General features: G+C 42.3%; 1 protein-coding gene across 1 annotated transcript; it reads left to right on the forward strand.

Moving 5' to 3' along the window:
* Positions 1–8746: 8746 nt before the first annotated feature.
* Positions 8747–60263, forward strand: LRRC28 (leucine rich repeat containing 28). The gene is made up of 10 exons (XM_071568570.1): positions 8747–8823; positions 11900–12117; positions 15849–15889; positions 18421–18458; positions 19205–19342; positions 41079–41285; positions 47419–47521; positions 50709–50884; positions 53058–53217; positions 55977–60263. Exons 2-10 carry the CDS (start codon positions 11935–11937, stop codon positions 56047–56049), a joined length of 1119 nt encoding a protein of 372 aa, XP_071424671.1. The 5' UTR covers positions 8747–8823; positions 11900–11934; the 3' UTR covers positions 56050–60263.
* Positions 60264–71604: the final 11341 nt, after the last annotated feature.

Genomic DNA, 71604 nt, shown 5'->3' on the forward strand with positions numbered 1-71604 from the left:
TGTAAGAACTTTTCTGGCTGCCAGAAGAGAAGTGTCTTTTCTTACCCATGTAAGGAAGTTCTCCCTGTAAGCTGCATAAATAGCTCCAGGAAATAAAAGCACTTAAGATTTTTAAGTGGACAATTTACATGTACAGTTGCAGTTTTCTGGGAAAAGAGATGACCAGTAATCTGCTGCTAGAATTTATATGGTATTGCAGTCACCAACTACTGCCAACCTTCTCAGCTGCACTGGCGAATTTGGGTTGGACTGTTTGCCAAATTCTTTTACATTGTTTATCAGTCACCCCACTGGAGATTCAGTCCAGCTGTACAGACCCAGCAGTGATCCAGTTTGAGTCCAGAGCTGCAAACTTGCTGGAATGGAACAGAAGCTGAAGGGTTATGGTGCAACCTAATGAAGGGACAGCTTCAATTAAAAAAAATTATCCCGCTGGAAGGCTCTAGTCTGCAATGGAAGATTAGGTGTGAAAAAAGAGGACAAAGATATTGTTGTTTGTAATCAAAGCTCTTTTCCCTGCCACAATGCTCAGCAAAACTTTAGAATTTTTTTCCATTGGAGCTGTTGCTGTGTTTCTTCTGAATTTCTTGGAGCAAGAAAGCAAAGCTAATAATGTAACTGCTAAGTCAAAATAAGGAGGCAAATACAGAGAAGCACAAGGGAAATCAAATGGTTTATTGGCTAAAATACTGATAGGATTCATGTAAACTTAGATATGAGAGTAAGTTTGCTTTTCTGATTAGAACATATTTCTATTTCTGTAATTTCACTGGACTTTATGCCTGCTGAAGATAACTTATCTCTTCTTTGCATGATGGGAAAGAAGAAAAGTCCAAGGGACCTGAAAACAGTGGGGAACGTAGCCAAGTGTCACGAACAAAATGAGAAGTTTGCTTATGTCTGTCATGGGAGTTGGGGAAGTCAAATACTGCTGGAAAGGGATTTTATTTCCCTTCCATTTATTTTGCTTTTATAAACTCACCATCCACAAATATTTCATGGCCTTCCTGTCTCCAGTCACTTGAAACAGCCTTTTAAAATATGCATAAAACTACTTTGCCAGCAGCACTTTTATAAACCAGTGAAACACCGGGCAGAAATCATTGTGTGGAAATGTTACCCTGTCCCCACATACTGTGTTTAACTGACCTGCCTGACCTGGTGCAGGTTAAAGGATATGGGCCTGTCTTCATCTTTGAGACCCTCTGTCTGCAGCAAGTTAAAATATTTTAACATCATTTACTCAGTTCTGCAAAATCTCTGTTCTTCCTTGATTCTTCCTTGACACCAATTCCCAGACATCAGCACAGTTTCTTCCACCTGAACGGGGGTGCTTCTGTCTGAGTATCAGGACATAACCTGGGTCCCTGCTGAGCAAGGAAAGTCCCTTTGCATGGTTCACCTTCTGTGGGTTTTGGACGCTTTTCCTCTCAGGTGTTGAACAAACTCAAACCCTTTGTGACAGAAGCAGAGGTCAGAACACTGGGAGTCTCCTAAGCACTTATGTTGTGATGCTTTTATCTGCTTTGCTCCTTTGCCTCTTTGCTGTTATCTTTCCATGCTGCTGTTGTGCATTGATCCTTGACTTTGTCTTTCAGCAAGGAAAAGTATCTTTAGTAGCTGTTTCATGTTGTTTCAGTGCAGTCTTTCCCCAGGGAAAATGAGGAAAGGGATAGTTTTTCAAACAAAAAGGATTTGCCACTCACCCTGAATTGCTTTGAAAGCTGTGCATGTGTGGTGGGTGAAGGGCTCAGGGAGGAGACACCTGCAAATGGAAGGAGGAAAAATCTCTTTGCTTCACTGCCCTGGTTTTCTCTGCATCAGGGATGGCCAAAGCCCCCAAGAGCTGAGCCCTCTCACCAGGAAATGCAACATCCCTGTCATCAACCTGTGCAGACATGACATATGTGTCAAAGGCTGGCACAGTGTCCCACATCAATCTTCAGGGAAGTGGGCTTCTCCATTTCAAAATATCAGTTGCCTCTTTCTCCACTTAATTGAAGGGTATATTAAGGCTATTTAGACAGATATTTTAAAATACAAAGTAGAGGCCAAACCATGGTGCATTTATCCACCTGTTTTCCAAACACCAGGCAGTCACTCCTGCAAGAGTGTTACTTGACCACCACCCAAGAGCCCCCCTCAACCCAAGTGTGTCTTGGCTTTTTTACCTGTGTCAGCTTAGATTTTGACCACTAGACAGTACCCAAGTGCTCAAGAAATCTCATGAAGAATTTCTGAGAGGGTACAGAGAGCATAACAAGAATAGAAAGATCTTTGACTTCTCTGGTTTGCTCTTAGGAACTAAAATTTCTGTCATTTGACAGGAAGCATTTCATTGAGTATGTCCCCAACACAGGGGACATCCTGGTGTGTATTTAAGCTGTTCCTGGTGTGTTCAGTGAAAAGAAAGGTCAGATCCCAGCTGTAACCAGGATGGTTTACATGAAAAGGAGAAACCCTGCAAGCTCTCTAAAAGCAGATCTCCCACTGGTCCCAGGAACAGCAGATTTCTATATCTGACTTCCCTCCAACAGGTTCCACAATATGGTTGCATAAATCAAAGAGCTGTGTGTACCCCACGCTTCCCCCTTCACTATTTATATTCACTTGGAATGAAAAATAGCTCACCACCTGCCTCTTTTCTATCATAATGTAACAGGTCACAGAGTTAACACCCTTCTGATATGAATGGTGGAATAAAATTACCAAAGCGGTCACCTTACAGAGCCCAGGTATTTGGCACCTCACTTGGAACTTCTCTGTAAGAAATAAACATCTCATAAATCTATGAAAATATGTTATTTCAAGTGTGTATTGTCACTAAACCCCAAGTGTACCACAGGTTCATTTCAAGCTTACATGTGCTATAATTATGAAACTGTGCAGATGAGAGTATAAGGATTTAACAGTTTATTGAAGTTTTAACGCAGATTTATGGCAACAAAGGAGCTTTGCTGATGAAGTCTCTCTACAAGATAAAACTTTGTTTTTATGCCAGAAGAAAATGAGACTTCTCTTTCAGAACAATAAATGACTAAGAAGGAGAAAGAGGAGAAAGAAAATTCCATTAGGCAGCAATAGGCATGGATTAAAGAAAGTTTGTTATCCGGAAGTAGGAACAACTTCAAAATAATTAATGATTAATGTTAAACCCACTGATTTCACTTAATGAATAGCAACTTTTGGTCTAATTAGATCCAAGAAATCACTAGAAATACTCAGGACTCTTTTAACAATTATTGCAAGCTCGGCAAATCTGCCAGTGGAACTGAAGGGAAATGCAGTGAGGATGAACAGGAAGCAAACCTTGGGGCAGGGAGAACGATGGAGAAACAACCACCACACAGCTGCAATGGCAGCAGTGAAAAATAAGAGTATTGAGGTCATATAAAAATAGACCCAAGAGCATTTCATGCTGTTTGGTGCCTGAAGTTAATCAGCATCCATGTGCTGTCGAAATTTCCTATATAAGTTTTACTTCTTCACTGGTTTGAAGTGAAGCAAAACTGGAGATTATATTCTAGGTGACTTTAATTGAAGCAAATCAGTCAAGTTTAAGGAGTTCCATAAAGTGAATTACAAATGATAAACAAAATACTATCCATTAATGCATTTGTGACATACAGGAATGTTGCTAAGTTGAAAAATAATACTTAGTTAATTGAAATGAATTTGAAAGCCTTGATTATCCTGTCAACAAGAGGTAACACAAAGTGTCTCCACATCAGCCACGTGCCCCTTTAGCAGTTTTGAAAGGACCAACAACTGCAAAGCCATGGAGGGCTGGCTGGTTTGTTACCTTTGCCATGAGCCCAGGTTGAGATTTTCCAGTGGAGCAGAGGCAGAAATGTTGATTCTGCCTATTGTTACATTTGCTTAACGCATGAACAGAGGAATTTGGTTTCTGGGGCAGTCAGTGAGGCATTGTTGTTTTTCCAATTGAGATTAATTAGGTCAGTGGGAATTCAGAATGAGCAGAAACTGCACAGTCAGGGACAAAATCCACTGCTTGCTTATTCTGTGTTGGGGTTGTTCCATTCGAAATGCAGCTTGTCCAAATGACTAGTACTTTCCATTACTTCTTAGGAGATCTATTACTCAACATAATCAATGTGATTACCAGGAAATTTCCCTCAAAAATAAGCTCAGCCCAAATTAGCAATAAACTGCTTTAAGAGCTTCTATTTCAAGCAATGCTGATTTGAACCACACCAGGCAGAATTAATAACTTCCCTTGAAATTAACTTTTTTATTAGCATTGCTGGGCCACTGAAAAAGGAGTCAGTTCGAGCTGAAAAATACAATAGCAAATAAACTGAAAATAAAAAGACTTATGCCAGAGGTTTAAGTCTAAATACTAAATACTGGATGCTGGCACTTGGCAGGCAGGAGCTCCATCTGCCTTCCAGCTTTTGGTACTGCTGCAGAAGCCAGAGTTACAACGCTGATGGAATCAAAGTTAGCAGCACTGTGATGAGTCACTGCAACTTTATTCCACTCAAATAAGACAGCTTTGTCTGTGTACTAAACCAAAATTACTAACTGGAAGTTATGAAAGACTTCCTAAGAAGAGCCAGGACTTTCTGGAGAATGGATTCTTTCTCCCTGAGTAAAAACTGAACTTTTTAGTGAGTTTGTTTCCTTCTGGAATGAGAGACAAGTCAATGAATGTATGTGTGTAATGCAAAAAAACCCTCCTGTGTGAAGAATAGATGCAAAGTTCTTGAAATTCATACCAATTGAATCTTTGATCATTATGTTTGTGAAAGCTCTATTGGCTGGGAAAAGCTTATGTCAAAGTGTAAAGTGAAAACAGGGGTAAGTAGAATTAAGGTTTGAAATTCTCCAGGAAAGAATGCAAACTGAAAATACTCTGTGTGCTTCCCCAAGTCTCAGTTTGCAGGACTTGCTGATGGCACAAGGCTCCCACCTCTTGTTAGAAGAAAAATGTAGGTTATTAGTCCTTACAGATGAAGGAGAGAGCCACCCGTGTGTGTAAGAGCAGAAAAATGAATTGCATACTCAAGTGCAGAAGAGCTTCCAAAATTCCAGGCAAAGTTCCTTTTCTAGGGACAAGCAGAAGACAATAGGGCAACACAAACCACTGAGCCCTGGTGCTGGAATCCTGCCATGAAAAGGAGGGCTCTGCCACTTTCCCAGACCGCTTCAAGTACCCCAAGTTTGTGTTACGCAGATTCTTCTCCTTCTGACCATGGCAAAGACATTCACAGGCAGATGCACCCGACAGGGCACTGGGTTACTGGTGCCTGTCCTGTGCTAGCCCTGGTACACACCAACCTGTCAGCAGGCAGAACCTGAACAAAGCTGGAACAGCATTTGCTGATCCCTGCATTGATCTGTCCATTCTCTGTGCCTGGAAGGTTCCTCCAGCCCACAGGACGTCTCTGTAACCAGTACAGCTGCATGAGCTGGGTGTTTACTTGTGGAGCTTTGGTTCACTCTAAGTCTCAGCACAGAGTGAAGCCCAACAAAGCCCACCTTATACTGCTATTTAACACACTGAAGAGCAAAAATGAAAATATTTACTAATTATTCAACCTTAAAGGATAAACAGTCTTTTCCTGTCATGCACCAGTCACACTAAAGTTTCCTGCTGCTAAAAACTGATCTTTAATTGCTCAGTGGATATTTTGATCATATTACAAATTAGCAAAGTCTAATTTAATGCACATAATTCAATATAAGTGGTATCCACAGTACTGGGTGGAAAAGACTCCCCCAGGATTATTAGTGAGGCTGAACCTCCAAGTGTTTAGAAGTCAAATCAAAAGCTCAGTGAGATACTTTAGGTCTTCTAGGCCTGTGACATTGACAGCGAGGGATCCTGTCACAAAAACCTCAGTAACAATCATTTCTTCATCTTTCACTTGGCAAAACAAAAGGAAATGTCTGCATAAAGCTTTACTATACAAGGGTATTTCCAACTGCATCTTCCCAAAGTTGTTAGTCTAAAATAGTTGCCTTGTGTAATAAATCTGATAATACAGCATCTCTTTTAATTCACATTATTCATCTGATTTGTGTGATTTAGGCAGAAACAAGGGATCATCAGTGAAGCTGAGTCCATTTCCTCCAGTTACTGGATTTGTTCCAGTAAATCACTGGATGATGGTGAGTCTTTAAGTCACTGACAAATGCAAATTACTTGAACAGATCTACTTCTTCAGAGTTGCATTTCAAAACAAGTTTTTTCAGTTTCTATATGTGGGCACAGATAAAATCCATCATCCTTCTGAGCAAGATGGAAATTTCAAGCCCCTTTGTTCCTTCCTCTCAGAAGCACAAAACTAAGAATTAAATTAGGATAAAGAAACACCAAAATCTACTCACCAAGAGCTCTCACTAGTCTGACTTGTTAGACGAGAATGCCTTGGCAACCACGAGGCAAAGGCTCAGATTCCAATGCCCCCTGCTCTGCTCATCGTTTTTAGCTCTGTGACCGCGCAGGCAGGACCGCACACCTGTGCGGGGCAGGATCGGAGCCTTCGAGATCGGCTTTCAGCGCTGAGAGAGCAGCGCTGGCCAGAGACCCTCAGGGCACTGGTGGGGAAAGAAACCGAGAATGAACGAGTGCGATGGTTCCGGCTCTGCCAGACAGTAAAGAGACTCCCCAGTGCTTCAGGGGAAAGACACAAGATGGAGTGATGTGTGTTGGTGTGAGCAGAAAAGAACAAACAAAGGTTTGCTCTTAAACATATCAGAGTGCAGTAATGTTATTTCCCACCTGCAACTGCTTAAAACCAAAAACCGCTGGCATTACAACACATGACTAAACAAGCACATTCAGTATCCTGGCTCTGATAGGAGCAGGTCTGCCGAGAAAAGAGTTTCATCCTTCCTGTCACTACTTCAGTAGGGGAAGACAGAAGCAGTTTCTGTCCTGATCAATGACTCAATATCCTGAGAAGTACATTTGGTTTGACACATCATTGAATCCTCTCTGAGGAATGTGTTGCTAACCATGCTCATATTTAGCTTCTACTTTGGTCTGAAATACACTTAACTTTTAATTTCTCTGCTATTTATAATGTGAGACCAAAGTGACATTAAGGAGTGTGATGTAATTTCTGTTTTTAAAACCGTGGTGGTAACAAGCAGGCCAGTTCCTGGCATGCAACATCCAGCTGAGAAAAACAGACAAGGACTGTCAACCACAGTGAGAAATAACGTGTGCAGTGTGACATGATAAATATGGAGGATGCTGAATTTTGAAGGGTAAATTATTTCATCTCAAATTATTTCAACAAAATCCAACCTATTTTTCTAAAAAAACCCAACTCTAACCAGACTGCAACTGGCAAGTAAGATGGAGCAAATATACTTGTCACAATCAATTATTCTCTTTCAAGTGCAGGAAAATGACAAATGAGCCATTAAAGATTGCTGTTCTTTATTTAGAACTGAAAAAGAGAGAAATTACTCTCCAAGAAAATAAAAATCATTTTTGCATTTTGCTTTAGTCCTGTGAATATATAGAATAAATACCTCCTGTAAGGTGTTCATTTTCTTGGTTGCCCTGCAAACCTGTGATGTGAATCTTCTTAGGACAACTTTATTTTAATTAGTCTGTGGAAACTATAAAGAGGATTTCTGTATCTGGGCTTCCTTTTTTAGGCAGCTGTAGAGCTAATCTTCAGCAAAGAACAACTTTTTAATACCCATTGATGGTAAATATCCAGATTATGAGGGAATTTTCTGTACTGACATAACATAAACCTTTCCCCTGGATGGGATTTATGTGTTGGGTCATCTCAGTGCGTGTGAACACAAATAAAACCAAAATGTTTCCACAAAACAGTCATGACAGGCAGGTTTTTAGTGTGGGCAGGATTCTCTAAAAATGTGCATTCTGATGATAACACAGAAATAAGGGCAGCTGGGAGGGCAGTCCCTGACCAACACAACTTTCATGGGAACAGCAGCCAGGCAGGGGTGTCATGTCAACAGCTGGGGGTCTGTGAACAACACACACCCTCAGGGAGCTGCACTGCAAGGAAAGGGGACATTGCTGCTGCCTAAAATCAAAGGAATAATTCTCTGGACACCTTAGTATAGAAAGGGAAAAACTCCAGCTCTTAAACAAGACACCTTAGGTGCGCAGGGATGGCACATGCACACCCACACACGCAGGTTTTACAAACTTACAGTATCAGCTAATTATAATATCTAACTATTGCCTCACGGGCATACACCCAGCCTGCAAACTGTCCGTCCCCCAGGCCCTCCCTCAGACACGCCGAGCGTCACAAAGACCCCTTATCTTCATTTCCCCAAGTCTTCTGTCCTGCTTGGAGGAAATCCAAGGATTCTGGGCCTTCTGAATAGTTTTGACTAGAATTATATCAAGGAACGCTGGACATATCTTGTTCTGGCACACTGCCTCCAGACTCGATGTCTCTTAGCTTGCTAAAAAGCCTCTATCTACCGAAATCCTTGACAAGGAAACATAAGCAACATTTTGGAATTCTGCACAAAAGCATTGAGGTAAAAGCTGTAACCTAAAACGACTAAGGAAAAAGTGCTTAAGGCTGCATTAAAACCTAAATACTTAAGAACGCGAAGGCATCCCCGGGACCCGCGTCCCTCCCTCAGCGCAGCGCTCTGAGGCGCTGAGGGCGCCGCGCTCCCATTGGCCGGCGGCGGGGAGGCGGGAGAAACGAACGCGTCTGATTGGCTGGCGCCCGCGGGTGGGCGGGGCGCAGTGTCTCGCGAGAGGCGTGCGGCGGCCGCGGTCTCGCGCGGCCCAGCCCGTTCCCCCTGCCGGGTCCCGGTGCCGGCGCCGCTCCCGCTGCGGCCGCGGTGAGTGCGGGCGGCGGGGCCGGGCCGGGGCCGGGACAGGGGGAGCGGGGCCTGGGAGTGGTGCTGGTGTGTGTGGCGGTGTCTCCGGGGCTCTGCCCCTGCCCTCCGCCCGCCGGACCGCCATGGCCGCCCCTGGCCCCCGTTAGCCCCCTGCCCCCTTCTCTCCTCCTGCCGTCTCTCCCTCTGTCCCCACACTCCCTGCTCTCTGTCCCTTTCGCCCTGTTTCCCCTGTTGTCCCCGTGCCCCTCTCCTCCCCATTCCCCTTTCTCTCTCCCCTCCTTTTCCCCTTTCTCTCTCCCCTCCTTTTCCCCTTTCTCTCTCCCCTCCTTTGCCCCTTTCTCTCTCCCCTCCTTTTCCCCTTTCTCTCTCCCCTCCTTTGCCCCTTTCTCTCTCTCCCCCCTCCTTTTCCCCTTTCTCTCCCCCCTCCTTTTCCCCTTTCTCTCTCCCCTCCTTTTCCCCTTTCTCTCTCTCCCCCCTCCTTTTCCCCTTTCTCTCTCCCCTCCTTTTCCCCTTTCTCTCTCTCCCCCCTCCTTTTCCCCTTTCTCTCTCTCCCCCCTCCTTTTCCCCTTTCTCTCTCTCCCCCCTCCTTTTCCCCTTTCTCTCTCTCCCCCCTCCTTTTCCCCTTTCTCTCTCTCCCCCCTCCTTTTCCCCTTTCTCTCTCTCCCCCCTCCTTTTCCCCTTTCTCTCTCTCCCCTCCTTTTCCCCTTTCTCTCTCTCCCCTCCTTTTCCCCTTTCTCTCTCTCCCCTCCTTTTCCCCTTTCTCTCTCTCCCCTCCTTTTCCCCTTTCTCTCCCCTCCTTTTCCCCTTTCTCTCTCTCCCCTCCTTTTCCCCTTTCTCTCTCTCCCCTCCTTTTCCCCTTTCTCTCCCCTCCTTTTCCCCTTTCTCTCTCTCCCCTCCTTTTCCCCTATCTCTCTCTCCCCTCCTTTTCCCCTATCTCTCTCTCCCCTCCTTTTCCCCTGTCTCTCTCTCCCCTCCTTTTCCCCTGTCTCTCTCTCCCCTCCTTTTCCCCTGTCTCTCTCTCCCCTCCTTTTCCCCTTTCTCTCTCCCGTGCTCCCATCTCTTCCCCGTGTCCCTTCTCCCCTCTTTCCCCCCTGCTCTCCCCCGTGTCCCCCTCGCCCCTCTCTCCCTCCTCCCTCGCCCTTTCCTCCCCTCAGTGTCCTCACTCCTGACAGGGTCAGCCCTGGTTGCTCTCACTCCTCACCCTCCCCTTCTCCCTCCCTTGAAGGCCGTGCTTGTGGCTGTTCCTCTTTGCTGAGGCCGAGTCTCATCCCTGGACAGAGATTGTTGACAGATAAAAGTTCGGCTGGAGGCGGAAGGCGGCAGGAGGGGGTTCCTTTGAAGTGAGAGCCAAAGTAGAGCAGGTTGTGAGTGGACTTTGCCTCCAGGGGTGCCTGTCCGTGTCCCGGAGTGCGCCGTGCCTTGGGTATTAGCTGGGGGCTGCTCTGAGTTAGTTGTGACTCCACACAAGTGCAGAACCGCCTAAAAAGCATCTCTGGACAAAGTAGAAGCCTGCTGGGTATTCGTGTGGGTGTATTGTGACTTCACAGCTTCTCATAAGAAAAAATGCAGGGAAAGATGAGCGTCCCTTTGCCTCTTCTTACATTGTAGCAATTAATGCTCAAATAGTAAAAACTCAGACTTTGCACATAAAAGATTTTAATGCTTTTCCATGAATTATTTTAATGCTGATCACAGAAGTGGAGTTGGGAATGGTGATGGCTTAATTTCCTTGATCTTCTGAGCTAAGGGAGCTTCACTGTTGCCAGTGCCGAGGGCCAGCAGTGTGTGTGTCCTGTCCCCTGAGGCAGCTGAGGGAGGCGACTGGTAAAACTCTTATAAAAGCCAAACCCAGGTGCTGTGTCCTTCCAGGGCACAGGTCACTGGCGAGAGTTACTTACCTGCAAATCAAGGTAATTACTGCAACTGAAAAGCAGTTTGATTTACATATTATGGTTGCGTTGTCAGTCGACAGCGGGAGTTTTGTTTACAACGACTATAACCAGATGGAATTCTTGATTCAGGGCCTTCACTTCCAATGTCTGTTATGATTAGAAATGTCCCCTTCAGTGAGAGGATGAACTAAGAGAACGTTGTTGGTGGAAGGCAGTTACAAGTCCTTGCCTTTCAGTAATGGTAATTAATTACTATGCACGAGTCTGTAGCTTCAAATAAATAAATAGTCTGGATTTATTCTGTTCTGAGGTATCTGAGATAGTTGAAAAGATGCAGCATTGCTGCTGTTACTGAAATGTGGACAATATAATAATAACTAGAATTTTGGTTATATGTGGAAAACGAGCTGAATAAAGTGAGGTTTGAGGTACAGGTTAATTTTTAATTTGTCTTCCTGCTTTTGTTTTGTGGTTTTGAAATTGTCAGTTAAGTCTTGACACTTTGGTCTTTCTGGTTTTATTTTTAGTAAAGGGATGAAAATTGCTGTCATATCTTAGTCTTTATGTTTCTTGCTGTTCAGTTTCATATTTCTCCTATATTAGTTTATTATATTAAAATGGCCTGAATGGCTTTCCATCCCCAGTGTCTCTTCCACCTGATAATTCTTCCAGTAGTTTTATATGGGCAAGATTAACAAAATTCTGTTGCCTTTTGTCTCTCTGGATTAAAAAATGCATAATATGGTGTATTTTAATCTGAGACTAAGAAGTCCTCTATTAATGGTGCATTTTCCTTATCTGTTCTGTTTTTAGCACAGGTAAAAGAATAGGTGTGGGACATCAGTAATGGTTAATAGAAGTTGCTTTATTTTCTTCTTCTTGTGCTGGCAACTTTGACAAAATTATCTGAAAGGTCCATTGACCCTGGATGAAACAAAAAGCATTATGTGTGACTAAAGATTTTGTTATTTCAGGTCTTGTAACAGCTAAAACTTCATCCAGAAGTTAGTCCAGGACTTGCTTCTAACACAGCTCGTGGTGTGGATGTTCTGGGTACTTTGTGTTAACTGGACCAAGTGTGTTTAGATGAATTAGCAGATAATCTGTGATGACTAACTCTTCCTGCTAAAGAATGCACACCATACACCTTGGTAATGTCGGGTTTTTCTCTTTTTGTCTCCTAGAAATGGGTCTCCTTTCAGAAGATGAGAAGCACTAGATGTGGTGCTTAGTCATGGCATCAGAGCTGTGTAAAACAATCTCTGAGGCAAAGCTGGAAAGGCACAAGAACTTGTTCTTAAATTACCGAAATCTCCATCACTTCCCTTTGGAGCTGCTGAAAGATGAGGGGCTGCAGTACTTGGAGAGACTTTACATGAAAAGGAATTCCCTGACCACGCTGGTAGGACAACCTCTTTATTGCAGTGTTTACTCTCTGTGTGTTTAGGAATTCTGGGGTTTAGAACAGAGAAAATAAGATAATTTAGAAAGAAAAAAGTCTTAGAGAAAATTTGACCCTGAATGATGCAATAACTGTGAGATGAGTATTTGGTTGTATTATGATTGAACTTGCATAGGCAATGTAGAGAATAATAAATGAAAGTTCATGACATTTTATGGTTACCTTTTGAAACCCTGAAGAGCTGCTGGGGATTGTCTTGTCAGGCTTGTTCTGTTGGGGTTTTTTAAGTGCTAAATTTTACTCTCATCAGTGGTCAGGCCTTTCTCCTGCCAAGTGATGCTGTGCAGTCCTTGATTAGGCTGAACAGCTTTTCCCTGGGCGTGTGCCTGATTCCAAAAGCATTGTCAGTCCCAGGGGCTAATTCCAAGGTGCTGGACAAAACTCTGTGGCTGCTGTTGGTAGGAGAGCACAGTTAATGGCAGGGCTGTGGGATTTTCCCTTGTGATTTCTTCTTATTCCCTTGTTTTTCCATGAACTGAAGAAATTCTCACCCTGAGTGGATGTTGTGACCTCAGAATTCAGTGTGGGGCAGTTCAGCAGCTGTGTGAGGTGTTCTGAGCTGCAAAGACTGTAGAGCAGAGTCAAAACTTGCCACTGTCAATAGGCTCAAGTATCCCAAGTCCCAGTTTTGTTGTTTTGTTTGTTGTTTTTTTCTTGTGCTCTTCCGTGGTATGATCGAGACAATAACAGCCAGGACAGAGGAGCTGGAGGGCCTAACCAAAAAAATCACCCAAATTAGGTGTTTTTCAGAGTTTCCTAGAGAAAGTCCAGTACTCCATTCTAAGGCAGTGTCTAAAGCTTTGACAGTGATACACTGGAAATCCTCACTAAAGGTTTCACTTGATAGGCCAAAAGCTGAAAAGATTCTCAAGATTTTATGCTTTTTCTTCATCTTGGATGAGTCACTTACGTTGGAATGTACTGTGGAGAATTATTTGGGCAGTAATTTAATAATTTAATAATGCTTATTAGTAAGGGGAGGATTGGGGATTCATGGTTACAAATTAAAGCTGCTGTAAAACTTGCCAAAGACTGTAAACAGTTGTGCCTTGACACTGTGAAATTCAGTGCTTATTTAGTGGTATAAGGCTCACCAAATTTGCACTGCTCAAAAGATGGAACAAAAAGGAGAGTTTTGCATCTCACTTTTCTGTATTTTAAGTGTTAAGGCCTGGATAAAGGAACTGAAAAAATGTAGATCATACTTAGACAAAATGACTTTAAACAGTGTGAAGTAGAGCATGATTAGATTCAGAACAATCAGGATAACTTGCTCATAATGTGACTTGTTGGAATCTCATTCAAGTGCTCAGCACTATAGTTGGAACAAGGCAATTAAAATTGGGTCTCATTCACTGAGCATCTGTTCAGCAGAAGAGATGTTGGAAGTTGTAGTGGACCAAAATAGATCAAGTCAGCAGCATGTTACAAAAAAAGGCAGATGTCTTTTTGGAACATGGACAGTTTCACAATTTCCATTAAAAGCAGAAGGAAGTAATTACTGGGTACTGTTTAAGCCTAAGCTGGAGTGGAGAGTTTCATACTTGAGAACAGGCTGGGTGAACTGGAGAGCAGCAACAGGGGAGGTCAGAGAGCATACCCTGTGAGAGAAGTTTGGGAGATGGAGGTAATTCCTCTGGGAAAGAAAGAAGACAGAGAGGGAGAAAACAAGAGGAATTGGGGAGAGCAGAAATCATCAGTATTTTCATAAAGCAGGTTTTTTGTAATGACTGTGTTTTATGTTGCTACTGGTAGGACATAAAATGCTCCCAAGTTAGTAAAGTAGAAGTCAGTTGTGTACATTGGGGTGGGGCAGAAACCTCATCTGAGAATAGTTATTGAAGGAAGAGGCCTCTTCTTTGTGCTCCTTTGATTCCAGGCAAGGTGTTGAGCATTAGCTCATCAATAAACACTTTAAATTGTGTGAGGATTATTAGCAAACACCAAAACTAATCCTGCACCATAGTTCTTTAAAGTTAGGTGATACTTCTGTCTCACCAGTTCATTCCTTCAGAAAACTCAGCTTTTGTTCTTTGCTCCTTTGAAGTGACTCCTGTTCTTGACAGATGACTCCTATAAAAATGTCTGGAATGGTTACATTGACAGAATTTACCTTGCTTAAGAATAATTTCATTTTTGTCTTCATTGGCAAGATGGAAATGATGGAGGGCTGTGACATAATGAATGGATCAAGAAGCCAATATAGCACACCTGTATCCCAGTGTCAAGTCTTCCCACTTCTCAGTTAATCTTTGACTGATAACATGAGCCTTCCAGTACCCAATTTCCCCATCTATTAAAGGAAATTGGTGTTTGCCTTGATGGCCCTGTCAGGAGCAGGATGTGGCCTTATCAAAGAACAATTGTTCTTACTTCAGTAACTCAGATTATGCACTGCTGTCCTGTTCTGGCAGAGCAGCAGGGGAAACAATGACAACAATGGGTTTTTTCGTTTTTTCAATTAAAGCTTGATTTTTGGGTGTTTTTTCACGCTGGCGGGTGCTGCGTCCTTTGCACCGTTCCCAGTTTGAGGTTCTCCCTTGGCCGGGCAGAGTTCGGTGCAGGGAAGGTCAATGCACTTCAGCGGAGCCGCCACGAGGGGGCAGCGCCGGCCCAGTTACAGCCCGGAGTTGGGGGATGACGTCACCGCAGTAATTCCTTGACGTCACCCACCATTTCTTGACCTGACCCATCGTTTACTGCTCGCGAGTTAAACAAATACCTGCGGTGTGGCATGTTTGGTGGATGAGAATATTGTGACATTACTCTTTCAGGTTAGCATGTTCCTTCATAACCAAGTCATGAACCTATTTTGGATTATGATATACCTAATTACATCACACTAATCACATGAAAATTGCTAGTTTTATCAGGAAATTGATCATGTGGTCGAGCTGCTTTTAAATCCATTTGTTTCTGCATATATCTGTATTGTAAAACCTTCTTTTCAATAAAACACATCTATGTTTCAAGTAGGTTTGTTAAGCAATAGAACTGTCTTAACCTTGAATAATTTTGAGTACAGTTACCAACATGACATCTAAAACTTGTGAAGTCAGTTTTGTGGTATGTGTTCATGGTTGTAAATGCCATCAAGGAAAAGAATTACAGCTAGGGATCAGTTAGCAGTTAGCAAATGATATGCATGTTAATATTTAAATATGGAAATCTGGTTTGATGGATTCAGTGCTTCTGGCTTGGTGGTAATTGATTAAGCCACACAAGGATTGTAGGTCATTTCCCAGTTTAGCAGCATTATAAAATACATTATAGTTACACATCCTGTGTAGTTCTTGTTCTGCTTTAAGTCTGTAAAAGCTGCAGCTTCTTAGCACTCTTGCCTTCAGCCAACTCCTTTATTTGAATATATTCTCACAAGTAAGATTTTGGTAATCCAGCCTCAGAAATCTGACTCCCATTTTGTTGAGGACCACATTAATGTCACTTCTAGACTGTAGTTTTGTTTCAGCAGTGAATTGCTCACCCTTGACACAGCCAGATTGCCCTGATGGGGAATGTTTGGGGGTATGAAAACAGGGTATTGTATAGAGGCTCTTTGTTGCCATTTTTCCTGCTATGTTATAGTATGGTTATTAAAATGACTTGGGTACACAATATGTGTGTGTCTGTTTCTTGTTTTGAAACCTAAAAAATCTCTAACTCTCTTTCAGCCAGAAAACCTTGCACAGAAGCTCCCAAACCTCGTGGAATTGTGAGTTTGTGTAGGAGTTCTAATATATTTTTATTATGCTGATCTATCTGTGTTAAATCTAGAATGTTTTGTTTGCACATAAGCTGCATCTTAAGTGTAAAGGGTTTTCTTGGAGGGCAAGAAAGGGTCAATTGTTGTTGTTTTTCTAAAGGAGGTATATCCAGATATATTGGGTCCTATTTAAAATTTTTTTTAAACTTCTTGTTTATTGTGTAACAGGAACATTTATCCAAATGTCTTTAGATAAGAGAAAAAGTACTCACTGTTGTCACACTGCTCAGGCCCTGGAACCTCCCAGCGCGGTGGTCAGAGGGCTGTGACAGAGCCAGAGGAACAGGTTACTGCCTCCAGCCCATCCCTGCTCGTTCCCACCCCACTCCCAGGGGTTTGTGATCTCAGTCTGGCTGATTGTAGTAATAAGTTTTTTGGATCCAAGTCCCAGATTGTCAAATAGCAGCAGGGATGAGCACGTCAGGGTGGTAACTGTGGAATGATGATTGCTGTAGGCAGAGCAGTTTATCCAGTCATGTCCAAAAAATGGATGTCCTATGAACTGTATTACTTTGACAATTAATTTAAGATGTGAGCCCCTGAGACAATGTTTTCTTCCCTTTTATTTTTATAAGGTTATGATTTTCTTGTGTGGTTCAGTTGTCAGTGGGGGGTTAAAAGGAATGTCCTCTTTTCCCCTTTGGCTTAGTTTCAGATGAGGAACTGATGGAGCTTTGACACTGTTTATTTAATGGAAAGCTCCAAACAGGAGGTGTTTATCTGAGGAGTGGAAAATGCCCTCAGCTGTCTGATCTTGTCATCTCAGTGTGGCCCTTGAAACCCCACCTTGCTGGTGCACGTGGCCACAGTGGAATTGAACGGTTTTGTAGGTCACTGCAGTCTCCAACTTGCTCAAGAGCAAGTCATGCCTCATCATGCCTCAGTCTTGAGAGTGTGTTCATGTTCTGAAGCAGTAAAATAAATATTGTAGTATTTGGTATAATGGTTTGCCCCAGGGCACTGAGAGATCACAATGTTACTTCATGGTGCCTTTGGGGAAACCCTTATAAATTACAGCTTAAAATGATTTCTTACAAACGCTGATTTGTGGGAGTCAGACCTAATTATTTGGTGTTCAGTGAGCTCAGTTGCACCACAACTATCCCACACATTCTGGTGGTCCAGAGAGAGCTGCAGTGGGCCCAACTGGATAAATCCATTTGTGATCAAACAGTGAGAGATGTTTTGTTGACAGAGACCACAAGATGAATATTTGTTTATAAATAATAATTTGGTACAGTAGCTTTCAGTTTTGAAAGACAAATTTAACTGATTTTTATTTTCCTGAAAGTTACATCTTTAGTAATGTCCCTGCTGTGTTTCTTTGTCTGTCTTGCCCCTTATGCTGGGATACCAGGTGTAGACCCTCATGATATTTACTGTTTTAGGTTAAGTGAAATAGTTGACAAATATTTTCAGGAGCTGCAGCTCAAATCAGTAAGAGAAGCCTCATCCTGAGGTTATATCTGAGCATTTCTGCAAACAAATTTATTAGGCTTGCAGTTAAGTTTTTAGCAGATATCTGCAATTTTTAATGAAAAAGAGAAGGTTCAGATGATCAAACCAGTTCAAGGGTTCATGTGTCTTTTTCCTTGTTCTGTCTCTCTCCCTGAAAAAACAGGCTCCTACTTTAGGAAATGCTTGTGGAATAGAGTGGGAATAAATGACACTGTGCACATAATTCCATGTGTGCCCAAGCAATTGGACATTGAGTGCTCAGTATTCCTTTACAATCAGATATCCATATTGGACAATTTTGTTACTGCTGTTTTCTACAAGACTCAATTGTTCATTTGCAGCAAAGATGATTGAAGGCTGAAATGTGTAAAATCAAAGATCAGTTCCATGTTACCAGTAGTACTGTCAGTGCTCCATCAGAGGGTGCTGAGTATTCTTAGTGAGAGCTGGCCACCCTCTGTAACTGCATAAATAGCCATGTGTAACATCGGGTTCCAATTTGGAAAATGTGCTTTAAGTTGAAAAACCCACTTGCAGGGAGTAGCTCATGTGCTTGTTTCCTCAGTCAGCAAAGGTGTGAGAGTTTGTGTGCAGGGGAAAGTGTTTGTGGAACTGGTGTGGGTGTGGGCCTTTTCCTCTCCTTGGCTGACATTTAGTGCCAAATAACCTGGTGATCAAGTGTGGTTCACTCTGGCTATTCTACCTGCTTTTATTCTTTTTCCACTTTGTTTTCCTCTTATGACTCTCAAAAGTAAAGCCCATTATTATTGTAACTGTGAGTGGTTTGTTTTACATAATTTTATATAATTTTCCTTTATGTTAATCATGGAATAGTCTAAGTGAAACTTAAGTACTTGTCCATTGCCATTTTCTACAGTTTCCACAGCTTTTGTGCTAATAGGGAGGAATGGCTTTGAGGGTGCTCTTTCAGTCTGAAATTGGGTATATTGCAAACTGATTGTGTAGCAGAAGTCTTTGAGGGTAACAGGTGGTGTCCTCTGCTTTTTTTCTCCTCCCCCCAGGTACCTTCATTCAAATAACATAGTTGTTGTACCTGAAGGTAAGTAATCTACCAGCTCACAATAAGTGGCAGGAATCATAAAATATTCATTTTTCTTCTTTGAAGAGGCCTATTTTTCCTTTATTTTTCCATAAAACATTAAAGATTTTCATACAAAATATACCAGCATAGCCCTTAGTCGATAATATCCTTGTTTATGCTATGTTAAATTCTTTTAATGAATCCTCAAATGCACCTAAATGCTGCTTGCTCCAGTTCTAATTGCAGAAAGTGAAAAGGCTAAATGGCACTCACCAACAGAAACACAAATCCAGAGTGTCTGCTGCTTTCAGGCAGTTCCCACACAGAGTGCTCTGCTGGTTTGAAGCATGACACATTTGAAACATAAAGGATCAAGAACTTGTACTAGTTTTTCTTTCTTGTCTTAATTGCAGAGTTATGTGCCCAGCTAGAGGAAATTACATTAAGCTCTTCCTGAGCATATAAATGGGATACACTCAAAGTAGAGGAATGGAGAAGGTGATTTCAGAGCAGAACTGTCCGAGGAAAATGTAGCAAATATTCTGTACATCCCTCAGTTTGTGTCTCACTGCCAGCAGAGCTGTTTGTTAGCGAGATAAACATTTCCACAATTGATGCCATTCAGCTGTGAGACCAACCTTAACACCTCAGCCTGTGCTCAGGCACAGGTGTCAGGGCTGTGGCTTTACATCCTCTCACAGCCCTGGTGAGATTTTAACGTTCCTCTCGGGTCACGTTCATGTTTCGATGTGTTCTCTCACAAGCCATTGGCTCCCTGGTTAAGCTGCAGTTTCTGGACCTCAGTGACAATGCCCTGGAGATCGTGTGTCCCGAGATCGGCCGCCTCCGGTCTCTGCGGCACCTTCGCCTGGCAAACAACCAGCTCAAGTATTTACCTGCAGGTGAGTCATGTCTGAGGGGTCACAGCAGCGGCACATCCTGGGAACTTGATTTGCCAGGTGATGTGCTCCAGGTTTGTCAGCACTTTGCAGTTGGTACAACTTGCACTCACAGCCTGGGCCAGGAGTGGCACCGTATGAATTGCACGAAATGTGCTCTGTGCGTAGGAGAAAGCTGTGCTGTGTGGACTTGGGGAGTCCTGAAAGATGCTGCTGAAGTGGGAAAAATGTATTTATTTAACAGCCTTTGCCATCATATCAAGAAAATATCGAACTTCTTTGAGAAGACACAAAATGCCAATGACAACTGTCATTATGATAAAATGATGTTTCTTCCTGTTTTCCACAATATAAAGGGTTCCAATCCTTCCTCCTTTGTTTTTGCCCAACAGCCCCATTCTCATTTTCTGAAAAGACACATGTCTGGTAGGTTTGCCTATGGGAGTTCTATCTCATTGTGACAGTAGATAACAAATGTTTGTCTGACTGGTTTATAGTAAAAAAGCAAAATTTATTCAAAGTAAATGTGACACAAAGTCAGAAGAAGTTGGCCATAGGCACATTTTCAATGATTTTTTTTTTGCCTTCTAAATACTTTGATAAGCAGATGTAACATTATTATTTTTCCATCACCCTTATACATTTTCATATTGGTGCTTTTCAAATATTTTTTAAATTTTTCTCTGGTGTATTTGCATTTTCTGATCTGCAGAGATGATAAAAATCTATGGCTATTATTTAAAAAAATCTGGTCTAACCTAATCTAATAGGATTAGCTTTTGGCTCTAATTTTAACTAACTTCTCAATGTGACCTTCATGTGTTTGTAAGTTCACATTGTTTATTCTCAAGAGATATACTGAAATGCTCCTTGAAGTTTTGGGTGCAGAAATCTCTCTGTCCTTTCTTTGACTTATTTTATTAAGCCTGGAAAAGTGAGAAGGAAGGATGATTATGATTAGAAAGGCAAAAATGTATATGACTATGTAAATGCTCTGGAATGAAATTAGATAAACCTGTTAAACATTATGACCCAGGGCCAATAAAATTTCCATCAATTTTCAGATGTGCTACATTCAAAAGAAAGGAGTGACTTGAGTGTGCTTTATGTTCCTCAAAGATAATTTACCTTATGGTGCTGTACCATGAAAGAAAGACTTGTTCAAAGAGAAAGTGACACATTTTCTGCAAAACTTCACACATTAACTTAAAAAGGTTCCAAAAAAGACTTTCAAAAGGATAATTTACATTACTGAAGGGTTGATTTGGAGTCTACCACATTTGATTAGGGATTGGTATCAGCTGAGGCTTCGCTGCATTTAATTTCTCCTGAAGTTTCTGCAGAGTTTGGTACTGGGCATTGTCCCTAAGTGTGTCCAGTTTTGTGTGCATGGAAAATTTGCATGTTTAGAAACAGGACAAGTGTTGCTTGCTTTTGAACTGGAGAATCCACGGTGTGTCCGTTTGCTGTGGTGTCCCACGTGCACTAATCCTGTCACTGTCACAGTGGCTGATGTCACACAGCTCCAGTGCTGCCAGTCTGAGCAGGATTAGCCTTCTCCTCACACTGGGTAGTTTGCCCTCAGCAGAGTTAACCCACTGCACTGAGAGTTTCCTAAACACAACAGTTCCCAAAAGAGGGTTTTCAGGCGTGTTTTCACAGTTGTTGTTTGTGAAATGGTGAAGATTTCAAAGACTTTGTACAAAAAAATCTTTGAGTTTCAAAGTAACACAAATGTGCAAAAATTGCAAAAGTGGAGCAAAACGGGAAGTTTTGATGAATTGTTTTATCCTTAATTATACTGGTAGCATGGATCTTCATAATAGCATTAAATAGTGTTCAGTCAGAAAGCTGGCAAAGTTCACAACTAACTGGGATGGGATGGGATTTCACTGCAGTGCAGCATTTTCTTTACAGCAGGTACTGCCTTGCAATGCATTGCTGGGGAAAGACAGCTCTTAAGGGCTCCTAATTTATAACAAGTAACCATTTAAGATATAATGTGGCTTCTACTAGTGCAGCTGGTGTGGAATTTAAAGATCTGCACTAAAAATAGCTTTTGGGTTTAGCTGACATTCCTTCATGGAAGTTACTTTAGAGTGAGTGGTCATTCCTCTTGGGCCTCCATTCCCAATGTCTGGTGCCATAAGTAGTACCCTCAGTTTTTTTGAAATTCCGTGGATATTTAGGAGGATACTCTTAGGAATATCCTAAATCAATTGCTAAAAATGTCACCAGCACAACTGCAGAACAGTTGGGTGGTGTTTGTTATTAAATGTTTGAACACCCCCACTGTTGTATAGCATTTTAATTTTTAAGAATGATTCTCTGTTGTGTCTTCCTCAATTGTGATTAAGAGCTGGAAGAAACAATGCAATTAATAGCATATGTTGATTCATTATCCATTTTTAATTGTTTTGTTCCACAGTTGTGCTCTTAACATTCATTTTTAGTATTTAAGGTTTCCCTTGTACAAATCAATTTTAAAACAATTGAAGTGGTGTGCATTGAAGATTTAGATTTAAGCCTCTAGTCTGACTGTAGGCATGGTTCAGGTTCTGATAGAGGTTGAGCCTGTGCTGTGGTTTATATTCCATGTGATGGGCAAGACTTTAGTCTCTTAAGTACCTTTTTTCATAAAACTTGTGAGAATTTAGTTGTGGTTTGGTCATGACTGTCCAATGAGTTTTAAACAATGATTTGAAAGTTGGAGGTGAGGGAGAATGATAAAAAAACATGCAGGCAGTGTGAATCCAGAAGCTTCAGTTTTCTGAAGAAATCAGGTGAGGGGGAAAAGGGGCATTAGGTGGATTGTGTCCCTTGGAGATGAGAGGGCACTCTGTGCTGTGTCACCCCTGTCCTGTGAGTGCTAATCCTGCCTTGGTGCTCAGCACACGCTCCCAAACCGCTGGGTGGGATCCCGTGCTTGGCCCCGGGCTCTGTTCAATGTGCCACTGAATGTGGGGCTCCCACAGCATCTGCAGCTGACAGATGACTCAGCTGAACTTGAGGAGAATTAAAGGGAAAAATTTGTCCAAAATAAGTGTGTTGAAATTGAAATATAAAGTAACTGGAAGAAAATGCTTTGTAAAATTCTCTTCATGCCATAATTTGAATATGCTTTAATGAGCGGAGCAGCTTCTGCCTAATGCAGAGTCATCAGTGTCTGGATTCTCTGTAATCAGAATCCCTGAGAGGTTCTGCCTTTCAAAGGAGAGCTGATTAAAAGAGTTGCAGATAAGTAATACGAGATTTCATGTTACAAATTTCTCCTGAGGACTTGTTTTCCTCTAAATGCACAACATTTTTTTGTTCTGCAGATTGTGAATCTTGTACCTTCTGTCTTTAACAGTTTCTTGGTTTCTCTGGCTCTGGTATGTGTAATTCTTCAGCGTGAAGTAAAGTTTTGTGAAGTTTTCTACTATTTAACTACAGCATTTGAATAATCTAAATTCTTGAGGGCCATTTGGAAATGTGTAACAGCAGAGATCTTCCTAAAAAAGATCAGCATAAACAAAAGATGGTTATTTCATACTGTTTCATTACTTCATGTATAAGCAGACTTAGAGTTGACATTGTGTTCTCACAGTAGCTTAACTTTTTCTTTGAAATTTCTTATTTTATTCAGTGAATTGATGTTTCATTTTAATTTAGAATTGTGGAGTTATCCTATATGAATGTGCTGTCAGAAGTAAATTTGCTGAATCTTCTCACTTATGAATGATTAATTAGAAAGTTCCCCTTTGTTTCTGATGTTTATAATGCATATGATATTTAATCTCCTTTCTTTCTTGAGAAATTATATTATTTTCCCTTTGTGTAAGAACTGCAATATCATTTGCATTAAAAAAAATGGAAAAAAATCCAGTGAGATGTACTATAAAACTTATTCTTGAGGAGTCCCAAAGCCAAGGTTATCTCAATTTTGTTGTGTTACTGTTTAGATTTGGTTTAACTTGGAAACTTTTGATGTGCAGAGGTGGCTCTTCAGGTTTACATTTTGTTCTTGTATTTAGTGAATGTTTGGACAACAGATGACTTAAACCAGGGGGGGTTATACTGAAATTGAGACTTAAGTTTTGTATTTGACAAGGATTAGGTTTTTTTACTGCACATTACTTGAGAGGTATTTCTCCTTAGAAATGGCAAGTTGTAGCATCTTGTTCTAAGATTTAATTAAAAATGAGGTTATGTTTACTCAGCACATGCTGGAGTTAATTATAGATTTACTAAAATGAAAAGCTTAATGTTTTGCCAAGTCAAGAGCAAAAGCTAAGTAATTAAAGAAGAGGGTATGGTTTATGGTCCCAGCCCATCTTTTGGCAAAGTTCCCTTCCAGAAGGGTGGGGAAAAATCAGCAGTTGTCTTTCCCTGGGCTGGAGCAAGACTCCCTTTGTGTTTGCTGTCAGGGGACTTGAAAATCCAGGAGTGGAGCACAATGATTGAGCAAAAAAAAAATGTGGCCAAATGGTACTAAACTTGATGTGAATTGTGGGTGGTGTTTGTTGAGTCCTCAAAGGCAGAGTTTGGGTGCTGAGGGAGCACCAGGAGGTGCTGGAGGGGGTTCAGGTCTCTGTGGGAGTCGGAGGCAGGGTCAGCAAATGCCCTTCCTGCCCCACCAGGGGAACGTGAAGCTTCCATTTCAAATCCACAGCCCTGGGTTGTTTCCTGAGGATTCTGCATTTTGCATCCACCTGTTGCTGTTTTGCTTCCTTTAGGTACAATCTGAAGGAAAATGTCTCTGTCTGACGTTGTCAAAGTGCAAACCTCAGCAGCATGAGGGGAGCTCAACAGCACATGGACTCAGCATTTCATTTCTGCTCAAATCCTTTTCCTTCTTAAGGCAGATTGTTTTAGAAATACAGTCAGTTCAAGTCTCATTAAAATACATTTGTAGGCTTATAAAACTTCATCTTCAAAGCCTTTGAGAAAGATCCTGTGGAGCTGATAAGGGAGTGTTATCCTCATTTTACAGAGTGGAAAAAAGTGTTTTTAACAGAAGTGATTTGCTCCAGGCCACAGCAGGAGTCAGTGTTAGCCAGAAATAGAACTTGGGTGTTCCCATTCCAGTTAAGACCACACCTTTTTGAGGCTGATCATTTTTAATATTGGGGAGGATTGAGTCTCTCCACCCATTATTAGGAAATTAATAATTATCTCTCCATAATGAATAGCCCTCTAAGTTAATAGGAAATTAATAGCGGTAAGATCAGTGAGCTTTTGTAACTGAAACAGCTTGTGCTTCCAGAAGGCTGGAAGAGCTCAGAAGATGAATTTTAAAACATACAACTTGCAGATAAATGTCTCTTGCATAGGTAACTTCAGTGGTAATGTCAGGAAAGGTTCAATCATTAGAAAAATTATAAATCAAATTATAATTGTTGATTGTTGTTTTGTTTATTTATACAGAAACTCTTGGAATGTTGAGTGATTATTGCAAGGCCTCTTTTGCTTTGGAATTTGCTTTACTGATTGGGGGCAAGAGAAACTTTCAGACATGAGAACTGCATATTTATTTCTCTCACTTTTTTATGTTGCTGTAAAGTACAATATCTGTATTTACTATTCATACCAGTATTTCCCTGGTAAAGGCTTCTTGAATACCCAACTTAGTAACTCTGAATAGGGCTTAATACAAGGGATTTCAGTAAAACTTAATTAAGGGCACATAAACAGGACTTCTTCCCTCCCTCATTTTCACAGTAGATTTCCACTGATCATGGGTACAGCATGCCAATAATTCTATTCTTACTCTAGACCCTGGCATGAAAATATGTAGTCCCAACTCATCTTGTTAAACTTGTGTTCCACATTTTGATTGAGAGTGTTCAAAGTGCAGGGGAACAGATTTGGTTTCTTATCTTTCCCCCCCAGATTTCCCTTCTGCCTTTATTACTGTCTCTGGTCAGAGAAGATCCCTTTGATACTTAATAAAGTTCAAATTTCTTTTTATGATGCTTGTGACTTTAAAAGCAAAGGCACAAACTGATGCAGACCCTGTTCTTTTTTCCAAGTTGGCATAACCTTAGTCCACTGTGCTTTCCTAATTTAGTAACATGTATAAAAATATGTGCACTGGGCCAGGTTTGGTAGGCCAGGCACCCCTCCAGGAGTGCTGTTTGTGACTAAATGGACTAGTGGGGATTTGAGGAAAACACAGATTGGGTTACAGGAGCTTTGCACTCTGCAAATATGTGACTATTTAAAGGAGCATGGACTCCTCAATAAAATGCGTTAATTATTATAATAATATGTTGTTTTCCTTGAAGTCATTGATGCCTAATTATTGAAAATAAGGTTTTCTTTGCACAAATTTGTAAAATATGTGCTCTGTTTAATAATTCTACCTTCAATTTACTGTATAAACTCAGGAGTCAGCACATTAAAGTTTACATTAACTCTTAGTTTCAACAACTAATTATTATTTTTTTTACCTAAATCGATGCAAAACGTACCCACACTTGGCTGTTACTGAATTGTGTTTTTCACATCAGGGTTAGTGAGGCTTCAGTAATTACACTGCATTAATGCAGAAGCACAATAAAAATACCTGATAGTATCTCTAAGACATTCTTTGGATTTCTAGCAGGAAAAGTTTTTAAATGTTTTGATCTTGTGTAAACTCCAGTGCAGCCCAATCCAGGCAGCCTGAAAGGACTGAACTATTTACAGGACAAATTTCCCCTCTGAAATGACAGCAGAGGCGTCTCTGGGGAGCCAGGAACAAAGTGGCAATGACTAGGGTTGGACTCTGTGACCTGACTAGAGGTGACCAAAGCACAGGGCAGTACTTTGGGCACTTGGTATTCCTTATGGATTCACTTCCATGCATGTCCAAACACAGTGGTACCTGTTCAGTGAAAGGATGTGTGAGATTCTATAACAGTCTGCCCTGCTCAAACATTTGGTTTGGGTTAAAATCTCAGGAGGACTTCTAGTACTTCTGAGTGCTTCAAATTTATGGGGAGGGAAGTGAAGAGAATAAAAAAATTCCACTAAATTCCTGGAAACTTTTGTGAACTGGAGTTTTTCCCTGTGCACCCTCACCTGTGCAGTGTGTCAGAATGAGTCATCTGTGCAGGGAGCTGCTCACTGTTCTCTCTTTGCCTGCTTGTCCCTTCTTTATTTCTCTTCCCTCCCTGTTGAGGGGCTTTTCAAAGCCTTTTTGTTACTATCATACATTTTTCAGTATACCATGGAGGGTTCATAATGTCACTGGATGCTGGCAACAAAAATAATATAAACATCTAGTCAGAAAAATTGTAGACCTGTACTTCATGTTTGAAATGTTATTCCAAAATATGCTTTTGTTCCAACATTTCTTCCATATGGGCTTCTTTGGGCTCGCTGGAACCGTAATATTTCCTCTGACTGTGGCAGAAATGACGTTTAGAAACAAAAAAACCCAACAAAAGTATCTCTTTCAACAATGGCCTGTGGTATTGCTCCTTCTGGTGTCTCACAGCAGGCCCTCAGAAATGCATGTGCTGAGCATGTATGTGTTGTAACTCATTAATCTGCAAACTAATAGGAACCAGTTGGAAGAAGCCATCAGTGCCTTTCATTGTAACACTTAAATTACGGATTCAACTTGTGTACCAGGCTTATTGGACTAGAAAATTCCATCTTAAAACTTGCTATTCTAATTTAGCCCAATCACTGGAAAAAGTATTTGGAAATTAAGCTCCTTTAATGAACATGTTTTTAGTTAAAGAAAGAAATTGGTTCAGTGCAATATATTTCCACATATGTGCACTTTTATAAAACAGATTTGAACTTCTGTGGTCATTACATATCAGGGGAAAAAAAATCAGGGGCAAACTGAGGCTGGCACTGAGGCTTCACACAGTAAATTGATGGCAAAAATCCTGTTGTAGCACAAAGTAATGACCAAGTGTTTGAGTTTTCTGGTTAGCTTTATAATATTTAAAGGTCACTCAAAATTGTAACAGAACTGTTCTGATTTCAGTTTTTTTCTAATTTCTAGCATATTGGCAAAATGATAATGATTTTGAATCACTCAGGCTGCTTTTTTAGGCCTCTAGTTTTGGTGATGCTTTAACTTGAAAAAATCTGTGCCTGATTGAGTGCGGACTGTATTTAAACATGAGCAGTGTGCTGATGTAATTCTGGAGTCCAGTAATAGATCTGGGAGCAGGATGTTGTACCTCAGTGTCTCAGGCCATGCTTGGTTTGTGTGCATTCTTTGTCTGATCTGACCTGTAAAGGTTCCCTTTTTATGTGATAATTCTTCCTGGCCACCAGATTATAGTGACAGTTAATTGTAGAACAGATATGACTGTAGAGGCTGAGACTGTGCAAGGCTGTCAGTGACCTGCTGTTGCCCAATTTTTTTAGTCTCAATGCTGATCTTATTCTCAATTCCAAATCCCATATCCCTCTGGTTCCAGTTTTGAAACTGGACTCTGAGAATGGACCAACATTGCCATTTGTTCCCTGGTGTTCCAGGTGAGATCCTGGTGAAAGTTTCCAGGCACCAACCTCACAGTGTTACCTCCTCCCGTCCCTCCCGGTTCTTTCCTCCTTTAAAGAGGAGTTGCTGAGAGACCTGGTGAGGTGTAGGTGAAACCAGGATGGAGCAGGAAGAGCCAACCTAATTATTCCTGGTGCTCCCCATCCTGTTGTGCTCGTGGCTTTGCAGAGCCGTGTGGATGGGAATCCTTGCAGGGACACGTCTGTTTGCTGCGCCCTGGGCCATGGGCTTTCCCCCGTAGCTGTTCCCCTCCAGGGCCCTGAGATGGGAGATAAAGGAGCTGGGGCTGCCTCTGAGGGAGGGGACTTGGATGATCTGCACATTCCTGAGAGGATGGAGCAGATTTCTCTGCGTTCTCTATTGTTGAGAGATTTGGTGCTGCCTCGCCAGTCCCAGCTCATTCTTCTGCTGGCAGGCCTTGATTTCTCAAGTGACTAAGCCTTGTTTCTCCAGGGGGTTTTCTGTTGTTTGTGGGGGTAGACAGGAATTTTGGAGATGTTGAGAGTGCTTTAAGTAATCCTGACAAACATTCATCTGAAGCTTAAAACTATGAAGATGTTGGAGGTCTTAAATAAAACTGTAGAAACGTAGTTATGTTGCATTTTTATGCTTTTTTATTAAATAAGGAGTCTTTAAGTACAACTCATTTCAACATGGTTCATTAAATGTAAAATTGCATAACTTTTTTCTAATAAACTCAATTTGAGATTTCTCAGTGAATTGTTAAAATACGGATTTTTTTTAAAGCAAAAATCGTGCATGTCCAAGTAACTTGCAAACTGCTTTAAAGAGCCAGTCTCATGGCATATGCAAAGTAATAAACTGAAAGGCATTTAAAATGAAATACTGATTTTAATAGTAGAGTGAGAAATGGGCTTTAGATGATAATGAGTAACGTGGAAGTGCTGCTACCACATACAGTAGTAACATAGAGTAACATACCAAGTAGTCATTCAAACATCTGCCAGAAGAAATGACAACCTGAATTTTCTGGGGTGTGTGAGAACAAGAGCCCTGATGGAATGAATCCCCCCTGCTCTACTCCCGACTCCTGCCAATGTTGGAGCTGCCACTTGGGAACTGAGGGCTTTGGAAAGAAAGTCTCTTGACCTTTGAATGTGCTCCCAATGACATGCAGAGCTGGAGGCCACGAGACAAAAGTGGGAAGTTTTTGCAGCAATATATAACTTTAGAGAACATTAAGTTGTCATTACTGCTTTGATCAGTGATAGAGTACACTTTGATAAAACTCAGATAAAGGGCTTCAGGCTGTAGCATCAAAACAATGCATTCTGTTCCTTTTAGTTTGAGAAATGTATTTCTACAGCCTGTTTTTAAGAAGTGGAATGTGCTTGTGAGAGCTGATTAGACCTGGCACACAGACCTAAATAATGAAGGTCAAACTGAATTATTTGGGGTTTATGTTTTGATTGTTTGAAACTTGGGTTTGAGATCTGCTGAGAGGACTTGTTATGACACAGTTATATCCCACAGGGGAAAAAAATCACTCTGGAAGTGGCCACAGTTGTGTTAGAATTCTGTCATTATTCCACTTGTGGTGTTTGTTTTATGTGTGTTTATTGACTGTATAGCAGAGAAGAGAAAAGAGAAGTGGAGGGTCTTTGGTTGCTTTTGGTCAATCATATTCCTGTGGAGTTGAATATAAGATGTGGAAAAGCAGATTACCAGGAATTTAATTTTGGAGGCATGCAATTCTGTGGTGTTTTCTTGCTTGAGAGTGTTAGAAGGTTTTAATTATATAAATGTATCTGGAAATCCATAAAGACTATAAAACCTGATACTTCCTGTTGCCTGTGTGGCCTCTAAAGCTTTATAGATCATTACTCCCTTTGCACTGGCATATCCCCTCCTACCCCCAAAATTCTTGGTGTCATCTTTGATGATCTTGGTTAGTGAGAAGGTGTGATGGCTCATGGCTTGTCTGGCAGGTTTGCTGTACAACTGTCATCAGGACTGCTGGAAATTCCTGTCATGTTGTGTTTATTAGGATAGAATGCTTGGATATACATTAAGATATTGGGGTGGGGAAGGAGCCAGTTTGCTTTTGTGTTTTGAAAAAACCCAAAGTAACCCAAACCAGAATCTTTAGGATCTTGTACCTTTATTCTTATATAGCAAAAAAAATCTACATCAAAAGAAAATTGATGTAAGTTGCTGTAACTTTTTTTAAGGTGTCATTCCACTCCTTTTGAAACTTCTTCCCTCAACATGCTGAACCCTCCAGTGAGGGCACAGCAAAGCCTCTTCTTTGGAATTTGATACAAGGGTTTTTCCGTGTCGGGGCTGGCAGGAGTCGCCCTCTGAGCAACACTCCCCGGGGCTGTCACGGGGCGGATTCTCCCTCTTGCGCAACGCGAGTACCGGCCTGTCCCCACTTGGGGAGGAGGAGTGTTGGACTTCTAGTAAGTCTCTTCCCTTTGACTGCTCTGACAAAAATCATCACTTGTTATTGAGGGCATATTGCAAGAAATTAACCTCAAGTAATCGTGCAGTGCCTCATACCAGCTCCTCAGTGAGGGAGTTGCAGAAGAGGTTGGTTTGGAGCTCATCTGTCAGCACTGGATTCTGCCAGTGATCTGATAGTAAAGACTTCTCTGATTGCCTGGCTCGAGACACGTGTGAGATACACGAACCTCACTCTGCAGCTTCAAAACAGATGCTCTTTAAAACACTTGTAAAATCTTTGATTTTGAACTGCTACCCAGAAGTAAAGGTGAACTTCAGGGGAGTTTTGAGGGTGTCTCTCATAAACATTTGCCAATAGCTGTTCACATGGGTGGAGAGGGATGTGTATTAATAAAGCTAAGACTGAACCTGCAGAGACATGGATGTGTTTGGAGAAAGATGTTCCATCTACAGATGGTGTTTGTGTTTCTGTAGCATGAGAGCTTCTTTAATACTGACAGTCTGTTCAATGGTGTTTAGTCAGACTTTGAGAGAACCTCAGCTTTGAACGGATATTAAACGACAGCTCTTTTTTCTCTGAAATTTTTCATCGGTTTGTAAATGTGTGAAAAAGGAAATTGTAGTAAGTGCTTTGCAAATTCCAGGGTTACCTTAATGATTTCAGCGTGCTCTACTGCCAAAGGGCTCTAACTTGGTGTTGCTGCACTGACTTATTTTGGGAGGGTCCTAAGCCAAGATCAAGTAAGCTATACAAGCAAAAAACAGCTTTTCAGGGGATTATGTCCATGTTTACTGCCTTTACTGACATTGTTTTAAAATAAAGAAATGGTGAAAACTGTCTTTCACTGCTGTACTGAGGTTAGTAGAAGTTGAACAGTGTGTATTTGCCAGCACTGGCTGCAAACCTCTTCAGGCAATTCAGGAGCTGTAAGTTCATAGAGCCTATTCAGCTATTTAGTTTTCAGAAGATAATTACCTGTTAACTAAACTAAAATGATTTGCTAGTCATTTTTATGTAAAACCTCGTACTAATTTGTAATTTTTGAGGTTTTATTTTATTACCCAAATTAACATTTGTGATTGGAAAAAATTAGCTCTTGAAGCTTAGTTTTTGCAATTTTTAGGATTAGATGTTAAAAGTTAACTTGTTTTCCCCTTAAACCCTCTAAGTTTTATAAATAAAGTTATCTAAGAACATACTTTAGTCTCTTTGGTTTCCTTGGTTTTTTTTTCTTTCCCTGAGCTCTCTCTAACCTGTGTACAGTGATTAGCTGTATTAACAGGTAGTTGATTTTACTTGTGCATTAAGCAAATGCAATTTGCTGGTGGGGATTGAGTGTTCAGGGGAGCTCAGAGAACAAAGTCATTCAGTCTTTGCAAGTGAACAAACACAAACTTAGTGCTGTGCAACAGAAGAATTTTAAAATGTTTCGGTTTCCATTTTGACCTTGTTGACCAAGTATAATTTTCTTTTTTTACATACCATTGTAAGAGAGTTAAATTACTACTTGTTATTGACATGCTTGTTTTCACTCCCCTGGTCTGTTAAATGAATTGAGGCAAAATAAAACGCGTCATTTACTGACACTAAATCTAAATGGAAAAAGCCTGTAAAGAGAATGTGTAGAACTGGAGGTATGATGTGACATTAACCTTCTTGTGGTTCACATCACACACACAGAGTGTGATACCTCTGTTTCAGTTATCTTCATGTTATTGCAGTAGTATTTAAAATAAAGACCCGTGTTTACCTTAGCATTGTCCAAATCTGCATTAAATTGTCATTGTAGATTAAAGGGCTTGATACCAAGCAACTGCAAGTGTACTCCAGTTGGTAATTATTTAACATTTGAGAGCTTTATGAACGAAGACTACTTATTTGTGTAGCTAAAGGAATGCAATTTGGAATTACTTGAGTGGGGGGTTTGGATTGTCATTGCAAGCCTTACTTGTCTGCTTCGTGCTGATTTGAAACACTGAACAGGAGACTCTGTCATGATTGAGGCAAGGCTTGCAGTTGTTCTCAGGATTTATAAAATCAGGACATTGATGGCATTATTTGAAGTCAGATGTCTTCTTTTTAGTTAAAAACATTCGTAGTTGGTCCTTCCCATATTTTTCAGTAGTAACCTTGTCATTGTAGCAGCTCCTGCCTCCCTTTCTGAGCTGGTGAGGTAGCCAGGCTGCTGGTTCTGCACAGAGGGTGCTGGGCAGGTGAGGAGGGGCAAGAGACTCTCCTGGTACTGCTGCTGGGAAAGGGCGTCTGGACCCACAGTTTTCACCTCTGTTATAATGGGAATGTTTCCTGTGAACATTTAGTCAGGCCCTCCCCTGAAGTTCCTGTTGCAGTTTGTAGTCACTTGCAGTGGCCTGGAACAACTCTTACCTTCACAGGACTTCAGTTGAGGCAGTCCCATCCATTAGCATTCATTTAAAAAACAGATATGGTGACTCTACTGCTGTGAACATGGTTCCAAGCTAAAGAGTCTTTTCCTTTCCCTCATCCCACACAAATTTGTAGTTGCATTTTTTTGTTTGCAGGAAGAATTTGCTCCGAGCCTTGCGTGGTATCTCCCCATGGTACAATCACTGAGCCATAACGTGGCTGATACAACATTATACTTTGCCACTGGAAGGTGAAAATCAGACCTGGACCTCTTGCTTTTGTTATGCATTTAGTGGAGAAGGAAAAAAGTAATTCTAAGTAACTTCAAGAAAAGGAAGAAAGATGTTGGTGTTGTGAGCCAGTTGGAAACAGTTGATAGCAACAGTCACAACAGCTCGGACTTTGTGTGGATTATTTAGACACCTCTGTAGTAACGGGTTGGGAGCCACTAATCTGTGTTTGTCAGAGACCACTCTCTTGTGTTGATCTGAAGTGTTTCCTTGGAAGAGGAAGGGAAGAAGCTGTCCTAGAATTTACAGCCAGGCCTAGCCCTGTCTCTGTGGCTTCCTGAGCCGTCCCTAATCTCTCCTTAGGATGCTCCTTTTGTTTGCCTTAGTTTTAGCTGAGTGCTGGTTTGTTGTACTTCAGGAGCCATCTCGAGCTGTGCAGCATCTTGAGTTCAACTGATCAGCTCTGTGTTTTATGCACAAAGTGTTTCTGGAAGGGTTTTCCCCCCTTTCCATCTTAGTGCACAGTGGCTGGTTGATGATGTGCAGCAGTAATGATGGGCAGACATAAACAAAATAAGAGGAACATAACAGGTCTCATGCTTTATTCATGTCACATTTGTTTATGTTCATTCCACCCAGGAACACCCAGGAAAAGGAAAACAGCTGCTCCCCAAAGGAAAGACAGCAGCAAAAATACATCACTCCCTAAATAAGACTTTTCTGTAAGGTGCTAGCAGAATTTTTCATGTAATATACTTGACAAGGTATCGTTCTGTCTCTTTATACTTAGTTTTGGCTTTTCTAGTAAACATTTGGGATATCATTTAATAAAACCATAAAGTAATAATAATAATATATTAATTTCACATCTCTAACTTGTTTATGCAACAACAGTACCTTGCTGTGGGGCTGTCAAGTACTAGGCAGAGCACATTAGAACAAAATGAAAGGATAGGTTGTCTTCTGAAAAAACAAACCAACCAAACAAACAAAAAACCCCAGACCAAACCAAAAAAACAGCCAACCTGATCATTTCATGGCCTGGAGTTACCTTTGTGAATAAACAATTTTTTTCTCTCCCTATCACCCACCTTTTCCACCTTTCTCATGTATGATAATTTCTGGTATTTTTATCATTTGGTTTGTTCTGACTGTTCTAGTTGAGACCATCAAGTTGTGGGCAGAAATGGAATTCCTGAGCTGCCCTGAGGGGAAATAGGGAGCAGGAGCTGCTGCCCACTGTGGCTGTGTGCTGTGTGTGGTGCTGAGGGAGGCACGGAGTGCTGAGCCCGGGACAGGCAGGCAGCTGCCAGTGGTGTTTAATTGTGGTGTGAGATGGGGAGCCACTGACCTTTAGAAGGGTTTGACTTAATGAGACCCTCATGCCTGATGTCTATTTTCAACCATTTTTAGCTGACCTGAAATTACTGTTTAGCAAGATTGGACTTTAGGGAGCCACTTTTCTCACCTTTGCTTGTGAATGATGGCACAAAATAAATAAGGATTGGTACTAAATTCGCGTGTGACATTTAGCAAGGTTGAGGAAAAAAAGGTTCTGTTTGGGTTTGTTCAGTAGAAGGATGTATTTTTCACTTGGTTTTGGGCTTTGTCTGCTGGTTAAGTGTTTTGGAGAAGAGACATATAGTTCATGGCTGAAGTTGGTGAAACCAAGAATTGAGAACAGCTTTGGGGGGTGTTACACGACTATGGTCATTCACAAAGGTTGTCCTGCCCCAGAAAAATCTTTTCCCTGTTCTTTGCGGCCAGAATATTTGTGTGAAATGCAGCTGAAATTATTGCTTTAAAATTAATAGATTCAAGTTTGATCAGCTGGGATAGAGGCATTTTTCTTCCATAGAATTTTATGGGTTTGAACTCATTCAGCACCTTATTTAAAAATGAGTTATTCATAAAATAGGTGCAATATCACAAGATCTCTGCCAGGACCTCTTCTTTTCTTGTTCTTGGCCTATGTGTGGAAAATAAAGGAAAACCATCCTCAGGTCTGTTAGACTTGAAAAACAGAACATTTTTCAAGCTCTGTCACCAACAATACAGAAAAAGAGCTGCATACAGCAGTGCCAAAATGGAAATGGGATTCAATTTGCCTGCCCCTTCCATTGTCCTTAAATCTAATGATACCAGTCTTCAGTTATGGTCAAACTCCTTGCTTGAAGATGGCACAGGTCTACCCTAAGTGTCAATTTGTGCTAGAAAATTTAATTTTTATAGGCTGTGAAATGTTAGCTGTGTGGTAGTAAATGTAATGTAATACATAATAGGCTATTTAATTTGTTTTAACTATCTTAAAGTCTATTTAAGGCCTCCTGAGACATCCTGGAGCAGATCTAAAGGAGATCTTTTCCATCACACTCTCAGCAATTTAAATTTATATCTCCTGTCTGTTACAGTTTTAAATTGATAATAGTATCCACTTCAGATTCATGGGCATGTATAGACTTGGATTTTTTTTCTAGTGTGACGAGTAGTGAGGTTTGTGAGTATAAAGGCTTCAAACACCTTTTACTCATCAGCACATGCTTTTACAGGTCTAACTGGAAAGTGCATCTTGTGGTGAGGTTCATGGAGGTTGATTAAAACATTATTTCAAGGGTGAAGTAGGGAAGTCCCTTTTAGTACCTTCTGTTCCTCTCCTGGAGCAACCAACATCCATTTCAGAACGCAGGGCATGGAGGGATCACTGGGTGCGGGGAGGTCACAGTCACAGCCAGGCATCCCAACGCTCTATTCTGAGAGCATTCCTAAGGATGTGTCCCTCTGGGCACCACGGGCTGGAACACAGCCCTGCCTGGTGTGATCTGTGCAGAGATGTGTCAGTGCTGCAGCCCTGGCACAGCTGGAACACAGCCCTGCATGGTGTGTAGCAGACATGTGTCAGTGCTGCAGCCCTGGGTGGCACAGATGGAACACAGCCCTGCCTGGTGTGATCTGTGCAGAGGTGTGTCAGTGCTGCAGCCCTGGCACAGCTGGAACACAGCCCTGCATGGTGTGTAGCAGACATGTGTCAGTGCTGCAGCCCTGGGTGGCACAGATGGAACACAGCCCTGCATGGTGTGTAGCAGAGACATGTGTCAGTGCTGCAGCCCTGGCACAGATGGAACACAGCCCTGCATGGTGTGTAGAGATCTGTCAGTGCTGCAGCCCTGGGTGGCACAGCTGGAACACAGCCCTGCATGGTGTGTAGCAGACATGTGTCAGTGCTGCAGCCCTGGCACAGCTGGAACACAGCCCTGCATGGTGTGATCTGTGCAGAGATGTGTCAGTGCTGCAGCCCTGGGTGGCACAGGCTGGCACTGCAGGGGGCTCAGCCTCCTGCTGTGAGAACCCACTGGCTGCAGGGGGTGTGGGTGAGTGTGTGATGGCAGCGAGGCCTTCAGTGCTGCCCACAGTACACAGGTATATTAACAGACTTCCTTGCTCCCAGTACAGTGCAGGCTCTGTAGAGAAACTGCCTTATTTTCACTGTGGCTTATTGTCCACAGGTAGTGAACAAGTAGACAGAAGTCCCTCTATTTCTTCACTGTTTAAGCCGAGCCCTGACTTGCAGCACCTGCTTATCCTGCTGATTTTCTGTTCTTTTGCTCGCCATTTCTACCACTTAAGTCTAAAAGTTCTTGCTCCTCCTCCTGCATGACAGTTTGGTTCTCTGCCACATTACTGGTTACTTTAAATGCTTGTGTCAACAGCAACCCAAACCTTAGTATTATTTTTTACCCAGGTGCAAAATGGAAAGTTTAAACAGAGTAGACCCTTGAGGAACACCACTACTTGTAAGATTTTCTCCATCCCAATAATTTGCTGTGAGATGTGATACTCATGTGTTACCAGTAACCAAGAAATTTCATCAAAGAACAATAAGTCAGTGTGACAGGATTTACATTTGAAAATATCTTGGTTGCATGTTCATTGTGCTCCCTGTTTATGTTCCAGTGACTGGTTACTCTTGGTTGCTCAGTCCCCTTAGAACAGTTGTTATGAGATGCTGAGGAGAGCTGAGCTCACAGTTACAGGCCGTTTGAGCACAGGTTCTACATTCCTGCTCCAACCCCAGGCTGCAATCCCAGAAAATGGCCTATTCATTGAGAATCCTCGTGCCTGAGTCTGCAATTTTGATATATAACCCATTTTTTTCAGTATTCTGGGATGGAAATTTTTTTAAGCAGCCTCATTTCATTTTAGTAATGGATGTGGTAATTTGCAGTGCTTTGTCCTTGTTCTCATGAGGTATTCTGGCTCTGTCCTCATATACAGCATTACCCTTACAGGAAAAACTGATGCAAAAAGCTAATTGAATAGTTGGTTTGTCCTCCTAATTTCTACCCCTTGTTGACACCAGTTCTTCATTTCTTGCTCTTTATTTCTTGTTGAGAAACCTGTTTGTCTGTGAGTTCCCATTTTCCTGGCCTCCTGGCAGTTTGCATTTAACTTGTGCAGCCTGACCTCCCCGTGCCAGCTCTCTGTGCTGATCAGTCCCTTTCTCCATTCCTTGTAGGTTCTCTGCTTTCTCTTAATATCCTGCTTTGAGGTGCATTCTCATGCAGGTAGGTCTGTAGCCCTTTCCTGTCCCCTTTTTAACTTTACTGGAATATATAAAGACTCAGATCTAAAGTAAACCCGTGACTTCCATACACTCAAATCCAACTGTGTATGTGTTTCATATATCTTTGGATGAAATTTTGGTTTATGGCCCATCAGGGAAAGGTGGGATTACTCTTGAAATGTAGAGAAAACTGTTAGTTATTTTTGGGTCATGCAGCTGGTGAGGCCTGTGCCCCCTGAAAGATTAAGGAAGTTTAATTTGCCTTTGGCAATTACTCTATGTTGTATAGGCTGCTTATTTCCAGATGGGTTTTTTGTTTCTTTCACATAAAACCATAGGAATTAATTTTAAAAATTGGCATTTAAACCACCTGAACCAGAAATAGATTTTTTCCTTTATTCCATGGATGTTTATACAAACACAATCAGTTTTGTTACAAGGTCAGTCATTTTTGAAATTTCCTCAAATTCTTTCCAGGTTTTACATAACAAAAAAAAATACTGATGTTTCTTTACAGATATTTCTTTCGGGGGGGGAGACAGACCTATTTGGCAATTTTCTGTGGCTGTGAGGTCAGGCAGGGTGTGGGTTTGCAGCCTGTCAGTGCTCCCTGAGTGCCCCACCAGCACTTGGGTGCCATGTGGAGGTGCCCATGGACTGGCCCAGCTCTGGGCACGTGGACACGAACCTGCCCAGAGACTGTTTGGACTCTGGGTCGTTCTGAGCTGAGCTCAGCAAAGCTGCTGAGGGCTCTTCTCTGGCCTCTGCTGTCCCAGTGGGGCTCAGTGCTGTGCTGGGTTGGGTTTGATAGTGTTAATCTTAGAGCTGATAAAAATTTTAAATTACACTTTTATGAATTTCATTTAACTGTAATTGGAACTCCTCAGTGTGGTTTAATGGTGATGTATAATTCTTGTCTCTTATCCTTGGGATGTGGGGGATCTCTGAAAGTCCCTTCATCAGCTCTTTTTGTTTGGGAATAGCAGTTTTCTTTTCTGGATCTGCTAGAAATTTCCAAAGTTCACCTCTTGTGTATCTTAGTGCTTGATGAGGTGACAGCAAGAGAGATTTGCAAGCCTTTCACTGTGCTTGTTAGCCAAGGCTTCTTCCAGTATTTATGTTGCAAGGCTTTTAAAGCAAGGGTAATAGTATTTAGTAACTAAAAGCTTGAAAAACTTTATTAATGGACTGTTTATATTTTGTGTTATTCCTCTTTATTGCTTTCCTTTGCTTTAATGAGCTGGAAACCAATTTAGTGTCATTAGTAAATGTCTGAGCATGTTCTTCAAAACGAGCTTTGAGCACTACAGAGGGGAGTCTGGGCGTTCTTGCTGCAGTGTGAGGGTTAAATCTTTAATATGATGGCATTTTGTGTTGTTTGGTTTACTCTGTAATTCATCGTGGGTCGGTGGGTGTTTCTGCAACATGTGGCACTGGATGCTGAAAGGGGATGTTTGCATCTGGTCTGCATTGGAAGATTAAGGTAGAGAGGCTGAAGTTTTGGGCAAGTATGTGTTTTTTGGATGAAGGATAAAGTGAGAATACTTTTATTTCCTCTTAGATTTGAAACATATCATTCTAGCAATGCCTTTGAAACTCTGCCAGCTTTGCCAACCGTAACATTTATGGGATTTTGGACCGAAACTGAACTAGAGAACTGTTTTTAGTGGCAGAGAAAAAGGTTAGTGCATGAAAATAGCTGGGCCTATTATTGACTGCATGTGGTCAGTGGTTTGGCTGAATGTAGGTGGCTCTTTTCCTGTCACTGTTTTCAAGCATATGGCTTTGTGATGAATGTAAAACTCTTTCAAAATGAGATCTACTGCAGTTCTTTGCACGGTAGTTTTGTGCTACTTAGTAGCCATTATTTTCCTTTTGTCATTTCTTTTCAGTCTTGTAGTAAAAAAACCCCCAAAATATTTTTAAGTAAAGCTTATGATTCCTGATGACATAAAAACTAAGAAGTTTGAAGAATGTGGTCATCTGTCTGTAGCAGCTGCCTCTGTCAGTAATTCTTACAAAGGGATCCATGTGCTGTGTTGTTGGGTATTGTAGTTAATGCTGGGATTGTTTGCAATGGGCAGGAACTCCTTTTAAATGTGCACACACATTTTGTTTAATTACTGTGTGAAAATCTCTAATACTGAATTATAACTTCCCTTTGTTTCCTTTTCATGTTTTCACTCTTGAAAGTAACATTTAGAGCAGCTTTTGCCAAGGTCAACTTCTTTTTCCCATTATGTAGAAGAGAAGGCAGCTTGGAGTTAACCCAGTGTTTTGTTTCCTTCTGGGCTATAGTGTACACAAGGTGCTACCTCAGAGCTCAGGGAACAGTGAATTTTCTGGTTCCTGCTGCAAAGAGCTCAAGGGCACAACAGGTTCTGTTTAGCTTTAACTTGAACAGCGTTACCCTATTTATATCTTTGTAAGAAAATCTGGGTGATGGAGCTGTAAATTGTGCAGATTGTGGATTGTGTAGATTGTCTGGTGTTTTCAGTGTAGGAAATTCGAGTCAGTCTTGTTTTAGCAGCCATCAGATGTGAGAGCTGGTCTCACTCAGCTGAGAACAAAGTACTTTTGGGTCTGCAGGATGCTGAAACTGCAGTGAGGATTAAGGGGCACTGAGCCCTTGGTGAGTTGGCTCCATTTCTGGGAAGTATTTAACAACAAAGGGAAACTTCCCCATGTTTGGGGGAAATAATTCATAGAATTATCCAGTTTTAGAGTAGCTGTAAAAGAGTAACTAAACAAGCAGTTAGATAATCTGTGGAGCTGGTTAATATATTTTAAATGTTTTGTTAGTCAGTCCTGCATCCTGGTTCCACAGGGCAGACCCAAGGAAAATCCCTGTGGCACAAGTGAGGGTACTTGGGTAATCACATCTTGCAGACTTTTGAGAATTGAGTTTGTTACCAACATTAACAAAATGATGCAATATTCTTTAAAACACAAAATGCACTTTTAAATTCTTAAAATAATAAAAAACTCTCTAGAATCTGCAGTTATTGCAACTATAGCTTGGAACTTAGTGAAGTATCCTCCTATTTATAACAATATAACTTTGATAACATTGTAACTGTTTTCAAGAAATTTCTAATTTAAAATAGGTCTTCTGAACTGTATTATGAAGACAGAGCTGTTGTTCCTGTGCATGCTGGGTCAGAGACTGTCACTCAGCAAGGAGTGCTGTGCGCGTGTTTGTAACTCTCAGTGCAAGAGAATCAGAAATAATCACTCCCTGCATCCTCAGTGTTTAAAAAGCCCAGTAATTTCATTTGAATTTGCGTGAGTTTGGGGTCCTGCAAAACACCCTCAATACCAGCAAGCTTTCTAATGTGTTTTGGTTTGTATTTTGGGTTCGATTTCTCCCCCCCACTACTTCGGATTTAGGACTTGGAAAATGCTCTGTATTTTTGACAGTGGTAATTGTCAGTTCAGGAATGCTCTGTGAAAGATCTTCTATTTCGATCTTCATCAAAAGGGTTTGAAAAATGAAGGTGACGGAGGTGGATTGATAGAAGAGTATCTTGAGAGAAGGAAAAGCAGCACAGCTGACTGATGAACTTCATTTTCAATTTATGTGAGAGGTTTTTTGTGGTGGTCTGTGTGTTTGTGACTGTTGGTGCCTGTTGGCATTGCAGAGGTTGGAGACCTGAGGGAGCTGCAGACTCTGGACATCTCCACGAACCGGCTGATGACGTTACCGGAGCGGCTGCACATGTGCCTGTCCCTGCAGTACCTGACTGCAGACAGGAACCACCTGTGGTATGTGCCACGCCACCTGTGCCAGCTGCCCAGCCTCAACGAGCTCTCCATGGCTGGAAACCGCCTGGCATTCCTGCCCCTGGGTGAGTCACCCCCTCCGGGGCTGGGGGCGGGCAGACAACAACCAGCAAAACAAATTTTCCATCCCCAATAAGACAAAAACCCCAAACCAACAAGTGAGTTTCTTTGGTGGTCCCCACAAACTCTGTTTATGAAGTTGTCGCACTGATCATGTCGCTGGAAAATATGTTAATTAAAAAAATGCAGGTTAAGGTTTCATGTCTTTTTTAAAGCAATAAGTCAGCTATCAAATTTGCTTTATTTTTAGCTAACTGAGGGGAAAAAGTTTAAAGGATGTTGTGCTTAAATATAGTCCTATGTAATCTGAGTTCCACCACTTTGGGTAATGATCTGTTTCTGTTTGCTGGATCTGGTGATTTAACTAAGACTCTTCAGCCAGGGTTTAAAACTGGCTGTGGAATCCCAAGTAGCTCCATATGAACCATTTTTCTGCAGTAGGAATGTCAGTAGCTCATAATGCAGTGCAGGTTTAGTTTGTGCTGTGTACAGGCTTCCATCACAATGTGCATCTCAGGGAGGAATTCAGGTGCCTTTCCCTCAGCCCTTTCAGAGTCTGGAGGAGCAGGTCGGGGGCAGGAGGGGCAGTGGGTGTGGGGCTGGCTGGGGGCACTCTCTGGGTCTCCCTTTGGGAAAGGCACATCCTCTTCCTCTTCCTGCATTTTTGCTTCCCAGCCCTGCCACAGCCAGGCTCTGCTGGAACACAGACTCAGTGCACATCTGTCCTGTCTCTTGAATAACCAGTGATAGCTTTTCTAGAATACAGTTTGGTGTTAATTAGGTGCAGATGAAGTTGTGATAATCATGTTGGAAAGAAGCTGGAAATTGAGGTGTCTAAAAATGAGATCATAATTTCTACATTAATTACATTGTGTTGCTTTAACTTAATCTTTTCAGTACTAGCAGTTTAGTCTTTAAAGAACTTTCAGATCTTCTTGATTTTCTTATCACCTTACTATATATTACTGGAAATAAGTGCAAATAATGTCTCCAGACACAGTATTTTAGTTCTGTCCCAGCATATGCCATTATATAAATGAGAGAAAGAGTTCCAGGATGCACCATCCAGGTTCCACAGTCCTCACCAAAACAAGCAAAGTGACTTTCCCTATTGTAGCAAATATTTCTAACTCCATGAGACAGGAAGTTGAATATTTTTAATTTCACAAAAATAAGATGCTTTTCAGTAAGATGAGATATGAAATATTAAAGGAGAAAAGTTTTTGCTACTTTTGCCCTAGTAGCTTATCTGTAGCCATGACCTGGATGAGCCACAGATCTGCTGAACTGTTCTAAGTTCAAAAGGAGGAAATAAATCTCTAGTATAATGACACACCTTCTTTTTTCTTTATTTTTAGAGTCAAATTCAAAACATTCGAAAGGAACTTTTAAAATAACGGGAAACATCAAAGACTGGCAATTGACCTTGTTCAGTAGTTCTTAATAGTGACTCACTGGTGAACATTTGGAGATAATTTGCTATCTGTGGATATGAAACTGAATCATAAATCCTGGAGTTCAGAGGAAAAGCAGCACAGCATAAATGTAAATGTTTAATCCTTCCTCTGAAGAATCAGGAGGCTTCAGAGTGGCCAAGACGTGATGAAATAAAGTAGAAGAGAGAGTGCATTGAGAAGCAAAAAGATTAAATCTATCTTCTCTTGCATGGGAAAATATTTTTCTTGGAGTATTGCTGAAGTTAAGGCATAATTGTAGCATTATTTGTGCTTGCTGCCCATGTTGGCTAATGGGGTTTTTGTGTGTATTCTTACCTCCAAATTCACTTTACTGGTTAATGGCTGAGTAAGGACCTTAAATAACAGTGAAAGGTACTGCAGAAATCTCTGCAAGTGATCTGCAAGTATTGTCAAAACAACTTTTTGCAATTAGGCAGTTGTGTTGAAAAGCAGATAATTTATTCATCTCCTGACAGAATGGTTGGGGTTTTTTCTCAATTTTATTAGACATGTCCGTGTTAAGAGAAATATACTTGGAACAAATTGCTTAATGCCTTTTAAAGCGTGAATTACTTTATTTATTTCCCGTGCTGGTTGACATCTGCCATGCCAAGGAATCCATTCTTTGCTGTCTGAGTGTGGCCCTTGTAGCTGCCATAGAGCCTCTTGTTGAGGGCAATGGAAATGTGCATTTTCCTGTTCCTGGATTGCCAAGTGTAAGGATTATTCCCATGGTGTCACAGCACTGCTGGGCGGGCACTGGGGAGGGTTTTTGCTCTGTACATTCTTTTAAAGTTTGTAGGCACATGTGTCTTAAGAGAAAAAATATAACACTGTTAATTAATTTTACCAAAATACCTGATGCCCCTCTCTGCCTTCAGAACTGGTGCATAACCAAGCAGATGGGTAAACAGTAGTGGATTGTAATTTGTTCTGCAAAATACACATTAATTGTTGGATAAGGCAATATTTTATAAAAATTGTTATTTTTCAGCTTTGAATATTTCAGTTTCTATGCAAAGAAATGAAACACTGTGGACCTGAGCCTTTGGGCCTTCCTAATAAATTAATGTTTAAAAACAACCCCACAAATTGTGTAAGTTGAACTGGAAGCTGCATCCTGGACAGTTGTTTTATTGTCATGGAAACTTCAGGCTGTCCTAGTGGAAGGTCTTAGGAAATCTGCTGATTGTTTTGTATCTGTCTTCTTACAATATAAATTATAGAAAATTAACTTTAATTTTTTTTGCATGAACAAATGCTCCAGTGCCTGAAAACAAATTCCACTGCAAGCAGAAATGTGAATCTGATGATGTTGCAAAACTAAAAATGATTTATGTAATTAAGTACAAATATAATTAAAATAGGCCATAAATTCTCAAGTGTACCGACAATACAGGGGGTGTTATGAGAGCAGATATTCAGTGTTATATCACTTTATTGAGGGTCTATGTGCGGTTTTTGTTTAGAAAATGGGTCTAGTAATTATCAGTGCACAGTAAACAAAGGTTTTATTCTACCTCAGTATATGCTGCTTTTGTGTCCTTGCCCTCACAGTATGGTTAAAAGAGCATCAGTGCAGCCACACAAGAGCTTTTGTTCCATCTTCAGCCATGTGGAATGCATATGCCAGGGCCCTGAGGTTAGAAAAAAAAAGGAGAAAAAAAAAGAGGGAGAAAAAGGAAAAAAAAATAGAATTGGGGTTTGTTCAGGACTCATGGCATTTGGTCATTTCTGGGAGAAAGGTCTTTGATCTGGGAGCCTGGAAGGAGCAAAGTGGAAATGTTTTAGACACAGTACAGTGCCTGCAAAAGCCACATGAAAACCTTCTTTGTAGCTTTAGCCTTTTCAGAGCTGGGCAGCTCCTCAGTGCACAGAGTCCTTCAGAGGCACAGCTTTTAGGGGACTTTTAACAATATTTGTTGACTGATACAAGACATAAAAATTAATGTGGATGGGATACAAAAAGCTTTTCAAAGTGATGATTTATTTAAATTTAAACTTTATGGATAGTGTTTGAAACTGGGGAGAAAACCTTTTGGAGTCTAGAAGATGCTTGGTTATTTAATGCAAAGAAACTATATCAAAGGAACATTTATAGTTACAGGCTATTTGGCTTTGGGAATTGAATTTTTCCTACTGAGATATTTTGTCTAACATCCAAAAATTTGCTTTAATTACCTAGGAAATGCAGTCAACTCAGAACTTAGAATCTAAACATAGCCTAAGATAAAGACAGAGGGAAGAGATGAGATGCAGCCTCACTCCCCCCTCTCAGTGCATATGAAAAGAACAGCTTTAGGGCTTTTTTTGACTTGCCTGATTTTCAGCCCATTTGCATACATCTGTGTGGAAACCAGCAAGATGAGCCTCTTTTAAGAAATTTCTGCCATTTTCCAAATTAATAAGTTAAACAGTAGCACATTCAAGCTGCCCCAGCAACCCATAGTTTTCTGCAGTTTTTGGTCTAAGTGTTTTCTGCAGGGGACGTTCTCTGGGCATTGCATGTCCCATCCACCTGCTGTACATTTTACTGGCTGATTCCTTACCAGCCTTACAATATTTTATGGTGCTACAGGGCCTCAGTGTTCCAATATTTTTATTCATTGTAGGATAACAATGTGTTTTGTTTCATCTAAAAATATCCCAGAACTTCACTAAACTATTTCCAGCCCTGCAATGCCGAACCCAAATAAATCATCTTTTTGAGGTGCGTCTCTCAGCAGTGCCTGTCAGTCAGCACAGGGGTTTGTGCTCCTTCTTGGGGCAGGACACTTGATGGAGGCAGCAGAGAGTTCTGTAAGCCAGAATGTCTTTGGGACAGGGTCAAACCACCACGTGGTGCTTGAATGTGTCCCTTGATGTCCAATGACTCTGGTTTAAACAAAGCCCAAATTATGATCCCTGAAACCTCCATGGGCTGTTGCAGGGCAAAGTCAAAAAAATAACCCCAAACTAATTTTTTCTCTGTTAACATTTTTATTTCAGAAAAGGAATCTATTCATTTTCTGTTGGTATCATCATTTGTTCTTTATATCAAATATTTGATAATGTGTCACTCCTCAGGGTGAGCTTTCACAGTTCCTGGTGCTCACAGCTGAACTCAGGGGGGTGACAGCTGAAGGCATTCCGTGTATTTTAGGATGGCCACACATTTGGGGAGGGATCACTCAAAATATCTGCTCTAAGTGGAGTCCAGAGATCTTGTGTACAGTAAAACAGTTCAATACTAAAGGGCTTGTATTGTCATAGGAGGGAGTAAGAAGAGATGGTTATTCCAAGTAGAATTTCTGACTACAAATACCATGCAATTGTTTTAACTTTTATTCTGTGCTCGGCCACAGAGGGGGCAGGAGCTGTGCCTGCTCTCCTGGCTGCCCTTGTCCCTCTGCCAGCTGAGGGAACTGACAGTGGGGAACGATGGGAGTCAGAATCAGTCAATATTAGTATTGTCTGGGCTGGTTCAGCCTAGTGCTTGTTGCAGTTTCTCTGAGGTACTCACAGAGTTGAGCACTGGGGAGGCTCACAGCTGTTGTATCTGTATTTCTCACATGCAGTTTGTCTGGGTCGCAGCTTTCCCCTCCCGGGCAGAGCCTGCCAAGCACTGCTTTGTGCTTTGCATTAAACACAGATGGCTTTGCTGAGCCACTGTCTGGAAGGGCACAGGAGCTGCACATGAGATGGGCTGCCCAGATGATCCTGCACAGCAGCTTTCTTGCCAGTCCCAAACTTCTAGACTATTCTTTTTCAGTTTGGCATCTTTCTAACCGTCTCATATTAGTGTGTTTTTCACATCTTTGATAGCAGCCTTTTTACCACTGACTAGATCTTGTTGGTAAGCAAAATTATTATTTCTCAGAATTCTTCCAAGAAACCTAAATTTAATTTTCTAATCACAATAAAACAATTTCATAGCTATGTGCTGCTATCTGGAGGTATGTTAATAGATTTCTACTCTGTTAAGGCATTACTCAATCTTGCTGTACTTGCTCCTTCTGACTGCCAGCCATGAATATTTTAGCAGCAATAATGCAAACAGCAGAACACCTTCAGAAATATTGATCCCTTCTTGTACCACAGCTGGGGATGCAGAAATACTCAGCAGTTTAATGCTTTGTTTTCTTGTGTTCTGTGATTTACTGCATCACACAGACTTGTTTCTGAACTGTTGCAGTTGCTTTTGGTTAAGGCTGATGACTCCAAGCAAGTATCTCTTGGAGAGGTGAGGGTGGGACAGGCCACATTCCTCTTTGTGCCTTTCCCACTTTCCCAGAGATTGCCAGGCTGTGAGTGCAGCTGTGAGGCCAGTTAATGAAAGCAGGTTTGACCTCATGAACTTGAAGTATGCACTGAGGATTTGAAATCAATTGTCCCTTTGCTGCTTCAAACTGACTTCAGAATTTGTCAATGTTAAAATTTAATTATTTATAATGGAATTTTCAGGGCTTCTGAAAGGGGGCTTTTGTTTTGTTTTAGTAATTTTAAATGCTTTCCTCTAAACAGCTTTTCAGCTCATCCATAATAAAACCATTGGCTGAAATTTTACAGCTGAGGAGTAATAATTTATGTTTGCTTACATTGAGTCTGATTAGCTTATTTATAATTAAAGAGAATTGCTTTGCTTATAATTGTTACTGTGTCATCCCTTCTCCCATTGACTTTTCTTGTTTTCTAAACCCAGATTTAGGTCGTTCTCGAGAGCTTCAATATGTTTATGTGGATAACAATATTCACCTGAAGGGCCTCCCATCCTACCTGTATAATAAAGTCATTGGTTGCAGTGGGTAGGTATGAATTAATTCAGATGTCTTGTGTATCTGTTCCTTGTAAAAATTCTCCTGTATTACACAACTGATTCTTTGTTTGTGTGTCTGTGGTTGATTCAGAACTGATGTTCCTTTGAGGGGATTACTGCAGCTCCCAGTTCTGTTTTATTTTTGTAATAAATCTTTTGTCTTAATTGCTGATTTTCAGTATTGTAATACTGAGATATAACAGTCAGTGCAGTTACTCTGAAGGAATTTGTAATGGTAACGTGAGGCCTAAAGCTGAATCTGAGCTGCATTTAAAGCTGGCCAAAAATGTAGCCTTCCAGTTTCCAGAACTAAAGACTGAACAAAATACTTTTTTTGATGTGTTGGTTCTAAGTTCTCACATTTCTGTAAGTTGTGGGCCATATCTGGGAATGTCACGTGCAGCTCCTTCACTTGTTTTACATTCCGGTATCAGCTCCTTGTAGGTCTTGGTACCTCCTAATTAGAGTAACTTTTTTGGGAGTTATGGATTGACAGGTTTATTTTTACATGTGGATTTTATAAATATCCCAGGCTGTCTCATGTTTGTGGTTGGCATGCAAGAAGAAAGTGGTCTGTGTAGGACAGTGGCTGAATTCTTCCTGCCCCGACTCTGGCATGAATCAGGACGGGCAGCCCTGATGAATGAGCCCACTGGTGTAAAGCTGATCAGAGGAGGATTGTCTCCATTACCCTCTAATTACCATTTCTGCCATGCTCCCTCTCAGCAGATCTTGCATTAGCTATAAATTCCCTCTCTGCAGCCTGCACTCTGCTGCAATATGGGAGATGCTGAGTCTTGGCATTTTAAGGTTTTTCTGATATTCCCATGTCAGCTGGTGGGTGATATTTAAACACTTGCTGTTGGATTACAGTTCTGCTGAACTCTGTGCACTCTCGAGCTTGTACTAGTGTTGTTTTTCAGTAAAAACAAATTCGAGCCTTTGTTCTTTCAGGACTGTTTGTAAATTGTAAGGCAGACATTAAATTAACCTTAAGTGGAACAGAACTGTATTGATTGTGACCAAAAACACCAAAAATGTTCCAACAAGTTTGGTCCAACTGTCCTGCCTGTTTCAGGTGATTTTACACAACCATGTTGTTGCAAGGGTTGCAGTGAAATTAATTCTTGTCATGCTGCTGTGGAATAAATGGTTTTCCTCTTAAATAATAAAAAGAGCTTATTTTTAGTAGGGAAAATATTTGTATTTGTGCACCAAACAGACATTTGTCTTTGTTGTGAAACCATCCTGAAACATCATGGATTATTTTTAAGAAAAATTTTCAACATAGGAAGAGCACTTATATATTATTAAAAACCAAAGGGTTTATGTGCTGACTGACTTAAAAATTGTGTAATAATGGTCATGTGAAGAATTTCTGTGTTCTTTCCAAGAAAGCATTAGTAACCAGGCTGAGGTTTTCGTGGGTCAGGCAAGAGCTGACAATCCAGGCTTTAGTGCTGTCTGGTCATCCACTGGAGAATAAAATCTGACAAGCTGCTGTTACTAACATAAAGCTTGATTTCTGAAAATAGAATATAAATTGCATTGTGGAAGTAATAGATCTCTGTCTGGGCATCCTGCAGTCAGACTGACTGAAAAAAGTCTTTTATTTGAGAGGTGATGATCTCAGCACTCAAAATAAATTTTGATCTTATTTTTTGCAGATTGGATTTCATAGGCCCCGGTTAGGGATCTGTCAGTCTGGGTGAAGGCAGCCAATAGGTGGGCACAGCTTTTTTTCCCCCAGTTATTTATTCACCAGGATGTTTCTGCAGCTCCTTTTTTTCCCAGTTGTTCAGACCATTCTCTGTTCCACTTTTTAACCTCCCTGGATTTTGTGTCTGGCATTAATAGCCTCACCCTTTACAGAGTGCAGACCAAATGGCCCAGCTCTGAACTGTAGAAACTGAAGGGACTTTGTGGGTTTGTTCCCTGGCAGGGGTGGCAGGGGGTTAACCAGCTTGAAAATGAGACATTATAGATTGATTTGCTGTGATAGATAACTCATTGGGTATGGATTGCTGATCAATGCACTGCTGGAATAATATTGGATCTCTGAATTCCCAATTATATTTTAATCCCACTAATGGTTTGTGGGAAAGTATTAAATATTTAACAAGGGGCATATTGACTTGCTGTTTGATGCTGCTCTTTTTTGGTTGTTTCTCTGGGCTGTTTGTCCTTTAATCAGAAGGGATGAGATTCTTTGTAGTCAGGGAAGTTCTCTGAGGTTTCTTTCACATCTGATAAGGTTGAGAGTAGTTACCTCAGTTTTAGGTCCAGTATCTGGGAAGGATGACAAATTTGTGTTTCTGTTCCATTTGTTAGGACTGGCCATAACAAGTTGCTCTTGGCTTCAGATTTCAGTTGTCATAAACAATTCCAATTCCCCTGTTGCCTTCCCAACCTCTTAGCAGAATTTTCCTCTGCGTCTCTCTGGTATGATCTCTCCCAACAGGGGTCATGTAAAGAGTTATTATTTGTACTACAAGCTGTTTCTCTCTTGGATCCAAATAACCTTCCTTTTCCATATATGATTTGGGAAGGGCAAGGCTAGTAGACTTACTAGGATGTTTTCCCGCTGTTTTTATTTTTCCTTCCCCTCCAAGGGAACTCTGTGGGTGGGGAAAGGTGTAGTACAGAATCACCCAGTGACACCTCAAATGTATTTTTGTGTGGCTGGAGTTCGCCTCATGTATTAAAAATGATAAATCCGTGACCACCATTGTCAACTGGTTGATCCAAGACGCAGGAAACAAACTGTTGGGTATGAAACTGCTCTCCCCTGTGTTAAATATGTAGTAACAATGGCATTCAGAAGCTAAAAGGGATTAGCATAAAGTAAGGGGCATGGAGTGCACTTGGTTCACCCCTTGGGATTGTGTTCTCATGGCTTTGTGTTATTTGCTGAGTAATTCCTCCAGATGTCCCATGTCTGGCACATCACAGAAGGTGGGAATCTATAAAACATAGAGAATAATTTGGGCTGGAAGGGACCTTTAAAGGTCATCTAGTCCAAGCCCAACATGTCCTGCTCTCTGCAAGGAATCCCTGAGGGCTGCTCTGGAGAACAGTGTCAGGCACACTCTGGGTTGGTCATCTGGGTTTCCCCATAAAGTTACTTCTATTATTTTTTTTTCTAACCACTTTCTAAATGTCTTGTGTCCTTCTAGTTGTGGTTCTCCAATTCAAGTTTCAGAGGTGAAACTGCTCTCTTTTTCATCAGGCCAGTTAACTGTGTTCCTGCCAGCAGAGGTGAAATCTATAGGGACAGAAACAGATCATGTGCTGCCTTTGCAAGAACTGGCCATGAGGACCCTCTATAACACCTACTACAGCTTTTTGAAAGGTACGAAATTTCTGCATTCTTCAGATTACAGAAAGTGCTTTTCTGGCAGTGGGAGGAACATTTCAAACAGTTCTTCAAAGAGTTGGGCAAGGATTTATATTTTAAAAGATTTATTTAATCAAATTATGTTTGAAATGCTGTATTAGAACAAAAATGTCCAATATCAAAAACCAAAGATCCAAAGACTATTTCTAAGGTCAAGTGGTGCTTATAAATGGTTTCTTAGTTGAAGGCTAAAGAAGGATGTCTTTTTGCAGGAGAAACTCTTTAATGGAAATAGGAGATGAGAAATACAGTTCCTGAGGCAAGATGAGATGCATCAGCCAACAGTGCAGCTCCTTGCCAGGCAGCACAATCCTCAACTGGCAGACTTGTTATACAGGAGGCAAAGAAATGGAGCAGCCCTTGGCCATTTCAGCACAGCCTGACAGCTGAGCTGCTTTAGTTCTGCCCCAGTTCAGGCTCGGTGCTCTGAAGTGGCCCTTGGCTCATCTGGTTCTGCATCCTGCAATCACAGGGGTTAGCAGTATCTGCTGATAACCTGCAGGTTTGGGCAGATCTGGGGGTGTTGTGACTCCCCCCTGTTGATGCCATCCTGGGGAATCTCAGCTTTAAAGGTCACAAAGAAAGCAGAAGGGAAGAGAATTACAGTGGGGAGATTAGAGGGCTCAGGTTAAGGGTCACTTGCACCTTGGCCACTGCAGTAAATCCTCACTGCTCAACCACACCTTGGCCAGGAAAAGGGTGCAGGGAGGTCTTGTCTTCTCTCACCCAGCGGTGACTTGCAGCAGGATTTTTGGAATCCAGCTGTGTGAATGTGGTTCCTGAACGTGCTGGTGAAGTTTGTGTTGGAAATAACAAGGTAGTATTGCAAAATCTGTTTCAGAAATGTTTTCTGGGTGGTTTCTACAAGACTGTGGGGATGTGCAGCCAAGGTGCAGAACCTGAAAAAGATGGATATAAATGTATGTAGGCACACACATCCATATGTCCTATTCTGAGTGACCTTACTAAAGGCTGTGGGCATTGCCACTGAACCCCCACATTTGGGCAGGCAGGAGCAATGCCTGGCTCAGACAGGTGGACCATCCTCGTGTTCTGGGGGAGCAGGTGCCACTGCTTGAAGTGGCAGATTTGATCTGTCACTGCCTAAATTTGCAGTTTTAAGGGTGCTGTTAAATACTTGGTGGTGCTGGGTAAGTGACAAAGTGACTGGACTACTTTTCCTCATCTTTGCTTGGCTACAGAGTGTGACCTTTTCTTTCTGACGCAAATGTCCCGTTTGTCACCTCAGAGGGGCTGTTGTGGTACATTGTGTCTGGGGTTACACCTCTGGGGCTGAAAGCTGAAACCGGTGTGATCCCTTCAAACTGATTTATCAGGTACTGCATCTTGTCCTGATTACTCAGCACCTAAACTCATTCACCTGTCTTGGCTGTCTCTCCGTTTCTAGATGGAGATTAGCATGTTGGGTTTAATTTATAAAACACTCTGTGGCTTGGGCCAAGCCTGGGAAAATGATGGCTCCTTCCCAAGAAGTGACCCTGGAGTTCCATTTGGTGAAAATGATGGCATCTTGTGAGCTGTGGGAGCTGCATTTAACAGATTAGGAACATATTGATCTTTTTAGAGTGGTCTCTGTGGTTGGACCTGTGAGAATTACACTGGGCTCGGTTGTATTTCAAGTCATTCCAAATATTGCATATCCCTTTTTGCTGATGGTGGCTTTGGAGTGAGTTTACCTATCCTGCTGGATTGGTTGTTGAAATATTTTAGTAAAATATTCCTGATGCCCTTTTCAGAATGCTGTATTAGTTACTAAACACCTTTCTGGATGATCTCTGTGTCTGAAAAACTCTTCCTGATCTGTTACTGTTTTTTATTATTTGGTCGTGCTGTAACATTTTCAGCTGGATATTTTGGCCCAGTTAATTTTACTCCCACAGATGCTAAACTTGTGCATTTAACTTCAACTTCTTGAACTTGCACATGGAAAGCACCGTGTGCTTCACCCTAATTGTGGTATTGTGTATTACCTCCTTGTTGTTTTGACAGGGCCTGAAGAATGAGAGACAGCTGTTTCCTGACTTGTTCGTGGATCCTGCTTGTTGTGTCTGACTTTATCATGCAACCCTTTTGTTACAAATATTCTTTTGTTTCTTTTCTTCTCTAGATTTGAACTTTCTGACTCCAATCTCCCTCCCCAAAAGCCTCTTGGAATTGCTGCACTGTCCCTTGGGACACTGTCACCGCTGCAGCCAGCCCATGTTTACCATTGTCTACCCAAAGCTCTTTCCCTTGAGGGAAACTCCAATGGCAGGATTGCATCAAGGGTAATTATACAGGAAATTACACTGGGGTTTCATTTAGGAAGAAAAACACCTTGTGGAACAAAGCATATTCTTAAGGATTTTTTTCTAACTTAGCAGCATTTCAGATTGCATGTAAAAGTTGATATATTTTATTCACAAGACAACCAGAATACTGGTGTTAGAGTGTTAAAAAGGACCTCCACATTTGCCTGTTTCAGCCTGGTGTAAGGCAGGGGAGGTTTTGATATGATGGGATTGAGGTGTTTGTGGTTGTGCAGCAAGTGCCTGACACTTCTGTGCCCTGGGAGAGGAACAGTCCCCAACCCTGACTCAGGCCAGGCCCACCACCAGGTGAAGGTGCTGCAGGAGCAAAGATGGAAACAAGAGCTTAGTTAAAATGCTCTGCAGTAAAATGCTCCTGTTTCCCTTTCCATGCTAATTAACACAATATCTGGTGTGGAAGCAGTCTGCATTGCAACATGGCTTTTGTAGCAATGCATGTTTGTAAGAATATTTTGGTGGTTGTGGTTGTAGCAGCTGTGAATGTGTCTGCAGGATCCACAGGCAGACAAGCCCACAGAGACCCTGCACTGCTGGGCAGAGCAGTCGTAGAAGGGACTCAGAACTGGGATATGGCTCAGGGAGTATTCTCCTCATGTATAGATAGATATGAAATACCTTTAAGGTGAGCACTGATTGCTTTGCAGATTCTTGCCCTAATCCTTACTAGTTGAGAGGATACTGTACCCTACCATGAGCCGTAATATCAATGGATCCACTTTCTGCAATGGAAAGGCATCATCAAAGTTTCAGGTGGTTCTACTGTTTGAAAAGTAGCAAAGACTCAAAGTTTGGAGTCAAACAAGCAAATGTGATGTTAGGTTCTTGTTAGGGAATTCAAGTCAAGCCAGTAGTCACAAAACATATCCCCAAAGACAGGGAGCAGAAAAGAAAGGAGGTTCAGAAAGGAATGTTTCTGAAATTACTTCTTGGTATATAGAATGCACAATAACACTACACAGTTCCCATCCTGCTGAAATTCACTGATTTGATAGTTCTTCTTCCATAAAAATAAGAAACCACTGTTCACTAGAAGGATCTCTAAGCATAAACAGACTCATTGGTGATACAGGGTCACGGGACTTGTTTCACACAGTTTATCCCATCCTGTTTTGCTGGGAGTTTGTGACATCAGAAGGATCTGATTTGTGAGCAATTCAGCTTTATGAAATGAAAGCAGCTCAGGTGTGCCAAATCTGGGCAGCAGCCAGGAGGCTGCTTAAGGGCTGTTTTGGAAAAGCCATCTTTCTTGGAAAGATCTGATTGCAGGTACTGTGTACTTCAACCTGCCACTCTGCTACATGTCAGTCACATGTCAGAACTCTGTGGATTTCATGTTGAGTGAAATAAATTGCTTCCATATCCCAGTCATAATATTCACAGTGGCATAAAATGTTATGATCATGCTATAAAGAATTGCTTTCAAGCATTAAACAGTATTATTTTCTAAGAAAATTATGGAAATTACTTGCTGGTCTCTAAGTCTGTATATTACCCAAAATAATCCAGCAGTGTGAGACTTTGGACTATTTTCTAATTAATTGCTAAGCATTGCTCATTGTAGAACTTAGGAGATGATAGACAATCAGGAGACACCTTTAGGAATTATTAAAGTTACAATTCAACAAAAACATACTGTAAGGCTATTTTGGAAGAACACCATATTAACATTCTAAAATATAATAATTGAAAATACACATTTCTGCATGGTTTTCACTTGTTTAAAAAAATAGTGATCATTCCTTCCCTCAGACAAGAATGTATACTGTGTTCTGCAAAATGCCTTAATGCATACAGTCAGTCCTAAGTAGCTGACATCTGATGCAAATCCACAGAAAATGAGATCTAAACAAGGCAGCCTGTCAGTCTTTATCTGTAGCTCGTGCACATGACATGGGGAGATTATGTGGAATTGTGGAGGTGTGATATCTGCTTTAGGAAGATGTGAGGGACAGGGTTTCTCTTCTAAAGAGCTTAAAGTGACCATGAAAACACAGAGGGTAGGGATCCTGACTGAACAGCCCTGATTAGCACATGCCCCATCCATGCCAGTAACTTCTGCTGGATTTCTGTATCACATTCTGTATCCTCTTGTAGGAGAGGATAGTTGAGTGTTGAACTGCATTTCTCTATCTGAACAGGCACAGCTGCCATGGGTAAAGCGTGAATTCTGGGTTAGTAGGAACAGATCTTTGTTTTTAAAGCAGATAGGAGGTTCCTGCAGGAGGGGCACTGTGAGGCTCATGCCACCCTGTCCCAGTGTGACACAGAGTGACAGCACTGCCTGTGCAGCATCCTTGTCCTTCCTGGGCTCTGGGCCCGGGGGGACACTGCACTGCAGCTATTCCGTGCCTGCAGGCAGTAATTGCAGGAACATAGGGGCAGAGTGGAGCTGCCTGGCTGTTTTCTGTCAGCTGTGGAACCTGCTGGCTGTGACTCTGAGCCACACCCTGCTCCAGGCAGAAACCACACGCTGCTATTGCTGCTGCTGCTGCCTCAAACCCGCGGCGTGAGCAGCCAAGAGGGTTGTGAGAACCCCTGCAGTGCTTCCCTGCCGTGGTAGCGGCACTCAGAGAGAGCTCTCAACCTGCTTTTTGTGGAGGTGGAGATGGGCTGAGCCGGTGTCTCACCAACCAGCACATTGTCTGTGTGGAACGGAGCCAGGAGCTTTAATCCTTACTGACAACTGTTCCCCCCTCCCCTTTCTTTTTCCCTTCTAGGAGGACAACTGTTAGTTTTGTGGCATACTGCTGCTCCACCCAGTGTCTGCAGACTTTTGACCTACTGAGTTGATAAACATTTCAAAGTACTCAGGAGTGCTGCCAGTGTAAAGCTGCGTTAGATGTCGTGTCCGTCGGTACCGGAATACCATGAGTGTGCTCGTGTGCCAAAGCAGCAGAAGTGCCCCTCAGGAGCACTCCCAGGCACTGACATCCTGCCCTGTCAAATCTGGGGGAACTGCAGGAACTTCTGGGAAGTGTAAATACCAAGCTTTTAAAAGTATTAACTTCTCTCTCTCCTCCAAGGCAGCATACAAACCAAACACATTCACAAGCTCTGACTTCAGGATTTCCAGTATTTTTCAAATATGTCTGTCTTCATTTGAGGCAGTTTCATTCCTCTAACAGGGGACAAAAAAGGTTCAGTTTATGGCAAATAGGTTTTCAGTTCCTCATCCCCATCCTCTTCACCTGTGCAGCCAGTCAGGTGTGCAGCTCTGAGCCTGCAGAAGCCTCTGGAGGATCCCAGTGGCTTTTCCATAGAACTCAGCTTTATTGCCTCCCTCTCATCAGATTACTTACCCCAGCAGAGTTATCCCAGTTGGATACCAAGTCTCTGACAGTTGTCTGTGGTATTCAAATCCACGTACTAAAAGCAGATCTTTGTTTCTAACATCATTAGATGCCACAGTGGTTTAATTGGAGTGACTGGGATATGTCTGGTGGCTGCAGATCCTGTTTCAGTGAAGGCTGGTACTGATGCCCACACTAAGGGCTCTTGCTCCAGCATGTTTGAGGGTGTGTTTTCTTTATTTTCATTGCTTGGATTTTTTATTTTTAAAAATAGTTCCCCTTTTATTTCGCTGAGTTCTTCAAGAAGATGACTTTAAATACCGATTTCCCTTGAAAAAAAAACTAGTAATATGATAGTAAATATTTATATTTATTTTAATTTTCCAGTTGCAGACTATGGATCTGCAAAGTGATCTTTTCCTGGATTCAGCATTTGGCTGATTTGTCCCAGTGTGTCAGTGGAGTGTGTGCCTTGGAGAAGGCTGGACATGCAGGGGCAGGGATAGCACATCCACAGGTATCTGCTCAGAAGGGCTGGAACACTTTTCATACACTAATGGCAGATTTGGTGCAAATTCCCACCTACTATCACATTTGTGGGAATCCTTTTTTGTTAGATCTTGTTCATTTTAAATGAAGAATGAAGGGTGGAGAAAAGGCCCAACTTGACTCCATGACTTAAATTTTTTATTTTATACTGAAACAGTTTATAGAAAATTAGCCCCTCTTGGCTTGTTTTTGAATATATAATATTTTTTAATATCATGTGTTGGGGTTTTTTTTACCTTATTTCTTAGGTATAAACCACTTGTTGATTTAGCACAGTGTGCTACTCTGTGCAGTAGGTAGTTACAAGCTAAAATAGATGTGAATGAACCAGTTTGTTATAAAAATGGCAAGATAAAGAGACTTATTTGGTAGTGTATTAGCATATGTTGTGGTGAGGTGTGCGTACTTTGAAGGCAGGAGGCATTAAAATGTTTTCCTTTTGCCAAAGAAGCATTTGTTCCCTCTGCAGGCTTCCTGGCATCCCTTCAATAAATACAGCATCTTAAGAGCTTAAAAGTGTACCAAAAAGGCAGTTTTGAGGGTAAGACTTTTAGGTTTTGCATGTTACTTGTAAAATCTTTGCTGGTTTTATTGGGTTGGTTTTAGAGAGTTGAATTAGCATTAAGAAATGTAGAACTTAATCCTTCAGGAATGCAAGTATCATCTACTGTTTAAGAATTGTGAAACTTTCTAAAATAAATCCCATTTATTAAATCTGCTTTGCAGCAGGGGAAGGAGCCATGGCCAGGCAGCCTTGGTGCTGTTGGATCTCTGACTGTTGTTTCCCTGGTTGGGTTGGATGTGCCAATCCCTGCCCATCCCACAAAGGCAGCAAAACCCACCCTCAGCTTTTCCCTTTTCCTGCAGTGCCCCAGAGCTGAGCTGTAAATTGCCCAGTACAATTGTACCTGTGTGAGAAATGTGCAGGACAAAACCCTCTTTTCCTTAAACAGCTGATAAGAGAACTATGGTAGTGTTACAAATATTAACTTCTATACAATTCTCTGATCAGGAATTTTCAGTATTATTTTTACTGTGGCTTCCTCTGTCTATGAAGGAGATGTTACCTTGGAAGTTTTTGTCCTCTTTTTATAGCAAGTTATAGACTTTGAATCACATTTTATATCTGAATTCAGTCTGTAAATATTGTTTTGGGAGGCAAATCTTGTGATCACCTAAAAGGCATTAGTATTTCTTTTATTAGGAGTCAGATAGGAAGAGTGGAGCTTGATTTTATTATTATCATCATCATCATCATTATTTATTTATTATTTTATTTCTTCTTTCCATAACCTAATTATTTCTTATTGAGTTCATATCAGTCTCTTTATTATTGTCTACAAGTGCAGTTTGGAAGAAATTTAGCCTGTTCTATAAGCAGGATGAATCTTAACTAACACTTTAATAGATGATATTTCAAGAATGGAATGTTCAATGAATAAATGACTTAAACATGCAATTGAAGCTGAAATGTCATACCCTATTTTTATAAAACAAGAAAGAGGAAAACCAATATATAGACTGAAAATGCAGCTTAAATTCATGTTTGTCTGATTTTTTTTTTTGATACGAACAGTGTTTGTATTCATCTGTGTCTTTGGGTGATATTGTTCTAGATTAAAATAACTCCATTCTCACTTGTCCAAATTTTTCCAAAGTTGTTCTGCTGTAAGAGTATTTCATAACCAGCAAACATGAGAGCCAGCTATGCAAATTGCAGAGGGGAGAGGGAGCTTGTGGCTGATTGGTGTCACAATGCTTGGACTTCTCTTTAATGGCTTTATTTCTGGATAATTTTTGATTGCTTGCTCTGTTTGTAAGGTTAGTTGCCACTGAGATAATTTTTTCCTTGTACTACAAAACATTTGGTTCCAGCAGTTGAAAAAAATGACCATTTAAAAAGATTCTTTTGTCATAGAGGGAGATCTTAACTCTCTGCTTAGGGTGGGAGCAGGAAAAGTGTTTGGGTTTGGTTTTTTTCTGAGTGCAGATTAACTCCTGATTGGGGAGCACAGGCATAATTTTTGTTTCAGTTGTGATAACAGGTGCCATGTTAATAAAATTGGAACCTCTGCTTTATAGAGGTAATGTTTTGTTCTGCCACAAAGGAATCTCTGGCTTTGTTTAAAAATTCTGCTTGAGCAGTTTTGACACTGTTAGGTCTGGAGCACTGTTAGATCTGTTCTTGGGAACCTTCCTACCCATCTCCCAGAGTATCAGGAATGCAAGTGTCCTTTCCTGGGTGAAGAACAAGGTCCAATACCAAGAAATGTGTATTTTTCTGTTCTGACCTGATGCTTCTCTTGGGCTGTTCCTGAAGTTCATTACAAACCTTCTGTTTAGTGGTGAGGTTGAGATGCTGCTCTGAGCAGAGCAGAGCTGTTCATTGCCAAGTTGGCTTCAGTTCTTACAGATCAAATTCTGCTGAATCCCTTTTTGTGGCATGGAGGGAGGACAGGACTGTTGTGACACCCGTGTGGCAGCCGCGTGTCAGGTTTTACTGACAGCACAGCCGAGCTGGAGACCCAGAGGGACAAACCCTTCCCCAGAGAGGGTGACCAGAGTACCACTGATGACAGAAGAACTTCTGCCTTGATGTCAGTGCATGATGGATCACCTTTAATAAATGAGGGAGAAGAATGTGTTTTACCATCTTTGTATTCCTTGCAAGACCTGGGACAGCGACACCGGAGCCCAGAGCTGCTGCTGGGCAGCCTCTGTGTGCAGCTGGACTTGGATCATTCCAGGACACCACTGACTTTGCCTCTTACCTCCCTCTTAATACTCCTCATGTTGTTGCAAAATGTTATAGTGAACTTGTGATGGAAGAGGCTGGGTAAATTGAATCCAGAGGTTTTTATTACTTTTTGTATTACAGACCTATTTTGTAAGAGACCAGTGGTCTGGTGGAAAGAAATGGCAACATTCATGTGAAGTCTTCATTGCTTTTGCTTTTATGTGCCCTTTTTTGGATTATAATGAACTTGGTTTGCAACTGAGCTCGTTCTGTGTCTGTGGGAAGCAGATGGGAGTTGCTTTGTTGCTCTGTATTAACCAAATGTCACTTAGTGTGAAGGTGAGCTTGCTAGATGGTTTATTTAAAGTTAGTGGTATGATTTATTCTATGTGCTTGTTAATAAACTATATTTTTGGATAGAATTACAGTCCATTAAAGTTAACTAAATTCTTGCTCCTAGGGCTATTCAGCTATGTTAGAATGTAACATTTAATTTACATTTGCATAGTAATTAGCTAATAAGTCTCTTGTCCCAGGGCTGGAGGTGGGGTGAAGACACTTAAAACACTACCAAGCCCAAAACACAACTTCAATTCACTTAATCCCTTTGTCTCAGACAATGTAGTTCATCAGATCTTGCATAATAGGAACAAAACCCATATGGAAACATTACTTCAGACCCTTCTACAGATTGATCAAAAGAAAAATAAGCTCCAGTAGGAGTGCATTGCCACGCTGATAGTCCGTGGATGTGGCTGTGGTTCACGGATTACTTACTAAGCAGCATTCAGCAGCTTTTTCCCCTCATCTAACAGATATCATAGGAACAAGGCTGCCAAAAATAAGTAGAAATTAAGCATCTGTTTTTCCAGTTATTTCCCTCCTTGCTGTGCAATGTTTTGCTGCAGTCAAAGCTGCTGCTCCACGTTGTGATGAATTCCTTGGGTTGGATGTCCTTTGAGTTACTGCCTTGGGTCAACACTTGCAAATCCATTATCGAACGAGAACTGTATTGGTCAAGGTGACACATCAGCTGTAAACCTTGCAGGGTGCAGGTGCCATCAGACTTCCCTGATGCCTGTTGGGGAGTTAGTTTACAATTACATGCCTTTTTAGTATTTTACAAGTGATAACAGAAGCTTTCCTGCCCGTGTGATGTAGGTAACCTCAGTGTGCCCAGCAGCAGGAGGAGGATGTGAGTCCCTTAATAAGTGAGATGGGGGAGAACAACCCTTAACCTCTAACTTTTACCAACCACTGCTGTGTCCCTTATGAATTAGAAAGAAAGAAATGGGAGAGCTTAACATCCTTTTCCTTCGCAATTAAAAGTACTTGGCATAAATGCAAGCTAAGTGGAAACTTCAGTGGCTGAATAATGCTATTGTATGCAGGAAATGAGAGGAGCTGAGATCTCACTTGGAAAGGGACTGCATGTTTTGTGACTTTAAGCCAAGATTTAGGGCTGTTCTATGTGGTGACATTTTGGGAACTTGAGAGCAGAATTGAACCACTGCATCTGCATCCCCCACCTTCAGCAGTCACTTAGTGTTGCAGTACAGCCCTCTGTTCTGCACTGGAGAATCCTGATGGTGTTCCTCTAGCTGGCTGAGGACTATCAGATTTCCCTCAGCTCCTTCAGCAAGAAAGAGCAAGAGTTGACCAAATGCTTGCTTTATCTTTTCACATTTTAAGTAATAAACCCCTCCTACCAGGCTTTCTCAGCACCCATTCTGCCCTTCAGGCACCTCCTCCACCTTCCAGGGAAAGACCTTGACACATCTGTGAGAGATCTCGAGTCCCAGGAATGAAAGCGGTTGAGTTGCTGGAGGTGCTGAAGTGATTTGACTTTCTGATGATGCCTTCCAAGTGGCAATCAAGGGCTAATTTCTCAAGTACCCTGATGCTCTTTTGTATGTTCATGAGGAATGTAAATATTGACTGGCTCTTTCTGCCAGAGAAAGCTGTCACTCATGGGTGCTGTCCTGTTGCTAAATACGACTGCAGGCTGGTGCTGTGAAGGTGTTTGCTGTCACTTGCTGTGAACCTCACCAAATTATGAGGTCTCCATTTCCTTCTGAAGATCAGTTGAGAAAGCTTTCTTGTAATGAAAAATATAGTACTGGTTTGTTTATGGATTGTTGGGCTATGACTGTTCCCTAAGTGTACTCTTAAAACAGCAAATCAAACTATTTTATTAACAAAGCAAAAAATGCATTGTCAAGTCCCATTTTGGTGCAGGTTGGGTCCACTGGAACATTAATATTTTGTTTAAGGATGAGAAAGAGCATATAATTCATCATAAAATGCAGATAGAGTCTGAAGATGCTGATGATATTGCCTGGGTCTCATGAAAAAACATATTTAAAAATACAACCAGAATTTCTTCTACAGGTAAATATTGACTAATGGTGGTATCAAATATTCCCCATTCTGCTTTTGTTCTGCTTCTGGGTCCTAAAATTCTGCACTTGTAGCTATTACATCAGTCTTACTAGGTTTCCTTTATACCCCAGAGTTCTAATCATTGATTTTTAGTGTTAAAGCAATTAGAGGAATCAAGCTGAATATGCCTGGGTCAGTGTGTGATAACTGTGATTGCTTCGCTGGCACTGCAGTCTCGGAGCAGTCTGAGCATGGCCCCGAGTTTGGCTGTCTTTGCTTTTGCCTTGTCTCTGTTGGCTCTCTGGTTTCATTTTGCAAAAAGCCAGATCAATGTAGATGGTATATGAAGAGAAGAATTACCAAGAAAAACAACTTTAACTTTCTTCAGAAGGCCTGGCTTGGAATGGGGCTGGCAAGGTCTCCTATGTGAATTCCAGGTACGTGCACCTTGTAAAGTAGGATGAAAAACAGGAAGTTGTCCAGGGAATAGAGAACTCCATGTCTAAAAGTACCAGGGTGATTATTCTATACATTGATACCTTACTGTTCTGTACTTTTGTTTCTATAAAAACTGAGTAACTGCCAGGATAGGGAGGGAGTTTGTACCTTGCCTCTTTGTAGAATTAAGATTGATTTTCTAGTTCTGCTGATACACTCATTACTCTCACAGTGCAGTGCCTCTGTGTTTCTCTGCCTGTGCAGTTGCAAATAACAGCCCTTCTTTCCCCTCTCAGTCCTCACTTGTAACCAGAAAATGATGCTGCACTCTCTGGTCAGTGCACAAACCCTTGCTGTGCTCATTGTCACTGATGTTAAAACAGTTTCTTACCTGCACAGAGACACAGGTTTGTGCTTCATCTGACAAAACCACCTCATGCCATTTCTGTACAATTACCTACATCACAAATACATGTTCTGTTCTGGCTGCAGATGAACTGAGGATCTCTAACTGAAATTAATGAATTCATTTATAATAAATCAGTACTTCCTATCAGTTCTTTAGATCTAGCACTATCTAATCCTGGCTCTACAGCCTCCATTATGAAACAGAGGGGCTCAAATTTCTCCTGTAGCTCAATCTAAACTGTAGCCAAATGTATGTCTGATTCCTATAAAGATATTTGGGAGCTTTGAATTGAAAACCTCTAATCATCTTTTTGCCTCCTTCCCCCAGGGAGCTCAAATGGTGCAGGACCTGATCCCTGCTGGCTGGAGATGTCCCTGCAGGCCAGTGCTGCTCCTGCTGCCCTCCTGTCCATGGCTGTCCCTGCCCAGCTCTGCTCCTGGCCCCAAGCTGCCAGGATGGAAAATATTGATTCCAGCCCATCTCACTGAAGTCATACCAGGAGGTGTTCACAGACATGTTGGGACTAGTCTTGTACTTACAGAACATTTATCCACAGGGATCTGGTGTGTTACAGCAAGAAACTGCAAGAGGCAGAATGAATTTACTGTTTTCACTTACAGTCAGTAGCCTGAGACCTCACTGTGGCTTTAGCTATTCTTGATTAATGTCATGTGTGGATGCTCCTATTCCAGAATAAAAGTGCCTTGTTATGAAAGAATTTAATTCCTCTAATTTCATCTGGAAATAAGTGCATCCACACACCTGGTATTTAAATCTGAGGTAAGTATTTCTCTATGAATACACCCTGCTCTATTCTGGATCAGATCTCCTGTGGAGCTAAATCCTTGTATTTATTTAACAAGATCTGATACAGTCCTCAAAAATGCTTTCTTTTGGGAAGTACCTGGTTGGAAAATAAAAATTATGCTTACAAGGGTAAGATTGGACTGGGAGAGGGCAAATTAGAAATTCTGAAAACAATCAGTTTGGAAGCACTGCATTGGAAAATGTTGTTACATGTCAGATCTTATTCTGCTGTTTTATTCTGAAACATCTGGATTTTGACACTTCAAAAAACATTTATTTTGATATCTTTCAAATTGAGAAACACAGCTTTGAAACATGGCTTGGAATATTTACATCTCCTGCCATGAAAATGTCTTTTATGTCTCCATCATCATGTTTTCTGATGCAAACACAGCTGGCAGGAGTGGTTTGGGCTGACTTTGCACTGCCCACATGTCAAGGTAAGGAGCTGCCCTCAGCAGTCACTCTCTCTCTCTCCCAGCCCTCCCTGCTGGATGTGGTTGAAGTTCCTGGGACACAACCCCAGTTCCCTGCCCGTCCCTTCTGAGGCTGGTGTGGGAGGGACTGTGAGGGGTTGATTTTCCCCCCTGCCCTGTGGCCCTCAGTGTCCTCAGACCTGCTGGGTGGCACGGGGGTGATGGGAACTGTTCCCCTGGTGTCTGTGCCCCAGTGTTCGTGCTGCTCTGGTTACTGGGCTGGAGCTGCTCAGCTCTGGCGCGGCTGCCGGAGGGCTCATGCTGTCAGTGGAAGGATTGCAGGTCCAAGGTGCAGCATGTGCACTCTGGGTGCAGAAGCACAGGGGAGAGCTTTCCTCAAGATGTATTACTAAGCTCTTTAAGATTTAATGCTCTCTTGAAGTTCAAACCAGTGTAAGGGAAGGCTTAAGCAGCTTAATGGGTTAAAATGATCCATGACTGTGTCCTTCAGACAGTTTAAAGACCCTGCAGCAGACCAGGCAGGCCACCTGTTCCTCTCCCAGACAAACAGGTTCCCCCCACTGACCTTTATTCTGCCACCCTTCACTTTGGCCTGGCCTGGCTCCATGTGTGGAGTGATTGTTCTCAAGTTTGTCATTGTTTAAAATGCCACTTGCCAGAGTTTAATGTGCACAGCTGCAACCTGAGCTAGCGCCGTGTGTTAATAAGACTAAAACCATTGGACTGACACCAAAAGATCTGCTTGCATTTGGCATGTCATAAATTAATATCATTCTTACCTGCCAGGGATGATTCACTGCTGGCTCAAAGCGTATTTAAACTTTAGAGGATGCCAACAAACTGGGCGGTGGTTGCCCTGCCACGTGGCCGGCACTGCTGCTCTCCCGGCCTCCGCCTTCCCGCTGTCGCAGCGTGTCGGGAAACAGAAGCCCTTTATGGCCTTCTGAGAGCTGCTGTTTGTGCTGCCCTGGCCCTCCTGCCCCATCTGCCAAAGGGCTGGCCTGTTTGTGGCAAGATCTCACTGCCTTTCACATTCCTAGCTGGACTGTCGCTGCCGGGTTTGGGAGCGGTCCTGGGGGTTAATGCCTGACTGAACTGTGGCCTGTGGTTGCAGCAGCTCCAGAAGGCTTTCATCCCACTGATCCTGCCCGTCCGAGGCAGGCAGGTTGGGGCAGCCTCTCAGCATCCCAGAAACTGCAGATAAATGCCATGTTAGAGGAGCACTAACATGGAATGACCAACTAACAGCCCAGAGCAGGTGGGTTAAGCTGGTGCCCAGGCCGGGGAGTGCTGAGGTGGGAAGGGATGGCCCCTGTGGAAAGGATGAGATCAGATTGCAGGGTTATATGCCAGAGGTTGAACGTGCTCCCCAGAGCCCAGACTCTTGGGCTCCAGTGACACAGAGTGCCCAGCGGGGAGGTCCTGGTGTGTCCCCAGGGACGTGCAGAGGAGGACAGTGCTGCTCTGGCATTTGTTCACTTGCTTTTCTGCTGCATCCAGGGAACTGCGGTGCAGGCCTGGGGTTGGGAACAGTGTCCCTAGGCTTTGCAGGGCAGAGAGATATAGGAGATCAGAAGGGATGGGACACAGTTAAAGGCACTTTGCCCTTCCTCATTGAAGTCCATGGGTGGGAAGAAGGTGGGTGTCTCTGGTGGACTGGGAGATACACATATATCTCTTTTATATAATGACTTAAGATTTGTCTCTTCACAGTTTTCCCTCAGGACTGACATGTTCCTCATAAACTAACGTGAAGGCGTAATGTGCTCCTTCAGCTCCAGCTGCTCCTTTGCTTTCCATGGTGTCCCCATTGCCTGTTTTCCTTGGCTCAGCCAAACCATTTGTTAAATACCAAGTTTGCATGAGCAGTCTCTGTGGACTTGAGACCCTCGAAACCTCACAACAGACATCAGGAGGGACAGAAGCAGAGTCTGAGATGTGTTTCAGTCTGGAAATCCCAAGAGTTGTATAGGACAGGGTGTAGCCATGGTTTGGTTAAGGGGTAATTATGGTCAGCTATGCCAACAGCAGCCTGCAGTCCTCTTCCTGTTCCCCACCACAACTGCACACACTTTAACCCTGATGTAACTATTCCATTATACTCACCATTGTAGCCACTGGCTCTTGTTTTCTTTTCCAACAAGGAAAAAAATAGATTTCAAATGGTCCACTATGTATAGATAAATCATGAGGAATCCTGGAAAGGGATCATCCTCTCCAGCAGGACAGAGAGGAGATGCAGCTCACCCATGGACAGGCCTGTGGCATGGCCAACTCCTGAAGCACATCCAGAGCCGGAGCAGAGGTTGGCCAGTGTGTAGGACAGGGCCTGCAGCTCTGCTCAGCTTGCACACACGTGGGGACTGAGCTGTATAAAGGCTGCTGCTGTCTGTGTTTCACTCTGTGGGCAGTGCGGGCTGTTGGGTTTATTATTTTCCCTTTCTGCGAGGCTGACATGGAGCGCAGGGCTGGCTGCTGGGCAGTGGGACTGCAGTTGGTAATAAAGGTCTGTTTTCTCACTTCCTCTATTTTTGTCTCTGGGCAGGATGAGGCACATCAGGGGAAAATCTGACTTGAAACAGAAGCTCAATTTTGAAGTTGGAGTTAGACAGTCCCGCTGGGAGAGGTTTGCTCACACCACAGCTGTCCGTCAGCTCGGGGCACACGCTGAGTGCTCACCCCACAGCAGCCCCTGGGGTGGCACGGCCCTGCTGCACAGGTCTGGGAGGAGACAGTATTAATCCAATCCCCTCATTAGTTTGCCAAGTGATATTTTGCTGGCTTGGGCAGGACATCTACCTGGTTGTCCCCAAGCCCATACAAGTCTTGTGAACATCCTGAAAAGTTGACATATATCCTCCTGTAAGGAGGGAATGGTCTGACACATTTTCTTTCTCTTTCTGGCACCTATGGAAATTCTGTGTATCCTGTGACCACAGAGATGCCGCCCTGTGTGCGTGACCCTGCTGGTGGTCTGTTATTTGCACGAGGACTTTTGCAATCACCAAGTGCAGACTGCTCTTTGGAAGAACTCTGGTTTTAGTACAAACCTCTGAGTCTCTCCAGGTGAGTCTGTTTTCCACAAGGTCACCGGATATCCTGACATCTGCTCAGACCAGGAGATAAGTGAATCCAGCTGAGCTGCATTTTGTGTGTGCCCTCTCTAAAATGAACTCCAGAGCTGATAAATCCTTTACCTCTCTCCCCTGCCAGCTCTGCCAACTGCAGCTTCTTCCAAAGCTGAAGTGAAAAGTGCCAGGGTACTATGGCACCATTGCAAGTGTCAGCTGAGGGACAGGCTGCAACAAGCCTAGGTGTGTACCAGAGCCACTGGAGGGGGATGCCAGTCCCTGCACTCCAGGGACAGCACTGGGGTGTGGTTTGTGGATGGTAACTTCAGTTTGAAGCAATGGAGAATCAGTGCCCAGCACTGCTGGAGGCAGGAGGGAAGGGCTTGTCGCCTCGGAGCTGCTGGTCAGTAGTTGCAGCAAGAGCCTGCAGCTGATATTAGTGGATGTGGGGTTTTGCTGTATAAAGGAGGATCAGAATCTGGCCTGGGGTGAGGGTGTTTGTGCTTTGGCAGTGGGTGTGAAAGGAGAGACTCCAGAGGGCTGGGCGGCAACACGCTGGTTGTGTTCTCTTCCGTAGATGGCCTTCCGGAGACACGCTGGGTGAGTGGAAAATGTAATGACATTTCCAGAGCCTCCTGGTGCACTACCAAGGTATTCCTGCCAGCTTTCCAGCCCAAGATGTTGGTGCAGCTGGAGGGGCCAGGGCTGCAGATAGAGCTGGTTGCAGATTAACACCACCCCCCCCCCTCCAGAGCAGGATTACTGAGGGAGAGGTTTTCTTCACCTGTGAAACAGCCCACACTAGAGCCACAGTTACCTCTGGGGTCAAATGAGCTGAATCAAGGGCTTACAGTAAATCAAACTCTTTTCAAACTGCCTTTATTTTTTTAAGCTCATTTGTTTATTCTGGTTCACAAACTGAGCAGTACAAACAACAGTAAAAATGTGATGCATCCCAAATTCTAGCTGTGAGTACGGGTTTCGTGACCACTGCAGTCTGCACAAAGTCTTTAGATCCAAACCATCTGTGGGGCTCAGAGTATGCAAACTATTCATGTCTTAAAGATTTACCAGGGCCTCAGTGTGCCAGAATCTGTAAGAAAACAGAGACCTGCACCACTGATGGTCCTGAGGGTCTTGTTTTAAGCTTCTATTGAATAGATTGACCATTGTCCTGTAGCATTTAGTGGTGGAGAAAGAAGCAGGGAGGGGTTTAACAAGTGTCTCAAATGGTTTGTGTTGTCTCAGCTATGCTGAACCTTTCTTTCTGCTCACTCAGTGGGGTTTTGCTTTGCCTCTGTTTCCTTTGTGCAGATGGTAGCAATAGGTTTCATTTCCCCCCAGCCGTCACATTAACAACCTTGGCGAGCCCGCGGTGCTGGCGAGTTTTGGGTGGTGCTGGAGCATTGCTCCACTCAGGACATTTCCAAGTCTGGCTTTTTAAGCCAAGCTCTATGAAAACAAACTTTTTTGTTGTTGTTGTTTATTTGTGTGACAGAAGGGACCTTGGGAAAGCAGATAGGAAATTTGCTGTGACTGTCCTGTCCACTGAAGGAGCTGGCTTTGAGTTGCATTGGGATAGCAGATTGGCTTCTTGCACAAATCTCCCACAAGCAACGAGCCCAACTGGGAAAAGCTGGTGGGCAGAGAGGTACTGGAAACAATCTGCTGGGTTAAAGCATCTGTAGGAGGGACTAATGAAAACTCTGGCCTTATATCTTCAAACTCCACAGGGAAGCTTTTCAATTCACCAGTTGCACTGATCAGCTTCAGAATATCACAATATCCTGAGCTGGGGAATTTGCAGAGTGATTTTCTCACCTTTCCCCAGCCATGGTAACCCAATACAATGTCCAGGAGCAGTTGCAGCATGGCAGCCCCTCACCATGCTCCAGTGGCATTAATGGCAGTATTTAACTTACAGAGAAATTAGTGATCTGCACTGCTCCGGGGTTACTGATGCTGGTACAGTGGGTCCTAACCAGAATTACCTTCTTTATTTTATAAATGTAACAACCCAACCCAAAGGAAGACAAGAGCAGTAGGTTCCCTAAACCTTTACAGAAAGCCTGTGGGAGGGACATAAACCTGAGCCCAGTGCTCCTGACTCCTGGTGCCTTTACTACATATAAATAAATGGTGTGTATATTTATAGTATATATCATTTATATGCTAAGGGAACTTAGCACAAATCTGAAGTCTTTCATTGCCTGCCTGCATGCCTTTCTAAGTCAAAAAGCTCTGCTCTTGGCATCTTTCTGTAGCACAGCAGCGTGTGTGGGCACATCTAGGTTGGAAGCTTTCTGCATACTTGGTGTATCTTCACCTTTTGGGCTTTACTTTGTGGCAGAGACCTGTAACGTGCCAGAGACAGCAGGACCAGGCTTTGGGCTGTTTCCTCGATCTTGAGGATGTAGTTTGAAATAATCACTCATCAGGTGTTTCATTTAAACTTGGTCCTACTTGAAAAAGAACCTGTGTATCCAACATGCTGCCATGCCAGGAACAACAGAAGACACAGAGCCCCTGCTCCGCATCTCATTTGTTGCTCACATGTGTTCCAGCACTGCTCTCCTCAAAGCTCCTCCCTGCTTGTTCCTCTGCTGTTGGAGCTGTATGGAAGGGCCAGTCCTGCTCCATCTGCTGCTGCTGCTGCTCCTGGTGCTTGGGCTGTGTGTGCAGGGACACCAGGCCTGCAGACCCTTCATCCCTTCTCTGTCACTGCTCCTGTGTTTCCAGTAGGCTGTGCTAGGTCAGGTCCTCACCAACTTGCATTTCAGTGCTGGACTTCAGTGGTTCCAGTTTGTCAGGAATGAGACCCCTGCCCTCAGCAATGGGGCTGGCTGGGTAAAAATGCCCTGGGTCCAGCCCTGCTGTTCCTGGGCAAACAGAGACTGCTGCTGCTGCTGGGAGTCAGCTCCCAAATGTCTTACAGCCCTGCCCTCACCATCAGGAGTAAGACCATGGAGGAGTAAGGCTAGTCAGAGCTATTCCGTAGTTCCAGTTCTCTGTAGGCTCAACCTCTACCTCTAGCTGGTCTTTTATTTCAGTGGGAAGTCTAGTCTGCACTCTGATTTCATGGGAGTTATGCAAAAAGGAGTCACAGATGCTTCAGATATTTGCCATCCTTATTAATGTGCAATATTAAGGGTAAAACCAGGCACTGGGGAGGCCAAAATGTCTCCTTTGGTCTCTGTGGGGTTTTATGGAGTTGGATGTGGGACTGCACAGCCTGGAACACAAGTTGTTTGTTTTAATTTACAAATTAAAAATAAGACCATGCTTATCTGCATCAGTTGAGGGGTCTTTTGCTCACAGCTGCTTGAAAAGTGGGCTCTAGCTGCCAAGTAAAATGAAGTTTAATGTTTCAGCAGGCACTGGGAAGGGCAGAACTGGAAATTATCCTGCCAGCAGCAAGGCACGAGTCCATACAGTGATGGAAATCCATGGAAACAGAGAACTGGGCTGTGACTGGTGACAGAGGCAGGGCTGAGGGGCAGGAAGGTGGTGTGGAACGTCAGGCCCCTACAGTGAGTAGCCCCATGGCTGTGCAGGGGAGGGAGCCCTGTCCCCAGGGAGGGACTCCTGTCCCCAGGGAGGCCCTTAGAAGCAGTCCCCTGGTGCCACACACCAACTGCCAACCCATGTCTAGCATTCCCATTATGGAAAACTGCTCAGGAGGTGGCTGGTTTCCTTTTACTCCTCTCCTGTCAAGCTTTGTGCTCTGGTGAACACTGGAAAACACGTCTGTTGTGTTGGGCAGTGGTTTGCTCCTCAAAATTGATGAGGACAAAGCTCATCTTTCTGCTCTGCTTTCCCCCCTGGCCATGTGGACATGTCCAGGCTCTGGGAGGTCCATGTGGCTGGGCACCCACAGGGCTGCAGCAGGACACTTGTTGGGGGGATTTGGCTTTTTTCATCTCTGTTTGGTGCCAATGGAGCGGTTTGTGGGGCAGTGATGGCTGGTGTGGTCTCAGCTGTGTTTCATCTGACTCATCTGGTACAGTGGAATAAGTGAGCAGGATCTAAATGTTGCTTTACTGTGGCTGAATCTGAAAGCCTGACTATCAGTACAAGCAGTGTGGGGTGAGGTATCGTATTTATTTACAGACTTCCCCTGCCTCCAGGGGATAAACACAGGGGAAAAGAGGGGAGGCTGGGAGACGCTGGCCTGCCTGACAGCTACATGCTGGGGCAGAAGTTCAAGGCAGATCCTTTGACACCT

This window comes from Pithys albifrons, chromosome 13, assembly GCF_047495875.1.
Source record: "Pithys albifrons albifrons isolate INPA30051 chromosome 13, PitAlb_v1, whole genome shotgun sequence".
NCBI classification, from domain to species: domain Eukaryota; kingdom Metazoa; phylum Chordata; class Aves; order Passeriformes; family Thamnophilidae; genus Pithys; species Pithys albifrons.

Bases quoted from the DNA above. Each gene is read 5' to 3' on its own strand.
- LRRC28 (XM_071568570.1), top strand. From the start codon at position 11,935: ATGTGGTGCTTAGTCATGGCATCAGAGCTGTGTAAAACAATCTCTGAG. The intron at 12,118-15,848 runs GTAGGACAACCT...ACTCTCTTTCAG, and splicing joins GGAATTCCCTGACCACGCTG to CCAGAAAACCTTGCACAGAA. The intron at 18,459-19,204 runs GTAAGTAATCTA...TTCTCTCACAAG, and splicing joins CATAGTTGTTGTACCTGAAG to CCATTGGCTCCCTGGTTAAG.